Source organism: Ceratotherium simum, chromosome 33, assembly GCF_057802395.1.
Source record: "Ceratotherium simum simum isolate JZ-2026a chromosome 33, ASM5780239v1, whole genome shotgun sequence".
Taxonomy (NCBI): domain Eukaryota; kingdom Metazoa; phylum Chordata; class Mammalia; order Perissodactyla; family Rhinocerotidae; genus Ceratotherium; species Ceratotherium simum.
This window is the reverse complement of record NC_141932.1, coordinates 27,917,841-27,989,249: the sequence shown is the minus strand read 5'-3', so window position 1 is coordinate 27,989,249 and position 71,409 is coordinate 27,917,841. Positions and strand designations below refer to the sequence as shown.

The following is a 71,409-nucleotide window of genomic DNA, read 5'->3' as shown; positions in this document are numbered from 1 at the left end:
ACTGAATATTCAGCCCCAGTATCAATCAGAAAACTCATAGGGGTCCCCTCAACAGTTAGGGTTACCCTAGGCTCGGGGAGGGGGCCCGAGCCCCGTCCCCGCTATTCTTCGTCCTCTCCTAAAGACAACACCTTGGGTGTGGCCCTTTTTTGGGGGCATTCCCTTGCCCAGTGTCCTCTCTCCTTACAATAGGCACATTGGTCCTTGTCCAAGGGTTGCCGTCTGCGTGAGCCTGGTCGTGGGGCGTTGCCCAGGTTCCCTGACTGTCTGTGATCTGGCCCTGTCGCTTTTATCACTGCAGCCAGTATTTTAGTTTTTTTTCTCGTCTCCTGTCTCTCCTGTCTTCCCTCTCCTCAGCCTCCCTTCTCTCTCTTTCTCGCTTTTCCTCTTCACTCTCCCTTTTATGATACACCTTTTCAGCCTCCTTTATTACGTCCCGCAGGTCGTAGTCTTGCAGCCCCTCTAGCCTTTGTAATCTCCTCTTTATATCTGGGGCTGACTGTCCAATAAAGGCCATAATGACAGAGGCCTTCTGCCCTTCCGAGGACGGATCAAAGGGCGTGTACCTCATGTAAGCCTCCATCAATCGTTCTAGAAAAACGGAGGGGGGTTCAGTGGGTCCTTGCTGAATCTCTCTTACCTTAGCCAAATTGGTGGGCCGTCTTGCGGCTCCCCGGAGACCCGCCACTAGAGCCCGGCGGTAAGCGGACAGCGACCCCCTATCTTCAGCCGTGTTATAGTCCCAGTTGGGTCGGTTGTGCGGAAACCCTTCTTCCGCCTCAGCTATCGTTGCCGGCTGCCCGTTGGTGCCTCGGATGTTCTTTCTTGCTTCCTGTGTGATTCTTTCTCTCTCCTCCGTGGTGAAGAGCGCCTGTAAGAGCTGTTGACAGTCATCCCAAGTGGGCTGATGGGAAAACATTAGGGACTCTATCAGGGCGGTTAATCCGGCAGGGTTTTCTGAAAAGGGGGGATGGTTATTTTTCCAGTTATACAGGTCTGAGGAAGAGAAAGGCCAGTACTGGAGGGGTGACAGCTGGTTGGGTCCCGCAGGAGCTCCATACTCTCTTAGCGGGAGCGCCACCGTGGTATCAGGCCCGTCCGGAGTGGCTCCGCGGCGGCTTCGGGTTCCAGCGGAGGGACCGGAGCCAGTCGCCCTCCGTCCTGATTGCGATCCTGGAGCGGGGGAGGGGTAAGGGGGAGGCGAGAAAGGGGGCCATTCGGGAGGAGGCTCAATCTCAGGGTAGACCCTGGGGGGGGCCGAAGGGGTCTCCGACTCCGCTGTTCGAGTTGATTTCGATTTCTTTCGTGTCTCCGCATCTTGTAGCGCCAGGACTCGGGGGCCTAGTTTTTCCGCTTTTACCCATGGCTTAACCCACGGGAGTGGGTTCTGCACTAGATCCTGCCACACTGTAATATATGGTCGTTGGTCAGGATGGGACCCCGGTCTCTCCTGGAAAACAATAGCCCTCACCACGAGAATAACAGTTAGATTAAACGTCCCCTCAGGGGGCCAACCCACATTGAGGGAGGGCCACTCAGAGGTGCAAAAAGTCTGCCAACGCCCTTTTTTTATTTCTACCGACAAATCGTGCGCTCTCGCTCTCACTTTAGTCCAGTGGTCTAAGGTCAAAGAGAGGGGGGTCGTCATAGTCTGTCCCATCCCGTCAAATGAGGTCCACGTGAATCTAACAAAAACAGAACAATGAACACCAAAAACACAGCAAGACATAAACAACTTTGCCCGGTTGGTGTCTCTACAAGCCAACCGAAGGCGGTTTCAGACGGGAGGGGTTTTCGTGTCCTCCCTGGGAAAAAGAGTGCCGTTTCTTTTTCTACCTGAAAGGGGGTAGTCAGGCTTTCCTGACTCCCCTTGTCCCTTGGGGCGTCCCCCAGGGTTGCAGCCTGCAGTTCCCAGCACGTCTGCCACTGCAGCCGCTCGGCCCTCACGGCCCGAAGCGGCGGCTGCCCAGATACCGAGACCAAAACAATGCTTCACGGCGCCGCACACACTCACACACCCAGTCACTCAGGCTTACCTCCAAGGGGTCTTCGGAGTCTGGGGTGACCGCGCAGATCTCAGACGAGCCCCCAAATGTAGGATCCCAAAAAGGAAATCCAACTCCAGTCTCGGGAAGGCGCGGACCCACAGACACAGGAGACCGAGCTTGATGCAAACGCACGAGGTTTATTAAGCGGAGCTCCGGGTCGACACGTATCTCTCGCAGGAGACAGAGGGGTCGACCCCGAACCTTAAGGGGCAAGCTCTTTTATAGGATTCGGAAGCATAAAGCGGGAAAAGGTTGGCGCGGTCTTACATGATTGGCTAATTTAAAACATTTAAACAGTTACATTTTATGGCGCGAATTGCTATGGCGCGAAGCAATTATCAGGTTACACACACGCGTCCCCATCTGGACCCCCTCCACCCCGACCCTCCCAAACTTATCCCTCTGGAGCACTCTCTTGTTCTCAATTTTCCCCGAACAGTTTAGGGCGAGTCTTCTATGAATAAAGTCAGTCAGGATCGATAAACGTTCCCCCTTATACCAGGAATCCTTAGGGTGTGGAGGTGCCTGTCTCTAAGATATTAACTTTTAAATTTTTAATATAATTTACTTCCTTCAACAGCAATTTTTTTTTTTTTTTGGTGAGGAAGATTGGCCCTGAGCTAACATCTGTGCCAATCTTCCTCTATTTTGTATGTGGGATACTGCCACAGCATGGCTTGATGAGTGGTGTGTAAGTCCGTGCGTGGGACCTGAACCAGTGAACCCTGGGCCACCGAGGTGGATCACACAAACTTAACCACTACACCACTGAGTTGTCCCCCCTCCCACAGTATTTTAATGGAGCTACTTTTCCTCGGACACTGGTAGTAAAATCACATATAGTGAAGATAGAAATCTTAAATATTCCCCTTCTTTAAAAAAGTTTTTATTGTGGTAAAATATACATAAGATAAAATTTACCATTTTCACTTTTTTTTTTTAGGTGAGGAAGATTGGCCCTGAGCTAACATCTGTTGCCAATCTTCCTCTTTTTGCTTGAAGAAGATTGTCCCTGAGGCAAAATCTGTGCCAATCCTCCTCCATTTTTTTGTATGTGGGATGCTGCCACAGCACAGCTTGATTAGCAGTGTGTAGGTCCGCACCTGGGATCCGAACTGGTGCACCCTGGGCCGCTGAACCTAACCACTACACCACCAGGCCAGCCTCTATTTTCACTCTTTTTAAGTGTACGATTCAGTGGCATTAAGTGTATTCACACTGTTGTACCACCATCACCAGCATCCATCTCCAGAACTTTTTCATCATCCCAAACTGAAACTCCGTACCCATGAAACAATAAAACTCCCCACTACCCCCTGCCCCCAGCCTCTGGCAACAACCATTCTACTTTCTGTCTCTATGAATTTAACTACTCTAGGTACCTCACAGTTAAGTGGAATCATGCAGTATTTGTCCTATTGTTGGAATATTCTTTTTTCAAAGTGAATGAACTCCTCGTTAAAGATGGCTTTTAACCCCACACTTTTATCTCCGGGCCCTCCCAATACCCTACTAAAATAATAGCAAAGGAGGTAAAAGGTACAAATCCACAGGAAATGGGAAACCACCAAGAGATAAGACATTTCAACAGAATTATTCAAAATGTAAAATAGAGGGTAGATGAAAAGAACAAATACTGTGTAATTCCACTTATATGAGGCACCTAGAATAGTCAACTTCATAGAGACAGAAAGTAGAAGTGTGGTTGCCAGGGACTGGGGAGAAGGGAGAATGGAGAGTTAGTGTTTAACAGGTACAGAGTTTCAGTTCGAGCATGAAAAGTTCTGGAGATGGATGGTGGTAATGGTTGCACAAAAATGTGAATGTAGTTAATGCCATTGAACTGTACACTTAAAAATGGTGAAAATAGTAAATTTTATATTATATATATTTTACCACAGACACACACGAAAATAGATAGTGGAGGTAACTGATGAAGCCAAGAAGAAGAGACCAAGGACCAGAATGCACATGGTAGGGTGTGGGGAGGGGAACAGCAGCCAAGTGGGGAGCAAACCATCCCTTGGACTCCCACGTGGCTTGTGTCTTGTAAATGACCAGTACTGCAAAGGGTAGGAGTTAGGCATGGGGCTGAATCTTACTCCCTTCCCTACCACTCTCACATAGCGGCCGTGTGGTGGCCTGACATGCAACCCCCAGAAAAATTGCAGGAGTTCTTCCCTGAAAAAGAATTGAATGCCTCAAAACTTTCACAGTGTGTCATTTAGAGGTGCACCAGTTAAATGTCTAGAGAGCAGCTTCCCACCAGATGATCTTAAGTGAAGCCCTTCAGTCAGTGAGTCCACTACAAAGACAGAGGCCTCATCACAGAGATGATTTACGATCTCCTACTCATATATGCTCCAATGGTCACCAGACTTTGGCGAAAGCCTCCAACATGAAAGACTCACTCTAAGATAAGCAAACAAAAACATAACCAAGAGGCAACAGGTGTCTTCATACTATGGAGCTGTCAGTACAGCAAACAGCACACACAGTCAGAATGGGTACTACCTGGACACAACGGGCCCACCTTACATTGTATACAGCCTGGACCTCAGTCCTGCATGGAGGAAATAAAGACAACTCGGGAATGGGGAAGAACTTTAAAATATCTCTAAGTACTTGCCCTGTGAGATAAACCTTCATTTATCATACCTGGAAACTGACAGATAATGTCTGAAATAGAAGAATCAAGAACTGGTGATGTAAGCATTTTATGTAGAACAAAATAACCACCAGGAGAAACAGCTGAAGGAGTTCAAAGTGGTTGCCTCCATAGAACTGCAGCCAGGCAGAAGTAGCCGGGAAGACCGCTCTGCTTCATGAGCCCTCCTGCGTGATTTGATGCTTTAACCTTATGCATGTATGAGTGGTACTATGATTTTTTTTTTAATTTCTTTTTCAAAGAAAATGACTGGAAGTTTTTTATTCCTGTATCATTTTTTCATTCTGGAATTTTCCAATTAAGCTTTTGGCTAAACACCTACATATGATAATGGTAATTATTCAGGAATCTGGAGGTTTGTAAAAGCACTGTGTGCCATTAGAGTAATCAACCTCAGCTCTAAGACATCTTGACTTTTCGGGATAATCACACGACACTGGAGGCCCAGATGGGGTGAATGAGAAAGCCATGGGTGTCTGCCATATAGTAACAGGAAAACATCACCCAGAACTACTCAACTGCCAATTGAAATTTGAGTGTTAACTTAGTACACAAGAAATACATCAAAATGCTTGGATTTGCAGCAAAGGTTTCACTTTAAAAATAAAAACACGGGTGCAACTGTGAAATCCTCCAAAACTCATTTTAGGCCTTCACGTATTAAAATAGAAACTTTAAAGCGAGGAGTAGTTACTTCTATAATTTCGATTATTTTAAATGATCACCTCAGACTGTGAGCACATTTGTTTAAAATTCACGAAATATAAAAGCTAACTTACCTATTACTTTACCTAAACCAGAACTTTTCCATGTGTACTCTGTACAAGTACCTGACAGGGCGAAGAACGCAATATTGGAAAGGCACAAATAGTCCCTGGTCCCACCACAACCAACAGACCAGGATAGAATACTACCTGAGAAAAAGGGGAGATTGTGGGGGAGGGGCGACTAGCGGGGACATGGGGTGCCTTTCAACAGACTCCTGGAAGGCGCAGAGACGCAGGGCCCCCTGGGATGTGGCAGCAGGGCATGGGCCTCCTCTGCCCACGTCTAGGGGAGGCACCGGTCCCAGGTTGACCCGACCGTTACTGGGAGCCGGACGCGGGGGATCTTCATCGCCACCGCCTCACCGGATTTCCACCCTCCAACCCCACGTCGGACCCCATCCACACCCACTGCCGTCCAGATTCGAATACACGGAGGGTACGGCGTGCACGAGTCGCACCACCAAGTAACGCTGCCACCAGGGTGGCCTTGATGGTGGCAGTTGAGGAGGAGACTGGTGCGGGGCGGGGGGGCAACAACCGAGGTATGCATGCCAGCGGTGATGGCAACCACCCAGAGATCTGGGATCTCCGGGACCGTAGGACAGGAAGGTGGAAGCAGCCTGCACACCGGGCCCTGTCTCCCATCCTTCCTCCTCTCCCCGACTACCGCCCAGCCCCTCCGGGAGCCCAGCGTCCTAGCGTTGAAGCCGGGCAATCAGCTGCGCATGCAACGGCCACCGGCGAGCGCCCATCCCCACCACCCCGGCCTCACAATGACCAGCCGCGTTGCTAAGCGACGTGACCCCGAGGCTCTGAGGGAGCGGGCCGGCCCTGAGGCAGTGTCTAGGCTCAGGCACATGCTGTGGCCTGTGCTTTCCTGAGCTGGCGGTGGCCATGTTTTCCAGTGGGGCCTTCAGATGGCTAGGTGGATGGAAGGCAGGCAGGCAGACAGGCAGGAAGGTAACAAAGAAGGAAGGAAGGTAGGAAGGTCAGAAAGAAGGAAGGAAGGTAGGAAGTTGGGTCAAAAGGAAGCAAAGAAAGATGGATAGCTAGATGAATGGGTGGTTGGGGCTCCCAAGAGTGGAGGAAGGCGGGGCAGGGGCCTGGCTGACTAAGCAGGATCAGGAGCCAGGCAGTGGTATCCCTTCCTCAAGTCGGCCTTCAGAGGGTGCCTGAGACTGTCTGACACACCCTCAAAGACGTCTGCCCTGTGACCCCCGAGAGAGGACTGCCCGTGTGCTTCTGGGAGGCTTTGCTCGCTCAGGGGCTTCAGCACCTGGAGCCACAGGCCGAGCCCCTGGAGCTGCCCATCCTGATGGAAGGATGACACTTAGCCGCTGGGCCTGGACATCCTGCAGTCCCCATTCCTCTCAGTGACTTTGTGCCTGTGTTGCTGTCTTTCTGCTATGTGGCTGAGCGTCAACTCTTTCTTTTCCTCCTTGGAGACTCTTCCTGGGTTTTCTTGAGGTGTGCCTGGCTTGGCGAGGGCTTCAGACCAGAAGTTGTGGGAAGCGCCTCTCCATCCTGAGACACACCTGTCCAAACACAAGAACACAAGAAGACCTGATCAGGACCTCAGTTTACACTCGGAGGAAAAGTGGCCAAAGAGCTCAGAGAAGGTGCTCAGGACTCTAATGCCACCCTACTGCCCCCCTTCCCCCAATGCTCCAATCTTCCCCAACACTAGTACCACGATCAAGAAGAGGAGAATTGCTTTGGGACGGCAGGATCCACTCATCGGCAGGCTTTATGGCCACATCACCACGCACCCACTGCCAGTAGAGCTCTCTGTTTTCTGCACTTCTACCAGCACTTCATCTCCGGGCTTCCACTCTTTTTCCTGGGAAGTGGGTCCCTAGGGGCTGAGGGTGGACTGGGCTTGGGAGGGTCTTCGCTACCAGGGTTTTTCCTTGGTAAGCACTCTTTCTCTCCGTCTCTCTCTCTCCCTCCCTTTTTTTCTTGTACCTTTTTCGGGCCTGTCTCCAACCTTCTCAGACCTCGGGTTGGCGCTCTGCACGGTTCCCCTTGTGGTCCTGGATAGGATATTCTTGATCGTGACCCCTCTGGGGGTTCTTCCTGCGGGCCAAAGCATGCCTGGGGGTTATCGTCAGTCTGGGAATCTCCAAATACTGCCTCAGAAACACACCCTCTCCCTCTCCATCTCCATCTCTTCTTTTGCCGGATCCCGATGCCACAGTGTCCAAGCCGCTCTTTCTATCCTCTGTACTTCTGCTGGCTCTTCACTCTTTCCCATGATCCTGTGCTCCTAGGCTAGTGTGGGAGATCAAGATTTGGCCACCCTGAAATATATCTCTTTACCTTGATTGTTTTCTCTGAGGGACATTTGACCTCCCCCACTAACTGCCTAAAGAATTTGACATGGTGGCTCCTTCCTGGAACAGATTTTCTATCATGATGGCTGTAAAGATAATGTAGGATAAATGTTACAATAGGAAAGGCACCAACAAGCCCCTCTTATCGGAAGTTCTGTCTCTCTGGCCACATTCTCTGGATGGCCTTGCAAGGAGTTGCCAGACAAACATTTACATTTACAAGGGAAATCTCCATTTGTAAAGGTATCTCCCTCTCTGTTTTGGGAAGAGGGGGGGGGGTGGCCTCATTTCTAGAGGCTTATCAATATGGAAGGTGAGGCCTTAAATCTACATAATAACCTTACTCTTGTTTACTGTGCTTTAGTGGTAATCTCCTGTAACTGACTCCCCCACCCCCAAAATCCTCCTTTGTCATTGGCTGAACATGGCATTTAAGACAAGAATTTCTGCTATTGTGTGGAGAAACGCAGTGTCCCTGCTTTCTCCCATGTATACATGTTATTAAACTTGGTATTATTTTCTCCTGCTAACCTGTCTTGTTAATTATTTGGCCAGCCATAAGAACCTTAAGGAAAAGGGCAGAGGGAGATTCCTCCTCTTCCCCCAACAGCTAGGGTGCACTCCTTCTGGCCCAGTGGGTTCACTTTTCCTTCAGCTGGGTCTCACCTCTTCTTCAAGCCTTCTGCTCCACTTGTGGCTTCTGTTCTCCTTCAGTCACGGGCACACCTCTTTTCCATTTCCCTGGTCCGTTTGGTTTCATTGTTAAACTCAGAAGCGAGACTCCCTTCCCTTTCCAGACTGAAAACATTTGTCTTCTGTGTCTTTCACCTGTGTCTTCCTCGTATGCTCGTACCTCCCCTGGACCTATCCACGAACCTGTCGTTCGGCATAATTCACGTCAAGGAAAACGCAGGGATTTCCCTTTGGGGTCTCACGACTTCTGGCGGACGTCCCCGGAGGTGGGCTGCTGCCGTCAGCAGAACTCGGAACACCACGGGAGGGGTCCGAGCCCGGAGAGCCCTTGAGAAACTCTTCCTGACAATCCCGGGGCCTGGAAGAAGCTGCTCCTTCTTCAGCGTGCTTCCTTTGAGATCGGCCGGAGCCCCTTGGGGATTATCCCCACTGTGGAGGTGACAAAGGCCTGACGCGGAGGATTTGCGTCAGTGGCCCGAGGGCCCAGCAGCGCTCCCTGCCTTTGCTGGGTCTCCGCAGCCGGGTCCTCGGCGGCCATGCCCAGGTACCGCCTGAGGGCAGGGGGTGCCTTGGGGCGGGGCGACAGGCGGGAAGGGCGAGGCGGCAGTCAACACATTCGCGGAAGGCACGGGGATAGGCAGGGCCCTGGGCTGTGGCAGCAGGGCACGGGCCTCCTCCGCCCACGTCTAGGGGAGGCTCGGGTCCCACGGTCAGTAGATGTGCGGTTGAAGCCACCGTCACGTGGGGCGGGATTCTGGGGATCTTCATCGCCCCAGGCTCCCCGGATTGCACCCCACCCGCCCCCCATCAGAACCCATTCCCACCCGCTGCGGTCCGCATTCGGGTCCAGAGAGGGGCCCAGCGGGCCCACGTCTCGCCAACCATTAATGCTGCCGCCCAGGTGGCGGTGATGGTGGCAAGCAGAGGGGCGGAGTCTGGGGGGGCCGCAGCGGCGGCGGTGGCAGGCACCCAGAAATTTCGGATCTCCGGGACCTTACAAGAGGAATGCGCAGGCGCCCTCCCCACCTGCACCCCTCTGCCACACTTCCTCCTCTCCTCCACCACTGCCCGCCCCCTCAGGCGGCCCAGCTTCTCAACGCCAAAGCCGGCCAACAACTGAATCAACTGCGCATGCGCGGGCAAGCGGCACCTCTGGCCTCACAATGACCAGCCCCGTTGCTAAGCGACCTGACCGCGAGGCTCTGAGGGAGCGGGCGCGCCCTCTGGCGGTAGCTAGGCGCCGCGCCACATCCACAGGCTGTGGCCCGTGCTCTCCTCAGCGGGCTCTGGCCCATGTTTTCCACCGGTCCTTCAGATGCCTGGATGGAAGGAAGGCAGGCAGGAAGTTAGGTCCAAAGGAAGAAAAGAAAGATGGATAGATAGGTGAATGGCTGGTTGGGGATCCCAAGAGTGGAGGAAGGCGGGACAGGGGCCTGGCTGACTAAGCAGGATCAGGAGCCAGGCAGTGGTATCCCTTCCTCAGCTCGGCATTCAGAGGGTGACTGGGACTGTCTGGCACAGCCTCAAAGAGGCCTGCGCTGTGATCCCAAGAGGGGGCCGCCCGTGTGCTTCTGGGTGGCTTGGCTGGCTCAGGGCCTTCTGCGCCTGGAGCCCTAGGCCGAGCCCACGGAGCTGCACGACCAGTTGCGGGGATGAGGCTTCCTCGCTGGGCCTGGGCATCCTGCAGACCCCGTTCTTCCCAGTGACCTTGTGGCTGCCTTGCTCTGTTTCTGCTGTGCGCCTGAGTGTCAACTGTCTCTTTTCCTCCTTGAAGTCTCTCCTGAGTTTTCCTAAGGGGTGCCTGGCTTGGCCACGGCTTGGGACCAGCAGTTGTGGGAAGTGCCTCTCCATCCTGAGAGACACCTTTCCAAACACAAGAACACAGAAAGACCTTATCAGGGACTCATTTTACCCTTGGAGGGAAAATGGCCAAAGAGCTCAGGGAAGGTTCTCAGGACTCTAGTGTCACCCTACCACGCTCGTTGCCCCAATGCTCCAATCTTCCCTAACCCTAGTAGCATGATCAAGAAGAGGACAGTCGCTTGGGGACGGCAGGATCGACTCAGCTGCAGACCTTATGGCCCACTCATGACTGCCCCACTGCCAGCTGAGCTGTCTGTCTCTTTTGGCCTACCAGCACTTCACCTCCTGGCTTCTGCTTTTTTCCTGGGAAGTGGGTCCCCAGCGGCTGGGCTTGGGGCTGGGCGTGGGGCGGGGGGCATCTTCGGGACCAGGGTTTTTCCTTGGTAAGCGTTCCTTCTCTTCGTCTCTCTCTCCCTCCCTTTTTTTTTTAATTTTACTTTTTTCAGACTTGTCTCCAACCTTCTCAGACCTTGGGTTGGCGCTCTGCACAGTTCCCCTTGTGGTCCTGCATAGGATATTCTTGATCGTGACCCCTCTGGGGGTTCTTCCTGAGGGCCAAAGCATGCCTGGTGGTCATGGTCAGTCTGGGAATCTCCAAACACTGTCTCAGAAGCACACTCTCTCTCTCTCCATCTCTTCTTTTGCTGGATCCCAATGCCACAGGTGTCCGATGCGATCTTTCTCTCCTCAGTGCTTGTGTTGGCTCTTCACTCTTTCCCATGATCCTGTGCTCCTATGCTAGGATGCACTCGTTCTGTCCCAGTGGGTTCACTTTTCCTTCAGCTGGGTCTCACCTGTTCTTCAGCCTTTCTGCTCACATCATGGCTTCTGTTCTGGTAAGTAATCAGTATTTTTTAAAATATCTTAGTAACACTACCAAAACCCCATGCAAATCAGCCCCCACTCATACAAACGGAATTCACCTAACGTACAATTAATATCATATTTGTTTTGGGATAACCCGTGTGCCAAGCACAGTAATGGTCCTTAATATGAACGTGCCTGGGCCTCAGACATGGAAAGTGACTTGATCCCAGCCGTAAACAGAAACTGTCTCAGAACTGGGGCAGATTTGCCCCACAGACAAGTTTTACCTGGATTGTGCAAGGTTTTAAGCATTTCAAATTAGTAGCCGTTATTTCAAAATCAGGAACAACCACTCCATCTCCACAACAGATTTCCGATTTCTCTTGAAATCCTGTAAGTTTTGGCCACACTAAGCTTAGTAGAATTTCCCTCTATGGATGGGACAGACACTATCCTTTCCCCACCGTTCCCATCCAGCCTGCTTCGTGTTGCCAGGTTACATGCCTAGCACCTCTTCATATCTCAGTTGCCACTTCTCTCACTAAAGTCTGTGAGTAGAAGTACATAGATTTGGTCTGGGATCTTCTGACTCTCCAATGCCCCATTTTGCCTTTTTTTTTTAATTATGGTAAAATACATATGACATAAAATTTACCATCTTAACCATTTTTAAGTGTGTAGTTCAGTACTGTTAAGTATTTTCACATTGTTGTCTATCTAATCTCCAGAACTTTTTCATCCTGCAAACCTGAAACTCTGTACCTGTTAAACAATAGCTATTTCCTCTTCCCCCATTCCCTGGCAATCTCCATCCTACTTTCTTTCTCTATGAATTTGACTACTCTAGATGTTTTATATATGTGGAATCATATAGTATATGTCTTTTATGTCTGGCTTATTTCACTTTGCATAATACCCTCAAAGTTCATCCATGTTGTAGCATGAGTCAGAATTTCCTTCCTTTTGAAGAATGAATAATATTCCATTGTATGTATAGACTACATTTTGTTTACCAACTCATCCATGGATGGACACTTTGGTTGCTTCCACCTTTTGGCTATTGTGAATGATGCTGCTATGAACATGGGTGTGCAAATATCTCTTCGAGACCCTGGTTTCAATTCTTTGGGGTATATACCCAGAAGTGGAATTGCCAGATCTTACAGTAATTCTATTTTTTAAATTTTTTTAAGGAGCTGCCATTCTGTTTTCCGTAGCATCTGCACCACACTTTCTGCCTTTTATTTCAAAGTTAGGAAGAATAGTAAGACCCAAAGTGTTTCTATTAAACCATCTATTGTTAAATCTGGAAGGGCCACAGTGAGCGTCCAGTCCAAGGCTTTTGTTTTACACAAAAAGGAGACAGAGGCCCAGAGAACCAGGTCCCTTGCCTCCAGGTTTTGTGTTTAGACCACTGTCCCTGCTCGTGGTTAGGCTCTGGGCCCCACAGCTCATTTCTGCAAAGAGCAGCCTCCTTGCTCAGCTCAACCCCTCCTGCTGCAAGGTGGCTTTGAGTATAAGCGGGCCGTCGTGGACTGCATCATCAACATCATTGAGGAGAACTCAGAGAGCAAGGAGACAGGGCTGTCACCCCTGTGCGAATTCATGGAGGACTGCGAGTTCACTGAGCTGGCTACTCACATCCTGCATCTCCTGGGCCAGGAGGGGCCCAAGACCAAAAACTCCTCTAAGTCATCCACTTCATCTATAACTGAGTGGTCCTGGAGCACAAGGAGGTCCCGGCAGGTGGGTCTGAGCAGGGCTGAACTTGGGCTTTTAGCTTCATCGTGAGTAGACTGCCCTAGCAAAGGGGCTGGAGCCCCCAGTGGGGACATGGGCACTTGGTGTTCTTGCCTCACAGGCTCAGTTTTATATAATATTGTAGGAAGGACCAGCGATGCTTAGATGTCATCTAGTCGAATGGTTCTTCTTCTTTTTTTTTTGTGAGGAAGATCAGCCCTCAACTAACTTTCAATGCCAATCCTCCTCTTTTTGCTGAGGAAGATTGGCCCTGGGCTAACATCTGTGCCCATCTTCCTCTACTTTATATGGGATGCTGCCACAGCATGGCTTGACAAGCGGTGCATCAGTGCACCTGAGATCCGGGCCTGCAAACCCCGGGCCGCGAAGCAAAGCGCATGCACTTAACCGCTACACCACCGGGCTGGCCCCTAGTCGATTGGTTCTTAACCTCTCTAATTTGTTTTGTTGATTTTTTTTTTGTTTCACTATATGTTAGTGTTAAACTTTTTTTTTTTGCTGTGCAAGGTTTGTCCTGAGCTCACATCCACTGCCAATCTTCCTCTTTTTGTATGTGAGCCGCCACCACAGCATGGCCACTGACAGGCAATTGGTGCATGTCTGTGCACGGGAACCGAACCTGGGCTGCTAAGTGGAGCACGCCGAACTTAACCACTAGGCCACGGCCCTAGCTTTTTTTAAAATAATAGCTTTATTGAGTTATAATTCACATACCATAAAATTCTCTTTTAAATGAGCATACAATTCAGGGTACTAACATCATACTCTTAATTTTATTTTTAATTTACTCTTCTTTTCTTCTCTTGCCCACTGGACAGATTTTTCTCTTTCAGCAATTGATATTCATTAAGTAATAGCTCATTTTCTCATTGTATTCATCTGAAACTTAAACTGCAAATTGAGGCCATTTGGATACAGAAGCTGAGAAGCCTGACCTCGTGGCCAGCTTCTGTGGCTTCAGCATAGTTAATGCTGGAAATGGTTCCTAGAACTGGAGAATGGGGCTGCCTTCTCCATGAAACAGACGAGGAAGTTGAAGCCGGGTGGTGCTAAGATCCACCCAGAGCCACTCACTGCGTCGGCGGTGGTCTGGGCCTCTTGGGTCAGGACTGCTGGCTCCAGGGCTCTTCTGCCCGAAGACCCATTCCGAGAACTGGAAGTGCCCAAGCAGTGAGCTGTCAGATACATCAGGTCAATCACATTTGCGTCATAAACACAAGTGCTGTGAGTGCTCTGGCCAAGCTTGGAGTGCAAAATGAAGAGCTGTTACCCAGAATCTTGGTGTTATTGAAGAGGAAAGTCTGGGCCAGAGGGCCCTGGTGGATGACAGTGTTTCCTTGGGCCCAGGTGGCTTTCCTTTGTCTCTTTTTAACTAAAAAGTGGGAGAAAAGTTATATAACTATGGACTGTAAGTAAAAAATAGAAAGCATAGAAAAGCAAGAAAAACAACGTCATGCAAAAACCCCTCCACCCAGACATGACCATTATTAAATTGAGTTATTTTCTTTTTTAAAAAACAACTTTATTGAAATATAATTCGTGAACCATACAAATCACTCATTTAAAACGTATGTGATGGTTTTTAGTATATTCACAGAGTTGTGCAACTGTCACCACAATCTAAGTTTAAAACATTTTTATCACCCCAGAAAGAAACTCTGTTTCCATTAGTAGTCACTTCTCCCTCCCCTCAAACCTCCCTCCCCGCAGCCCTAGACAACCAGTAATCTACTTTCTATCTCTAGGGATTTGCCTATTCTGGACATTTCATATAAATGCAATCATACAATATGTGGCCTTTTGTGTGTCTGGCTTCTTCACAATGTTTTCAAGGTTCATTCCTGTTGCAACATGCTCCAGTACTTCATTCCTTTTTATTGCCAAAAAACATTTCATTGTATGTATAGACCACATTTGGTTTATCTATTCATCAGTTGATGGACATTTGGGTTGTTTCCACTTTTTGGCTCTTGTGAATAATGCTGCTATGAAATTCATCTACTGGTTTTTGTGTGACATGTTTTCACTTCTTTTGGGGATATATCTAGGAGTGGAATTGTTGGGTCATATTAAATTCTTTTTTGACATATGCTGTTAGATACAGGAAATTGCCTCCCTTACTGGGTGGGCTTAGGGAGTGGGTCCAGGGAATATAAATATGGCCACCTCCTAGTTAATTCATTAGAGTCTTATGGGCCCCTCTGTACATGTGATGCCTTGATACCACATCTGGGGCCTGAGCTGTTGGAGCTTAAGGAGACCTTCTTCCTCTTACCACCTTGTGATGAAGCCCTGCAGGATCCTTGTGGGGGCCCAGTCAAGAGTACCCTGTGTTTCAGCTGCAGGTGTGTGATTGATGATGACAGTGAAGTAAGGGACTGAGACACTTTTATTTATTTATTTATTTATTTTGGGTGAGGAAGATTGGCCCTGAGCTAACATCCGCTGCCAATCTCCCTCTTTTTGCTAAGTAAGATTGGCCCTGGGCTAACATCTGTGCCCATCTTCCTCTACTTTATATGGGATGCCGCCACAGCATGGCTTGACAAGTGGTGCATCAGTCTGGGCCCAGGATCCAAACCTGCGAACCCCAGGCCACTAAGTGGAACGCGCAAACTTAACCGCTATGCCACCAGGCTGGCCCCGAGACTGAGCCACCTTCTATCTCAATGTCCTAGAGCAGAAGCAGAAGGCCCTCAATGCAGGCTATATCCTAATATCCTAAATGGTGAGTCTTTCCTTACCTGTCTTTGACCCAGCCACCTATCGGAGCTGTGGCTCTTCTCATCATGCCAGAGCAGGCACACCCTCCTTTGGCAGGGGAAATCTGAGCAAGAAGCTCTTGGCTGGACTTTCATGGCATCTTCATGGCATCATTGTGACCTCAGGAGACCATGGGTCATGCGGTTCACACCAGTGTGGGTGGAAACAGCCCAGTGAATTGAAACGCTAGTCATTCATACAAACCTCTGTGGTATTTGCATAGTACTTTACCCTTTTTAAGTCACTCTTGTATATACTTTACTCCCCACACCAATTCTATGAAGGAGGATGTAGATGAGAAAGTGGAGGCTCAGAAGGTTAGGTGGTTTCTCAAGGTCATACAACCTAGTCCCCAGGGCCTCAGTCTTCTATGGTGGATCTCTGGTGCTCATTCTACCATGTGTTCCAGGCAGAGTGACCTCTCTCCCACTGGCCTCTAGGTCTAACCATGTCCATTCCTGGTCTGGAGAGGCTCTGCAGCAGTACACTCTAGAACCATCAGAAAAACCTTTTGACTTCAGGTCTGTGCCCCTGGCCACCATGCCCATGGCAGAGCAGAGAATAGGTAAGTAACACCTGTGCTCCTTTCAGAGGCCCTCAGGTCCGTGCCTCTGTTGGAGGGTCTGCGTTGGCCGTGAAGCCACTAAACCTAACCAGGAGGAATGGGGTTGTGCTGGGAGGAGGGAATAATCCTTTCTCCCCCTGGCTGCAGGAAATGGAGATACAGACACACAAACACTTGCTCTCTTTCTCATATATTCTGTACTTTAAACTCTCTCAGGAGGATAGGAAATTATAATCCCTAAGTAATAGCACTGTGGTCAACACCACGCTGCCCCATTACTGGAGTTGTTGGTCACCACGTGTATTTGCTCCTGCCAAAAGCACCCCATCACAGCAGCCAAGCAGCATGAGAAAGTGGCAGCCACCCGGCAAGAGATCTTCCAGGGTGAGTAGCAGTGCTCAGTGGGGTCTTTGGGACCTGGACTTGGTCTCCTCAACTTTAGGGTAGCTGCTTTCCCCAGGAGAACTAAGAGTAAGAACTGTCTGTTGTGGGGTCTGTCCTGAGTGCTGGGCCCTGAGAGTACTTTAGACAGCACATTCAACTCTCCAGTGGAGGTTATTAGGTCCATTTGGTATCTGAGGAATTGGAAGTTTAGAGAAAGTGGTTTTCCCAAGGTAGCACAGAAGAGAGTGGAGGGGCTGGAATTAAGACCAAGACCAAACTGGCTCAGAGCTGCCACTCAGCCTTGGTTCTGAGGACTCAGGTCCCTGGAGCCCAGCCAAGTTCAGAATGTCTGATTCAGCAGAGTTCAGTCCAAAGACACTGGTACTTTTTCTTGGATTCCAGATGTGTTCAGTCCACGTTGTCTTGTAAGGCTTTGTTTAGATATTCATCTATTCCTCTGGTCTTGCCTTTTTTGAGGGGAGAGGCTGTGTATCTAATTGCCAGACCATTTTATCCATTGACTTCCTACCTTCAAGGACTAGCACATACTCCTCTTCCTTCGTGAAGCCCTCCCTGATCTCCTAAGCTCATCACTCCTACCTCAGCTCCTCTGTCTTCTCTTAAATAGTTCTGTGTGGTTCTCCACATGTATTTTTATTTATTTCTCACAGCATTTAGCACAGTGGTTTCCTTCCTTACAGTAGGCTCCCGGTTATTGTTGAATTAAATTAAATCCCCCTTTTTCCATTCCATTCCAGAATACTGTCTTCTGTCAACATATTATTTTTCAGATTCAGCAAAACTAGGATCCTGACCTAACTGGGATCACTCTAACCCAAAACTTTTCCTTCTGTGTTAGTTTCCTCTTGCTGCTATCACAAATTATCACAAACTTAATGGCTTAACACAACACAAATTTATTATCTTACAGTTCTGAAGTCACAAATCCAAAATGGGTTTCACGGTGTTGGCAGTGCTGAGCTCCCTCTGGAGGCTCTAGGGAAGAATCATCTCCTTGCCTTTTCTGGTTTCTGGAGACCACCTACATTCCTTGCCTAGTGACCCCTTCCTCCATCTTCAAGCCAGCAGCATAGCCTCTTCAAGTCTCTCTGACTCTGAGCCTTCTGCCTCCCTCTCATAAGGACCCTTGTGATTACATTGGGCCCACCCAAACAATCCAGGGTAATCTCCTCATCTCAAGATCCAACTTAATCATATCTGTAAAGTCCCTTTTACCATGTGACATAACATACTCACAGGTTCTCGAAATTAGCTCATAGACATCTTGGGGGCCATCATTCCGCCATATCTTCCAAAGGAGACTCCTCCTGAGCCTCTTACAGGGTATCAGTTCCATTTTTAAACCATCTTCCAAAGCCTAACATTTATTATCACATAAGTGCCAGGAATTTTGCTAGATCTTGACATTTATTGCCTCCTTTATCTTCGCAACAACCTTGTAAGCAAGATTATTGTATCTATTTTATTGATGAAGAGTCTGAAACTCAGAGGCATTAACTGATAGCTACTAGCAGACTCCCCCAGGTAGTTAGTGCCAGGTCTAGAAACTTGATGCCCAGTGAAATCAATTCCCATAGAAAAGCACTCTGATGGCTGATGATCATGGTGGCCAGAAGTTCCTCCTAATATCTAAGCTGGTTCTTTCTGGGCTTTTTATTGCCTGCACATTCATTAGATACAGTGCTTTGGGCTGCAGAGGGCTGAAGCAGTCACATAAGCTGACTCTTTTGGGGGGAGAAAGCAAAATAATAACAATAATGCCTCTATCCCTGAAACATTATTTTTTTTTTATTTTATTTTTTGGTGAGGAAGATTAGCCCTGAGCTAACATCCTTTGCAAATCCTTGTCTTTTTCTGAGTAAGATTGGCCCTGGGCTAACATCCGTGCCCATCTTCTTCTACTTTATATGTGGGTAGCCTGCCACAGCATGGCTTGATATGCAGTGCGTAGGTCCGTGCCCAGGATCCAAACCTGCGAACCCTGGGCCGCCCAAGAGGAGTGTGCGAATTTAACCACTACGCCACTGGGCCAGGCCCCCTGAAACATGAATTGAGTACCTTCTAAGTACAGAGCAAAGTAGCAGATCCCTGGTCCCAGGGCACAATTCCTATCCTTATAGAGTTCAATTTAATTGGGAAAACAAGTTGAAAATCTTAGCATAGTGGTCTTCAAATATCAGTATACCTAAGAGTCATCTGAGGAAACTTGTTAGAAATGCAGATTCCTTGGTCCTGAACCCAGAGATTCTGATAGAGCAGATTTGGGATGGGCCCAGGAATCTGAGTTTTTAACAAGCTCTCACCCCCAGGTAAATCTGACACAGGTGATCCTCGCCTACAGTTTGAGGAATCCTGCACCTGCCGTAGAACAGGGAAGAGAGCAGCAGCTGTAGCCACCATAGGTGGACGCCATGTGCAGACAGCTGCCAGATGCCTCATTCACCTGGATGGGCCAGAGGGCCCAGCCCAGTGCTGGACCCTGGTTATGGCGTGTAGGGCTAGGCCTTACCAGATGCCCAAAGACCACTCTAAGTTGGGTTTTCTGCAATATGCTGAATCTGAAACATCTCCCTATTGGCCGTTTGTCTTAACTGACAAATGTATGGGACCAGTTTATTCTTTTGCCTGATTCTGTGGCTACAACAGCATTCATCTCATCCTCTTAGTCTTTTCCTAATCTCTACCTTCTTTTATTTTATTTTATTTTTTTAAACATTTTTTTGTGTGTGTGTGAGGAAGATCAGCCCTGAGCTAACATCTATTGCCAATCCTCCTCCTTTTTTTTCCCCCAAAGCCCCAGTAGATAGTTGTATGTCATAGTTCCACATCTTTCTAGTTGCTGTATGTGGAATGTGGCCTCAGCATGGCCGGAGAAGCGGTGCATCAGTGCACGCTCGGGATCCGAACCCGGGCTGCCAGTAGTGGAGCGCGCGCACTTAACCGCTAAGCCACAGGGCCGGCCCTCCACCTTCTTTTAAGAATCCTTGCTGAGCTAAAGTTGAAGGAGTCTCCAAATGGATTAGGCCTAGGACAGTGGGGTCTCCCAGTCAGTTTATCGTTTCTGAGGTCTTTCATGGAAAGAGAGGAGGAGAGTGTTCATGGTGGGTGGTACAACTTGAACGAAGTTAAAGAGATGAGAAAATGCATCAATATATTTAGGAAATATTGAGTAAACAGTAGTATAAACATATCCATCCATCTCAATAAAGTGAAAGACCTTGAGAATCAGGCATGAGCATTTATTAGAAGCCATCACAAGTTGGTCTGGGAATTGAAAAGCTTAGTGAATGTGTGGCCTCTGGGTTTCAGAGTAGTTGGAGGCAGCGCCAGTGTTCCATGGGCTGGGGCCCCTCTTCAAGTCCTTGCCTGAGCCTGTGGCCCTCACTGAGTCAGAGACAGAGTATGTCATCCACTGCAGCAAACACACCCTCACTGACCACATGGTATTCCAGGAGAGCAGGGAGGGCTGAGGCCCTGCTGGGGCCCAGCCCAGGGAGTAGTCCCAGGGCTGACGGCTCCTATAGGGTTATGGCACCCCCACACTGTGTTGGTTGGGAGCCCAACTTGCTGACAGGATCTGCCACCAGCTGGTATGTCTCTTGCACCGTTGACCTAGGGCCTCTCTGGCTCCTGAGTGTCAGCATGGAGACGGGGAGCCTGGGCAGGAGGACTGGAATGGGAGTCATTTTGGCCCATGGGGTGAGAGGTAGGACCTGGCTCTTCCTCTGCAGCAGGGCTTGGACCTAGAGCAGTGTCTAAGCAACCCCTCTCCTCCTTGGTCCAGTTTGACTGCACAAACACACTCAATGACCAGACTTTGGAGAATGTCATGGTGCAGTGGAGCCCACTGAGGCCTGTGAGGTGCTCTGCTATGTGCCTGCCCAGAGCCTTCTCTACAACCAGCCTGGGACCTGCTACAACTGGTGGCACTGCCTACAGAAGCCCCCACAGCTGGTAAGCCTCTCTCCAGATACAACCCTGGCCTCGTGGGAGCCCTTGGGATCAGGATGAGGTGGGGCAGCTTGTTTACTAGCCATTGGTCTCCCGTGAAAGCTTCAGCTCCTTGATTTTAGTCCTGAGAATAAGAATGATGGCTAAGTCCTGGGTACTTTTCATACATTATTTCATCCTCATAGAGGACCTAAACGGATGAGTACTGCTATCCCTATTCCTAGATGAGGAAACTGAGACTCAGGTGAAATGACTTGTCTAAGTTCACATGGCTGATAAGAGGCACATCCCAGGTCTCTCTGGTTCTCAAACTAGTACTCTTTCATTATACCAGGAAAGTACAAAGACAGACACAAATACTGAAACATCCCAAATCCACTCCTCCCAAGGAAGCCACCAGCTCATTCTCCAGGCCTTGGACAGTGGGCCTATGACTATTACATGGACATAGCCATCCTGCAGCATCTCTGCTTCCTTTTTTCTTTCCCATGACGGGACTCCTTGGACCCATGACTTGACTCTACTGCCCTCCCTCAAGGTAGCTGTTCCCTATGCAGACTTGTGGGTTTAGATGGCATGTTGCTGCTACTGATAATGTAGCAGGGACCTAGAGAGCAGGCTATGGCCACCTGCCCTCTGGAGGAGCTCGTCCCCCGCAGTGCCTGGGGACATCGTGACCACCCAGTCTTTCTTCCCTGCAGTGGCCTGCACATTCAGCTGCATGATGAAGTTCACTGTCAAGGACTGCGACCCCACCACAGGGGACACTGACGATGAAGGCTATGAGGATGAATATGTGGTAAGAAGCTAGTGTCAAGTGGCTCAATTTTGTGCCTGAGGCTGCAGAGCAACTCCCTACTGGAGCTGACAACCAGACTTGAAGCATTTTCTTGCTGTTTTTGGCTTTACAGCTTTCTTTGAAAGAAACTTTTTTTTAACTCAAAAAAAATAGGGACTGGCCAGGTGGCATAGTGGTTAAGTTTACACACTCCACTTTGGTGGCCCTGGGTTCGCAGGTTCAGATCCCAGGTACAGACCTATGCACTGCTCATCAATCCATGCTGTGGGGGCGTCCCACAAAATAGAGGAAGATAAGCACAGATGTTAGCTCAGGGCCAATATTCCTCAGCAAAAAGAGGAAGATTGGCAACAGATGTTAGCTCAGGGCTAATCTTCACCAAAAAAAAAAAAATGCTGCTGTGTAAAAAGAAAACTTGGGAAATATAAAAACAAAGTATAAACAAACAAGAAAACATTACCCATAGTCTTTAGGAGTTTTTTGCAGGGGGAGTTGTACAGTTGAGGTCGTTCTGTACATAATACATCTTACTGTTTTCACTTAAAACTATAGTTAAGTATTTTCCTGTGCCATTACAAATACTTCATAAACACAATTTTTAATGACTGTGAAATACTCTGTTTTATAGATATAACTCGCTGGACTGTGTATTCCCTTAATGTTGGGCATTTGGGATTCCAAATTTTCACTATAAATGCTGCATTCAACATCCCTTTAGGTGCAATTTTTTAATTTTATCTTATTGAGGTCATATTGGCTTACAGCATTGTGTAAGTTTCAGGTGTCCATGACTGTATTTCAGTTTCTGTATAGACTGCATCGTGTTCACCACCAACAGTCCAGTTTTTATCCATCACCATACATAAGTGCCCCTTTACCCCTTTCACCCTTCCCCCACCCCCTTGTCCTCTGGTAATCACTAATCTGTTCTTATCTATGTGTTTGTTTATTTTCCACATATAAGTGAAATCATAAGGTATTTGTCTTTCTCTATCTGACTTATTTCACTTAGCATAATACCCTCAAGGTCCATCCATGTTGTCACAAATGGCACGATTTTGTCTTCTTTATGGCTGAGTAGTATTCCGTTGTATATATATATACACCACATCTTCATCCATTCATCTGTTGGTGGGCACTTGGGTTGCTTCCATGTCTCGGCTATTGTGAATAATGCTGCAATGAACATAGGGGTGCATATATCTTTTTGAATTATTGATTTCATGTTCTTTGGATAAATACCCAATATGGAAATAGCTGGGTCATATGGTATTTCTATTTTTAATTTTTTCAGAAATCTCCATACTGTTTTCCATAGAGGCTGCACCAGTTTGCATTCCCACCAGCAGTGTATGAGAGTTCCTTTTTCTCCACGTCCTCTCCAACGCTTGTTATTTCTTGTCTTGTTAATTATAGCAATTCTGATGGGTGTGAGATGATATGTCACTATAGTTTTGATTTGCATTTCTCTAATAATTAGTGATGTTGAGCATCTTTTCATGTGCCTGTTGGCCATCTGTATATCTTCCTTGGAAAAATGTCTTTTCATATCCTTTTCCCATTTTTTGATCAGGTTGTTCATTTTTTTCTTGTTTGGGTGCAAATTTTTATCTGCATTTCAGGTTATCTCCTTAGGATAGATTCCTAGAGATAGAATAATTGGGTCAAAGGATAAGCAGGATTTTAAGATTTTTGATTTATTTTGTCAAATTGCTTTCTAGAAAAACTGGGTCAGTTTGCATCTGCTGGGTAGTCCTTTGATGCACTGAAATAGCCCTTCAAATTCCACCTCTCTGAGCTTGGATGAAACTGAGTGCAAGCTCATTCTGGGGTTTGACCATAGGGCAGTCGCTCAGTGCCATCTGAGTGCAGATTGTTATTCTCAGCCCATGGATGGACATTGCTAGAGCTCCTCATGGCTAGAGGGACAGTCACGGTGGAATACAACTGACATGCACAGACAGTCTGTGTCCTCCTAGAGCCATTGTTGAGGAGGGGACTTCTCTGAGCCAACAATGACCCTACGGGCAGGAACTGCCCTAGGACCAAGTGAGCTCCTTGGGAGAGCTGGGTCTGAGGCAGTGTTCCTACTGTGGGAGCTGAGTACTACTTATGTGCACCTTACACATCCAGGGTAGGGGCTCAGTGAAGATCTGTTGGGTGAATGAATGGGGAACCTTTACATACAGTCAGTCCAAGATGTGGGGAAATATTATGTGCCAAGTTCAGGGAGGACACAGCTTATATGGAAGTGGGGATCCAGTATATGTCAGGCCGAGAGGACACAGCTGAGGTAGGGGGGAGGATCTGCTGAGTCACCGGAGTGACAGAGCCATAGGAGGCAGACCTCTGTGAGTGCTCCTGTGAAGTCCCGGATCCTTGAACCACTGATTCTAGGTGGGCTTCAGAAGGGATGTGATCTTGCAGCTGACACCCTAAGGGGAGTACTTGGTCTGGGTGTTTTCCGATGAAGGGACACCACTTGGCTGTGAGCACCTTGAGGACAGGTAACCGGTCAAGTTGCTGCATGTCCCCAGAGCCTAGCACAGTGCTCAGTGCCCAGCAAGCACCTGCTGAATGTGTTTCAGGAAGGGATGAGCAGTGAGTTCAGAGCAGAGGCCCAGAGGTGTATAGAGCAGGGAGTTTCTCCCCTCAAAGTATGTCCCTAACTTCCCCCTCCAACTCCCCAGCTGGAAGACCTGGAAGTCACTGTAGCCGATCACATCCAAAAGGTCATGAAACTGAACTTCGAAGCAGCTTGGGATGAGGTAGGAAAGGAGTTTGTGAGGGAGGAAACATTCATCTAGTTGACCATCAAGACACTTGAAGGTAAAATCCCTGGCTACTGTTGATGTGCTTCTCCTCTTTCTCCCCTCCCCACTCCCTGCCCCGCAAGGATCCAGGGCCATGTCTAGAGCATATAATTCAGATGCCACTTCATTAAAAGCCCCTCAGAGCAGTGTTAGGGGGTGGGGGAGTGGTGGTGGCACAAAAGGGAGACAGGATCTATGGTTTGATGATACTGGGATTTCTCCCTACTGAGGCTGTGGGCGATATTGTGAAGTTGCTGGGGATGCACCCTTGTGAGAGGACGGACAAAGTGCCAAATAACAAGAACACCCACGTGCTGCTCCTGGCTGGCAAGCAGCGTTTCTGGGTGGGAAGGGCCTGGATAGCTCGCAGCCTGGATGCCACTGCAATCTGGGAATGCACTCCCACTGAGAACACGGGGATTCAAACTTTACAGCACTGAAAATTCACCAGGTGAAAAAAGACCTGCAGTGAAATGTCTCCCTCCTGACCCTTGCTGCCAGTCATCCAGTTCCCTTCCACAGGCAACCAATGTCACCGTTACAAACAATGCCGGCATGTCCTTCCAGTGATTTTATGGATAGAAAAGCTGATACAGACATATTTCCCTTTTTTTTTTTAAAGATTTTATTTATTTATTTTTTCCCCCAAAGCCCCAGCAGATAGTTGTATGTCATAGCTGCACATCCTTCTAGTTGCTGTATGTGGGACGCGGCCTCAGCATGGCCGGAGAAGCGGTGCGTCGGTGCATGCCCGGGATCCGAACCCGGGCCGCCAGCAGCGGAGCGCGTGCACTTAACCGCTAAGCCACCGGGCCGGCCCATATTTCCCTTTTTTAACTCAAAAGTTTATGTACAAATAGTATACATACATTGTTCTGCACTTTGCTTTTCATGTGACAGTACATCTTGGAGATCTTCCCTATCGGTACATACAGTTTCCTCATTCTTTCTTTTTTTTTAAAATTGTGGTAAAAATATATGTAACATAAAACTTACCATTTTAACCATTTGTAGATGTAAAGTTCAGTGGCATTAAGTACATTCACATTGTTGTGCAATTATCACCACCATCCATCTCCAGAACTTTTTTATCATCCTAAACCGCATCCTCATTCCTGTTTGTAGCTGCCTCGTATCCCACTGTATGATGTTCCATATGTTACAGAACCGGCCATATTGATGAATGGTTTAGATTGTTCCAGTCCTTTGCTATTACAGACAGGGCTACAGGGAAGAATCCCAGACATACACATATACATATATACACATATACTTCATTTTGCTCATGTGCACTGAGGATATCTATAGGATAAATTTCCCAAGGCATTACCAGGTCAAATTGCATTTCTCATTGTGATAAATATTTCCAGTTGCCTTCGATAGGAATTGTATGCCTTTCCTCCCATACTCTGGACAACACGGTATATTATCATATTTTATGATCTTTGCCAGTCTGGGTGAAAAATGGTATCTTAGTGTAGTTTTATTTTACATTTCTTGATTGAATAAAGTATATTGAATAAAGTTAAGTATCTTCTCAAACGTGAAGTGCCATTTGTATTTCCCTTTCTGTGAATTGTTTTCATATCCTTCATCTAATTTTCTACTGGGTTGGTTGGTCTTTTCTAATAGGAATGGGATTTTAAGCATTCATCATGGAAATTTTCAAACATATGCAAAAATTGAATAGCATAATGAACCTCCATGTGCTCATCTTCCAGCTTCAACAACTAACAGCATCTGTACCCTTACTCCTTCTCCTTCCCCCAGATTATTTTAAAGCAAATTCCAGATAAAGCATTTTGTATGTACATGTGTTTGTATCTGTATGTTTCTTTAAGAGATAATGACCTTTCATTTAAGCGGGGGCAATACAGTTATCATACCTATAACGGTGAACAAAAGGAAATGGGAGTTTGGTTTTGCTGAGTGTTTATAAACAGGGTTGGGAGGGAGCTATGCTTCAGTGCCCTGCTCACAGCTGACAGCCCCCAAGCTCAGTCCCCTGGGTCTTGCAGACACCTGCTCTGCGGTTTTGTCATGTGGGGCTGTCCCTTCATCTGTGCTCTTAGATTCAACCAATGTGTGAGAAGCCTGCAACATCAGATACAAGCCTTACATGTTCATTAATTCATTTGAGATTGGCAGAATCTTGAAATCATTTTGTATTACTCCTCAGCTTTGTAGTTGAGGATACCACAGCTCAGAGAGGTAAAGTGACTTGCACGGAGCCTCAGGGCTTTCAGCCCAGCTCTCCTGGTTCCAGGCCCACTCCCATTGCACTGCACCAGAGCTACCCCGATCAGCTGCTGCCAACGCCACCCTCAGCCTAGCTCTGCCGCCCCCTTCTGCTTTGCACACTTGTACTTCCGGGGTGCTCATGACGTCCTGGTGCGCTCTCGCTGCTGCTTTTGGACACAGTAGCAATGCAGGTGACAGCCAGAAGTTCGGAGGAGCTGCCAGTAGACATCATCTTGGCATCTGTGGGCTAAGAGGCCAGCCTGCATAGGCCCTACTCCCACCCTTTTCCCCCCAATACTAGGCAGAAGTCACACCTTCCTCCTGAACCCAGTGGAAACTCGTTCTCAAGCCTCTGTATTCAAAAACAGTTGAAAAGGAATCATGGAGGATTTTTGATTATTGTTATTTAACTCCTGCCCCAGGACTGCTAGGGGGTAACTTTTTATTTTTTTAAATAGGGGATGATTTTCTTGTCCTAGAACTTGCTGCCCTGCCTGCAAGGGAAAGGACGTCGCAAATGAGTAAAATGCTCGCAACTCCTCTTGAATTTATCCCCCAAGACACTACCTTATCCCCATAAACAAGTTAGCATGTATTTATTGAATGACTGCTACTTCTGCAGACTCATGTTTAGGGTCTCCACCTTCACCTTCCAGGCCTCCCCACCACCGAGAAGAACACCTGCTCTATCCCCACAGCCCTGTGGCTGCCGTACTTCCCATGGGGCAGGACTCTCTCCCACTCATCTCTGTGCAAGCCTCATGCCCAGGAACAGGAGCAGTGCAGATTTCCTGAGGCAATGAGAGCAGGCATGGAGTTCATGTGCTTATTCTTGCATTCTCACAACCAGCATCCTTTTCTAGGGTGAATGGAGGCCCCAGAGGGTTTGGGTCCATTACCTAGACATTCCCTATCATCAGGTCTGAGGTGGAGTGTGCACTGAGGTTCGCCTGCTCCCAGTTCAATCCAATTCAGTGACCTCAGGGAGGGGAAGAACAGCCGTTAGAGAGCACTCTCTGTTGGCTGCAGATGCAGAAAGCCCTGGTTCATGTCCCAAGGGAGTAGGCTCAGAGGCCACCTCAGCTGCTCTTTTAATACCAACTTTGTGGCTGAAATACACCTGTAAAGACTGTTTAAAAAAATCTAGGCCTCCCCTTAGAGATTCAGATTTGGTGGTGGGGCGAAGGTGAGGGCCCTGGAAAATCTCATTCTGGTGCCCACCGTAGTTTGAGAGTGACTTGTGTGATTCACAGAAGTTTTCCTGATAGTTTTCTCCATTTTTGCCCCAAACTCTGGGGCGGTTAGCAACACAAGTAAAGAAAACGTTCTCTTACATCACCCCTACAACGACCGGGCGCCCTAATCATGGTTCCCGCTATACAGAGAAGGGCACTTCAGGCTCCCTGGGACGCATCTAGAGTCTCTGCTAGCCCCTCGAGGACTTGACGAGCCTGGTCCTTCAAGACCTTTCCCCACCCCAACCCCAGCCCCCTTCCTGCAGTCGGCCCTGGGAGCGGGGAGCGGGGTTAACCCCGCAGGGAAACGGGCGAATATGGAGGAAAGTGGAGCTCTGAGAACCCTGGGATCGCGGAGTCCCCAGAGGCAATCATAGTCTCCTCCTGCGGCACTTTTGGAAGATTCAAATTCCGCGCCGCCCCGCTCCCCGCCGTCAGGGGGGAGGGGAAGAAGCCCCGCCCGCGGCCCGAGGGACCTCGCGGGAACAACCCGCCGCTTGGGGGCGGGGCTGACCGCCCTGGGGGCGGGGCCTGACGCCGCCAGCGGCGGCCCGCGGACTTCCAGAGCCCGGCGGGAGGAGAGCGGGGTTGGCCTGTGGTGGTGAGGGTGCGCGACCGCGGTGGGCGGCCGGGGCCGAGGTGAGGGTGCGCGACCGGGGTGTGGGGCAGGGCCGAGGTGAGGGTGAGGTGACGCGGGGCGGGCGACCGGGGCCGAGGTGAGGGGGGACCCGGAGCCCGGGCTGGAGTGAGAGGCGAGGCGGGCGGCCGGCTGAGGTGAGGCGACGCGGGGCGGGCGGGCGGACCCAGCCCGGCGCGGAGGGGCGAGGTGGCGCGGACGGCGGCCTGGGGGCCACCTGCCCGGGGCGGGCTGACGCGGGGAGCGGAGGGGCGGCGGCCCCGCGCCCTGGCGGTGGGGAGGAGAGGAGCCATGACGCACAGGGAAGGAGCCATGACGTACGAGGGCAGCAGCTGCAGTGGGCAGGTGCTCCCTGGTGTGAGCGGCTGATTAATCCCAGGAGGGGAGGAGGAAAGGAGTGGGGACGAGGCAGTGAGGACGGAAAGAGTCACCCAGAGAAGGAGCCAGTGGCTCCAGAAGTGACCAGACACCCCTTTGCCTTTCTGGGCTGAACCACTCAGCTGAGGGAATGAACGTGCTCAGGGAGAGCTGCTCTCTTGCGTTCAGTCGGATGTTTCTGGAGCGCCTCCTGATACTCGGTTGAGTGCTTCGCACGGGGCTGGACAGTGGGCCTAGGGAGTGAGCGCGACAGGCAGGGTCCTGTTCCTGGGGAAAGACTGGACAGATGGTGACTCAGACCCACAGTGGGTGCCCTGGAGGAGAGTCCTGCGGGGATCTTGAGAGAACGCTGTGAGTGTAGGAATAAGACCTGATATTTGAGATCTACGAACCCTCTCCTACTGTGTTGTGCCCTGAAGGTGGTGAGAGGCAGCCTGGAAGGATGTGTGGGCGAACGTCCTGTCACTTACCTATAGATGTGCTCACAAGAGCTTGTGCTTATCGGAACCGGCAGGGCCAGCCGCGGCTCCCCGAGTGGAAGAACCCCGACAAGTATTGCCCCTCCTACAACAAGAGCCCTCAGTCGAGCAGCCCGGTGCTGCTGTCTCGGCTGCACTTTGAACAGGTAACCACTTCATCTGCACCATGCTAGTTTATGGCGGGGCGTCGTGAGGGTCATCTACTTATGTGTGGGTTGGTGTGTGCTCAGCTGAGATGACATTCAAAACCAGCCTTTAATCATATATTCTGACCCCCAGTTGAGAACCACTCTGAAAGGAGTTTTATCAGTATCTTCTAATCTTAGAACATATTTTTCAGGCTCAATTTAAGTGCCTTTTCTATACAAGGCATACTAGTGTTAATGCATACTGAATTTATATGAGCCTTGTATTTGAATACTGTTTTTAAGACAGCATCTTTCAAACTTCACTGATCATCAAGGTCATTTGAGTATCTTAAAAAAAAAAAAAAAATTTCCATGCCTCTTACCAGGCCTGCTGAATCAGAATCTCTAGGCCCAGGGCAGGATTAAGACTAGCTAATCTAAAACACCTTTGATGTTTTTTGAACATTGAAGTTTCTATTCTTTCTGCTTGTTTTCAGTCTTTTTATGTTTGTCTTTTAGTGAAGCTGGAAACAGATGTATTTGGTGTGGTTATCTGAAGTTTAATTGCATTCATTGTGTTTATAGTATTTACCCCTGTAGTGCTGGAGTGACCAATAATTTATAATCAAATTTTGGTTCTTTGCTTTATCTCCTGAAAGTTTGTGTTTGTGTGCAATGTAATAAAAATGGTTTATTACAGAAATGAATAGTTTCCCCATGTCTTAAGTATTTTAAACGCCTTATATGTTTTTAAAAATCATGATTGTTTCCATCCTGGATTTTTATTCTATTTGATCTAAAATGCTTAAATCACTTTATAAAGTTGATTATACCCCTGCTACGTACTCTTTAGAACTCCTGTGATAATATGATAGTCAAAAGATTCGTTTCTACATTACAGGGATCACATTATTTGACATTGATCTTTTTTGTTGAATGAAGCCATTTACTTGAAATTTCTTCTTGAGCCATTTTTAGTGGATGCATACTTTCCTATTGAAACTAAAAGAACTTTTTTTTTTAATGAGAGGGACATCAGAATACCGTGGGAACCTTGACTGGGAAAGGAAAAATAAAACATGTTTCAAAGGAAGGCATAATTTGAAGTAAAAAGAGAGAAAGATTAAGTGTATGAGCTTTATTCATTTTTAGCCTTAGTTCTCTTTGTACCACCTCTTTAGAATTATAGAATGCATGTTAGCTGGAAGAAAATTTCGTTTAACAGATGTAAAGACAGAAGTGTAGAGAAATTGTGACTTGTCCTAGGTTATCTTATCAATGAGGGACAGAGCTGGGACTGAAGTCCAGACCACTGTCTGCACTCCAGTGGATGTTTCCTGGAACTAGGAATGGGGAAGTTGGAGCCCCTAGAAAAGTAGCCCTCTTTTTCTGTCAGTGGTGTGAATTTGCTGATTTAGTGTTTTGACTCCACATCTCTAATAAATTTTGTTAAGATTGCTAGAGTTTCCTGATTTTGATAAATAATTGAGGTTTCATTTTTTGCAAACCTGTAAATTGTAAAGCAAAATTAGAATCATTTCAGTAGTTTCTTAGTGCATATCATCAACGGCCATCACGTGTGTAGATTGCAACATTTGCACTTGAAACCACTGCTTTGCAGATTGCTTCCTTTTTCATTCATCTACCCCAGACTTAACCAGCTGTACTTGTCACAAGTGCAAAAGGGTATAGGGAAAGATGACTAATACTGAGCAATATTTTCAGTATTTTGGTGTCTCAGCCAGTTTCTATTCATTGTTCCCAGTAGGGGGCAGCCTCACGTTTGGATTTGGCTTATAGTTTTCCAGTGAACACACTCAAAGATGATCAGTGGAATTTGTAAGAGTAGGATTTCTCAACCTTGGCACTATTGACATTTTGGGTGGAATAATTTTTTGTTGGAAGCTGTCCTGTGCATTGTATTTAGAATGTTTAACAGCATCACTGGCCTCTACCAACTAGATGCTAGTAGCACCCCCCAGGTCATAACAACCAAAAATTTCTTCTGATGTTGCCAAATCTACCCCCTATATGCCAGTAACACACCCCTTCTTGGTCTTGCTTGGGGGCGTTCAAAACGGCCCCATATTGAGAACCTCAAATTTGGAGTATTGTTGTCTTGCAGATTTCTGATGAGAGATCATTTAGTTGGCCATTATATAATGTTATCTCTCTTATTCTCGTTTATACTTTGGGCAGTGGGCTCCCTGCTGGGAAGGCACGTTTGATTCTGGAAGAGAGAGAGGATTTACAAAAGCTCTGTTTTCATACTTTCTCTTCCTCCTATCCTGGAGGAGATTAACATTTGGATTTAAGTTCTCTACCCCACCATTTCTTCTTGGGTAGTCTTTTCCTTAGTTATCCTGCATGTTTATTAATTGCTTTTTTTTTTTTCTTGCCTCTTGGCATACAATATATCTAGGCTGCCTCTGTCTTTAAGGTGTAAAAATACATGTATATATACACACACACAATTGATCCTCATTATTCATAGATTTTTTATTTTCAGGTTTACCCAAAATTTGTTTGTAACCCCACAAATAATACTCATATTTCTTTCTCAGTCATTCATGGACATACAGAGTGGTGGAAATTTTGAGTCCCCTGATGTACACATTCCCAGCTGAGCTTGAAAAAGGCAAAGCTCTACCTTCTTGTTTCAGCTCTTATATTGTAAACAATTATCCTTTTTGTGGTTGATTTACTGCTATGTTTTTTGCATTTCTGTGCTTTCTGTTGTTGATTTCACTGTTTAATATTGTCCCCAAGCGTAGTGCTGAAGTGCTGGCTGGTCTTCCTAAGTGAAAGAACGTTGTAGTATGCCTAACAGAGAAGAGACATGTGTTAGATAAGCTTCATTCAGGCATGAGTTACATAGTGCTGTTGGTCATGAATTCAACGTTAATGAATCAACAATATATATTAAATAAAGTGTCTTTAAATAGAAATACACATAAAATAAGGTTATGTATTGATCAGATGATGAAAATGTTTTCTCCATAGACTTGTGGGAACCTAACCCTGTATGTGCCCTAAGAGCAGCAGCTCAGTATTTGCTAATTCAGTGTTTGCAGTGACTTTGTAGAACCTAACTGGCAAGCATAAGGAGAATGGAGTGTGTGTGTGTGTGTGTGTGTTTCTAAAGGGGATTAGCTGATACAGGCAACGTTTTGGAAGAAATAGGGCAGGATCTTATCAGGAGCACAGTGGAGGGATTAGCTTTAAACAAAAGGGAAGCTCTTCTGAGAGTCAGTACTGCTACTGATGATTCCTTTCTTGGAATTCCATCCTCTTGACTTGTTTCATTCTGTTTCTCTCTCTAAGCACTTTCTCTTGGACTCTACTTTTCCCTCATTTCTTCTTTTTTCTTTTTCTACCCCCAAGTTAAACCTTGTGCTTGATTTACTCTCCAAGAAACTTTATCCTCATGGCTTTAACAATCACCTTTATATAGAAATTTTTACTATTTGTTTTTAATCATAACCTTAGAAAAATATTAAACTAGAATTTCTGTGTCTATTTCAAGCCACACGTTAATGATCCTGCAAGGTAGGTATTGTTCACTCTATTTTTATAGATAAGGAAAGTTGAGGGTCCAGGAAGTTGAGACTAGTCCAACCTCCTAAGTAGCAGAGAAGGGATTTTTGAACGAGGGTCTTCTTATTTTTTTTTTTTTTAAGATTTTATTTATTTTATTTTTTCCCCCCAAAGCCCCAGTGGATAGTTGTATGTCGTAGCTGCACATCCTTCTAGTTGCTGTATGCGGGACTCGGCCTCAGGATGAACGGAGAAGTGGTGCCTCGATGCGCACCCGGGATCCGAACCCCGGGCCACCAGCATCGCAGCGCGCGCACTTAACCACCAAGCCACAGGGCCGGCCCTGAATGAGGGTCTTCTTACAAAGGCTTTATTCTTTCTTCTGTACCGGAGGTTGGCAAACTATGGTCCTCAGACCAAATTTAGCCCACTGCCTGTTTTTGTAAATGAAGTTTTATTACAACATAGCCATGCTTATTCAGTTCTTTGCCTGCTTTCACACTACCAGTGGTGGCAGAGTTGAGTTGCTTGAATCATTGCAACAGAGACTATATTGACTCACAAAGCCAAAAAATATTTACTGTCTGGCCCTTTACAGAGCAAGTTTGCTCACCCATTCTCTATACCATGCTGCCTCTCTCCTAAGCTTCAATTCCATATCTCTGAGTGTTTGTTGGACATAGTAAACAGTTCTGCTTGGATTTTATTCTAATGACTTTAAACAACCTTTTTATTATGTTCACCAGTGAGGAATTAAGCCAACGCACTGCGGGTATGGTTTATCTCTTCGTTGAAGTCTGGGGCCTCAGCTGAGAAGACTTGGCACCTGGGGCTAGAATCGTCTAGAGCAGAAATCAGAACTAGGGCCCTCTGACCATTTTTGTAAATGAAATTTTATGAAACACAGCAAAATCCATTCATTTGTCTATGGCTTTGTCCCTATAACAGCAGTTGTAGTTGCGACAAAGACTGTATGGCCTGCAAAGTCTACAATACTTAACATCTGGCCTTTTATGGAAAAGCTGGCAAGCTGTTATCTAAAGGCATCTTCACTCACTTATCTGGCAGTTGATGTTGGCTCTCAACAGGGGCTGTTGACCAGAACACCTATATGTAGCCTCTCCATGTAGCCTGGGCTTCCTCACAGCGTGGCAGTCTTAGAGTAGCTGGATTTCTTACATGGCAGCTCAGAGCTCCAGAAGCAATGTCTCTGCAGACAAGGAGGAAGCTGAAACACCTTTTCTGACCTAGCCTTAGAAAGTGTACAGTGTCGCTTGTACCGCATTCTGTTGGTTATAGGTGAGTCACGAGCCCATCCGGATTCAAGGAGAGGGACCATAGGCCTCCAGCTCTCAATGGGAGGAGTGTCAAAGATTTTACAATCATTTCTTTATTTTTTTTTTTAAAGATTTTTTTTTTTTTTAAAGATTTTATTTATTTTTTCCCCCCAAAGCCCCAGTAGATAGTTGTGTGTCATAGCTGCACATCCTTCTAGTTGCTGTATGTGGGACGCGGCCTCAGCATGGCCAGAGAAGCAGCACGTCGGTGCGAGCCCGGGATCCGAACCCGGGTCGCCAGCAGTGGAGCACGCTCACTTAACCACCAAGCCACGGGGCCGGCCCCTACAATCATTTCTTTAAAGTGCCACAGACGTGCCCCTATTATCTAAAATTCAACCTGTGATCTTTCCCCAAATCAAACCCCTCTTTAGATTTGTATCTTTTGTTGCATAGTACCATCATTATTTCACTCTTCTAGCCTTGAAAACTTAATCATCCCTATTTATTTTTCCATTCACCACCACAATTTCACTTTTTTTCTACCTTTTGGATGTCTTTTATTCTCACTGCTGTCACCAGACCCACCATATCTTTACCCCTGAACCGTTGTAGTAGCACCCAGAATGCACTCTCTGCTCATGGTCTCTTCCAACCTATATTGTACTACACCATCCAGAATAGTGTGTATGTGCATTTGAATCTATAGATTTCATCAAATTCTCAAGGGGTCAATTGCCCCAAAAAAGTTTAACAACCATGTGTCAGGGGTTTCCAAGACTACTCCCACATTTGGAGATTTGTTAGAAGGACTCAGCAGATAAGGCATATCATGGCTAAGGTTTATTACAGTGAAAGGGTATACAATAGAATCAGTAAGGGGAAAAGACAATAGTGGAAATCTGGAAAAATCCATGCACAGGCTTCCTTATGTTCTCTCCTTCCTATGAGGGGACACACCAAGCATGTTCCTTTTCTACCAATGAAAAATGTAGTAACGTGTGCAGTGTTTCTGCCAAGGGAAATCCATTAGAGACTCAGGGCCCAAGGTTTTTATTGGGGGCTGGTCACATAAGTACTCCCTGCCTAGCAAGTACCAAAATTCCAGACTCCCAGAAGGAAAGCAGGTGTTTAGCATAAACCTCATTTTTTGCACAAACAGACAAGGCACAGTAAACCATCCTTATCAGTTAGGAAAAGGTGGGAACACTCAAAATCCAAGTTCCCAGATGCTAACTGAGTGCAGACCTTGTAAGCAGGCCCTCCTAAAAATAGCATCCTCAGGTTTGCTGTAACTCTTTTCTGCACAAAACCACTTCCTGGACATTCTTGACGTGGCCTCTTTGCTCATCTAATTTCATTTCTGGTCTTCCCTCCCATCTCTTCTCTGGAGAGGGTACCTCTTGTGGAATCCAGTTCAAGAACCACCCCACCACACCCCTGCCCTTTCTGCCCCTTCTGAGGAGCCGATACTTCTCCATTCCATCTCTCACAGATCACTCTCCACTGAACTCCTTTGACACTTATTGTATGTACCTCTTATATGGCCCTCAGCCTATTGTATCTTACATTATTACTTAGTATTTTTATGTCTATGTGGCTTCACATGTTAATAGCGCGAGTGGTTTGAGGTTAAGCACTCTTCCATGTGCCCCCATAGCTCCCTGTGCATTCCTTGGTCACAGCATGTACCTCGTTGTATTGTGGTTATCTATAACGTGTTATTGAGAACTGGGACCACATAAACTGCAGGGCCTATCACTATGTCTCTCTTATGGTAGGCGCTAATTAAAAGTTTACAGGGGGCCGGGCCGGTGGCATAGTGGTTAAGTTCACGCGCTCTGCTTCGGCAGTCCAGGGTTCACAGGTTCAGATCCTGGACACGGACCTAGGCACCTCTTATCAAGCCATGCTGTGGCACGTGTCCCACATATAAAGTAGAGGAAGATGGGCACGGATGTTAGCCAGGGCCAGTCTTCCTCAGCAAAAAGAGGAGGATTGGCAACAGATGTTAGCTCAGGGCTAATCTTCCTCACCAAAAAAAAAAAAAAAAAAAATTTACAGGAACTAAACCTCTTTGTATCCCCCATTCTACCCAAGCCAAATGTTTTACATTCTAATAAATATGATTGCTAAAGAACTCAAGTTACTCACATCGTGATAAATCATTAAAATTGTTTTCAAGTAGAATCTTTCCCTTTGAATAATCTTCTCTGTATCCTTTGTATTTTAATACTAATAGTAATGTAATATATGTGCTAAATATGGTTTTCTCAATTTCATTATGATTTCCTCACTGGTTCTTAACCCTTTCTGTGGCAGGGCGCAGACTCATCTGAGCGTATCATTGTTCCCATGCGATGGGGCTTGATCCCATCTTGGTTCAAAGAAAGTGATCCTTCCAAGCTGCTGTTCAACACTACCAACTGTCGTAGTGATACCATGATGGAGAAACGGTCCTTCAAAGTAGGTAGCTGGTCTAGGGAAAAAGCACATATTCTCTTCTTTTTTCTAACAGAACTATCAGTGCCTTTTATACCTGAGAAATAAAATAAGGTTTTCTTGGAACCTTCCTTAAGTTTCCAAAGTGTGTTCAAAGTTGTTAATGTTGAGTGCAGTTCAATTTATTACTATGTAACAAACCATGCCAAAACTTAGTGGTTTAAAACAGAACAACAATTTATTATTTCTCATGTTCTGTGGGTTGACTGGGCTCAGCTGGACAGTTTTCACTTGGAGATTCTCATGCAGTTATAATCAGATGACAGCTGGGTCTGGATGTCCAAGATGGCTTCTTCACCCACATGTCTAACACCTCAGCTGGGATGAGTAGAACTGGAAGCCTTTCCACATGCGTACCTGGAGGGTGTCAGAGTAATCAGGCTTCTTACATGGCGTCCAGCTTACCCCCGAGCTCGTGATCCAAGAGAGCAGGGCAGAAGCTGCATGACTTTGTGACCTAGCCTTGTGGGAGGAGACTACCTAGGTTGTGAATACTGGCACGCATGGCTCATTGAGGGGCCAACTTTGGAGGCTAGCTACCACGAGTGCCTATTTGTTAGAGAGGCACTATAGCTGTTATGTACATTATTTAATCTTTTCAGCATCTGTAAGTGGTGACTTTATACATAAGAAAAGTGAGGTACAGAGAAATTAAATAACTGCTCTAAAGTCACACATTGGTGGCCCTGAGATTTTAACTCAAGTCCATGAAACATGATTCTATCACTAAGACCATATCTTGCTCACATTTTCCCTCAGGTGCCTCTGGGAAAGGGAAGACGCTGTGTTGTTTTAGCAGATGGATTCTACGAGTGGCAGCGACGTCAGGGAACACATGAGAGGCAGCCATACTTCATCTACTTCCCCCAAATAAAATCAGAAAAGGTATCGTCATCAACCCTCATAGTAGATATTTGGAAAGGTACAGAGAAACTAAAGAAGGGCATTTTTTTCCTTCCCTCGTAGAGTTTTCTTTTTTTTTAATAACAGTTTCATTGAGATAGAATTTACCATAAAATTCGCCTTTTAAAGTAGGTGATTCAGTGATTTTTTTAGTATATTCAAAGTTGTGCAGTCATTACCGCTATCTAATTTTAGAATATTTTTCTCACCCCAAAAAGAAACCCCATATCCATTTGCAAACACTCTCCATTCTCTACTCCTTCCAGCCCTGGCAACCACTTAATCTACTTTCTGTCTCTATAGATTTGCCTGTTTTGGACATTTCGTATATATGGAATCATACAATATGTGGTCTTTTGTGTCTGGCTTGTCTTGCTCAGTATAATGTTTTCACGGTTCATTTATGTTGTATCATGTATCACTACATCATTGCTTTATGGCTGAATAAACATTGTTCAGATGGATAGACCATATTTTGTTTATTCATTCACCAGCAGATGGCACTTGGGTTGTTTCTACTTTTTGGCTATTTTGAATAATGCTGCTATGAACATTAATATACAAGTATCTGTTTGAGTCCATCTTCAGTTTTTTTGGGTTACATTCCCACTCACAGTGTATGAGGGTTCTGGTTCTTCCGCATTCTTGCCGACACTTGTTATTTGATCATTTTTTTAAAAAATTGTAGCCATCCTAGTGGGTGTGAAGTGGTATCTCATTGTGGTTTTGATCTGTATTTTCCTAATGACTAATGACATTGACCATCGCTTCGTGTGCCTCTTGGCCATTTCTATATCTTCTTCGTGAAAATATCTATTCAAATCCTTTAAATTGGGCTGTCTTCTTGGTTTAGTTGTAAGGCTTCTTTATATAGTTTGGATACTAGATTCTTACCAGATACATGATTTGCAAATATTTTCTCTCATTCTGTGGATTGTCTTTTCACTATGTTGATAGTGTCCTTTAAAGCACAAAAGTTTTTAATTTTGATGAAGTCCAGTGTATCTGTTTTTTCCTTTGTTGTTTGTGCCTGTAGTGTCATACCTAAGAATCTATTGCTAAACCCAAGGTCATGAAGATTTACTCCTCTGTTTCTTCTAAGGGTTTTACAGTTTTAGCTTTATAGTTAGAACTTCGATCTATTTTGAATTAATCTTTTTGTATGGTGTGAGGTAGAGGTCCAACTTCTTTTGCATGTGGTTATCCAGTTATCCCAGTACCATTTGTTGAAAAGACTATTCTGTCCCCATTGAATGGCCTTGGTATCCTTGTCAAAGATCAACTGGCCATATATGAATGGGTTTATCTCTGGACTCTCAGTTCTATCCATTGATCTATATGTCTGTTCTCAGGCAGTACCACACTTGAGCTTTTCGTAAGTTTTGAAATCAGGAAGTTTGAGTCCTCCAATTTTATTCTTTTTCAAGATTGTTTTGGATATTTGGTTTCCTTCTTGAAGTTCCATATGAATTTTAGCATCAGCTTGTCTCCTTCTGCAAAAGACTTTTGGAATTTTGATAGGAGTTGCATTGAATCTGTAGATCAATTTAGGGTGTTGCCCAAATTGCCATCTTTATAATATTAAATCTTCCAATCCATGAACACAGGGTGTTTTTCCATTTATTTAAGTCTTTAATTTCTTTCAACAATATTTTATAGTTTTCACTGTACAAGTCTTGTACCTCCTTGGTTAAATATATTCCTAAATCTGGTATCGAATTATTCTTTTATCTCTTTTTGGGCAATGCAAGTACCTTAGAAAACTTTATCGTCAAGGTCAATGTACACAAATCACCAATATTTTTATATACTAGCAACAAACAATTGGAAATAAAAGCATGTTTGTAAGCTGTTGGAAATAATCCAGTAGAGAGCAGGGAAAAAGTGTAAGTCACTAGAGGGACGTCCTTGCGTAGGTGACAGGGAATGGGATCTAGTGTACCAGTGGAGAGGCTGACCTAGCAAAAAGCACAGACCGAAAGAAAGTGGAGGGAAGACAATGTATATAGTAGGTGGGGAGATGCATTGATAGGAACCATGTGGAAGCTCTCTTCCAAATGCTTCTCTTTTGCCAGTGAAATAGGAAACACAGTTAATCAGCTGAGAAGGAGGATGATGAGGGAGTGTTGGATATTTGAGAAGAGGGGAAAAAGTATTGAATGATTGTCAGTACATGGACAAGAAATGTACTAGGATTCTCAAATCATTGATCCATCTGGATTTTGTTTTAAGAAATAAAGCAGGGATTTAACTTTATTTCTTTTTCCCAATATCTACCCAGTTATCCTATATCCATTCATTGAGTATTGAGTATTCATTACCTTTTTGTTAGTTTTTTCTTTCTCCCATTAGCTCTACTTTTTCTTTTTTGTGAGGGAGATGAGCCCTGAGCTAACATCTGTCACCAATCCTCCTCTTTTTGCTGAGGAAGATTGGCCCTGGGCTAACATCCATGCCCATCTTCCTCTACTTTATATGAGACATCGCCACAGCATGGCTTGACAAGCGGTGCATCGGTGCGTGCCTGGGATCCAAACCCCGGGCCACCACAGCAGAGAGCACGCACTTAACCCCTATGCCACCAGGCCAGCCCCTAGCTCTACTTTTTTTTTATTAACTCAGTCTCCTATCTACGCTCTACCTAGTTCTTCTAGGTATTTTTCTTTCCTCTAGAATTTTTCTTTGCCAGCTTATACTAGTGCATTCCTCAGTATGCCTACATATATTTAGGGTTTTGCAACAATGGCAAACTAACAGGCTGTAAAAGGTAGAGCCATTTCTGGTTTTATTTGTGTCCAGTCAATGTATTAGCCAAGTGTTAGCAATCTTCCAAGGAAAGGGAAGAAAGCCTCTCTACAACCAAGTCTCTCCCAACTGGAGAGATGAGACACCATTTGGCAGCAGTCTCTCTAAGGACCCTATGTAGCAAGTAGACAGATATGGCTCCCTGAGAGAATCCTCAGGCTTCTTCCTGCCCTCTTCAAGTAGCTGCTAAATGCAAGGTCCTTGCCCCAGTCCTTCTTTACACTACTAGCCCTTACTCTTGCCTCAGAGGGGCCAGCATGCTAGTCCTGGCTATTTTCTTATTCTAGAGAGGGAGTCAAGGCCATGCATTTAGGCTGCCATCTTCCCAGATTCTCCCTTGTGGTTTTTTCCATTTAATAATAAACTGTAAGCCAGAACTTCTGGGACTTATTACTTGAGGGAGCCACTCTATAAGATTTCCATTCCTTTGCTTCTCCTTCTTTAAATTAGGAATCGTAGGGCCAACCCTGGTGGCCTAGTGGTTAAGTTCGGCACATTCCACTTCAGCAGCCCATGTTCGGTTCCCAGGCGCAGACCTACACCACTAGTCTGTCAGTGGCCATGCCATGGTGGCAGCTCACATACAAAAAGAGGAGAATTGGCAGTGGATGTTAGCTCAAGGTGAATCTTCCTCAGCAAATAATTAATTAATTAATAAGGAATTGTATATTCAAAAAGAGAATTTTCCTCTGGCACTCTTCTCGAGACACTGGTAGGCACTTGTGTGGACTAGAATGACACTTTCCTCAATTCTATACAATTAGTCTCTTACCTATAAACATTCATCTGTTTGGAGGCCAGCCCAGTGGCATAGTGGTTAAGTTTGCGTGCTCCACTTTGGCGGCCCGGGGTTTGCCAGTTCAAATCCCCAGCGCGGATCTACACATCACTCATCAAGCCATGCTGTGGTGGCATCCCACATACAAAACATGGAGGAAGATGGGCACAGATGTTAGCTCAGGGCTAATCTTCCTCAGCAAAAAGAGGAAGATTGGCAACAGATGTTAGAAAAAAGAAAAAAAGAAAAAAAAATGTATCTGTTTATTCAGTAGACATTTATTCACCATATACTGTTGTGCCCTTCTTGGCTCCTGAAAGTTCAGTGAGACATGCGTTCTATCCTCAAAGCTTTACTGCCAAGACACAGACAAATAAATCAACAGTCACAAACTAGTGGTGAATACTCGTGGAAGACTTGCTTATGAGGTTATGGGGGCACAGAGGACAACATATAACTCAGACTGGGGCATCATAGAAGGCTTCCCAGAGGAGGGAATTTTGTAGTGTTTAGAGCATTTAATGTAATTATTGATCTGATAGGGTTAAAAATTCATTATTTTGCTAATTGTTTTCTGTTTGTTTCATCAGCTCTTTTTTCCTTTTCTCCTATTTTTTCTGCCTGCTTTTGGATTGAGTGTTTTTTACGATTGCATTTTATCTCCACTATTGGTTTATTATTTTTACTTCTTTTAAAAATGATTTTAGTAGCTGCTCTATAATATATATTTTAAATTAACGTCAATCTACTTTTAAATAATATACTGCTTCTTGTGTAGTTTAAGGACTTTACAACAGTATATTCCTGATTCCTGGCATCTTTTGGTATATTGTCATACATTTTACTTTTTCATATGCTATAAACTCATAATACATTGCTACTATTTTGGTTTAGACAGTCAATTATATTTTAGAGTGATAAAAAATAAGAAAGGAAATTTTACATTTACCTTTATTTTAGCCATTTCCATGGATCTTCACTTTTTGGGTAGATTCAAGTTTCTTTCTGGTATCATATTCTTTCTGCCTAAAGAATTTTCTTTAATATTTCTTATAGTGCAGGTCTGCTGGTAATTAATTCTATTTTTGTTTGTCTGAAAAAGTATCTACTTCTTCATTAATCATCATGATTTTTTTATTGAGAAATAATTCACATATCGTAAAATTCACTCTTTTAAGGTTTATAATGGTTTTTAGTATATTCAAAATGTTGGGCAACCATCATCACTATCTAATTTCAGAATTATTATCACTCCAGAAAGAAACCCCATACCCATTATTAGTCACTCCCTTCCCCCAGCACCCGGCAACCACCATCTGCATTTTTGAAAGGCATTTTTACTGTGTATAAAATTATGGTTTGGCAGTTTTTTGGAGTTTTTTTCCAGCACTTCAAAAAAACTGGTCCATTGTTCTGGCTTTCATAGTTTCTTTTGAGAAATCTATTGTAATTCTTGTCTTTTTTCTTCTATTTGTAATGTGTACCTCCACCATTCCTCTTTGGAAGATTTTCTCTTTGATTTTCAGCAATTTGAATGTGATGTATGTGGTGTGTGTGTGTTTGGCATGTTCTCTGAGCTTCTTAGATCTGTGGTTTGACATTTTTCATTATTTTTGGAAAATTCTCAGCCATTATCTATGCAAATATTTCTTCTGCCCCATTTTCTTTTCTCTTTCTGGGATTCTAATTACATATGTTAGATAATTTGATATTGTCCCATAGTTCTTGGATGTTCTCTTCTGTATATTTTATTCTTTTTTCTCTGTGTTTTCAGTTTGGGTAATTATTATTGACCTGTCTTTAGGTTCACTGATTCTTTCTTATTTCACTGAAATTCCTTATCTGTTCATGTATGTTGTCGACCTTTTCTACAAGAGCCTTTAATATATTAACCATATTTATTTTAAATTCCCTGTCTGATAGTTTCAGCATTTAGGAAACGTAATCTCTTGAGTCTGGTTCTGTTGATTTCTGTATCTCTTGGCAGTTCATTGTTCTTTTTGGCTTTTTTGTGTGTCTTGTAATTTTTGATTGATTTCTAGACACAGTATGTAGGACAGAAACTGAGATAAATAATATTTATGCCTGGAAATGAATAAACTTATCTTTCTTTTAGGCCATTAATGTGTGAAGTTGAGTCGATCTTGACAGGTGCTGAACTGGGTTTGGGTTTTGTTGTTATGATTACCTTTGTTCACCACAGGCTTTAAAGTTCTCTGGTGCCACCTTGTGTTTAGGGTAAGGGTTGATTTTCCAGAGGTTTTTTCTCAATAGCCCTGCTCCCTTCAGCTGTAGTACTTCCCTCTGAGCCTTCGCCTTAGAGAGGATCTCTCCGTGCTCTTTCCCCTTCCCCAGAATTAGACTGCTGTTGCTTGTCACTTGGTGCTTGCTAATCCGAAGGGAGAAGAGAGTTCTCTGTTGTCTTGGTTCTTAGGCAGAACTGTGTCCTTGGTGCTCAGGCTTTCTCAGTGATGCTGCTCTTTTCCTAGGGGAGTAGAAGGTTTTTTCTTTTACCCTTCCCAAGCACCAGTGGGTCTTTACCTGTATCTTAGGGGCAGTAGGGTTTATTACCCTTCCCCTGGCCCCTTAAGGCTTTTGTTCCTTAGAGGAGACATGATCAGGTAAGGTTTCATGCCTTTCCTGAAGCAGAAGAACTCTCCACTGGGCATGCACCAGCAAGAACAGCTTTCTCCAGTCTCCTGCCCTGTTCCCAGTCTTTCTTGTGAGCACCCAGAGAGGTCCATGGAGAAGAGTCTGCAAGCTGATGCCAACTTCCTTGATGTCTGCAGCTGCCAAGGGTTCTGTACTCTCAGTCTAACCCACACTCTCCTTTTAGCAATTTGATAATTTTATCTGAATTCTTACCTGCTGTGTGAAGGCCTTGACTTCCTCCTGTTGCCATCAGTAAGCCAGTACAGGCATACTTTGGAGATATTGTCGGTTTAGTTCCAGACTACTACAATAAAGCGAATATTGCAATAAAGCAAGTCACATGAATTTTTTGGTTTCCTAGTGCACATAAAAGTTATGTTTACCCTATACGGTAGTCTGTTAAGTGTGCAATAGCATTATGTCTAAAATGTACAGACGTTGATTTAAAAATACTTTATTGCTAAAAAATGCTGACCATCATCTGAGCCTTCAGCAAGTCATAATTTTTTGCTGGTGGAGGGTCTTGTGAAAAACGCAATATCTGCAAAGTGCAATAAAGCGAAGCACGGTAAAACAAGGAACACCTGTACTTGTGTCTCATCTCCCCTTGGAGGCCCTTGTCGTTCCATAAAGTTCAGGCTAATTGGTTGTCTTGCAGCCTCAGTTCTCTGATGAGTTTAAGAAAAGTTATAATTTTTTAGATTATCTAGCTTTTTTCTTGTTGTTAGGGTGGAAGTAACTTTCTTTCCAGCTTTCTGTATTCTAGGCCTTGCACTGAATCTTAAATGGCAAGTAGGAGTTGGCATGATGAGAAAGGACAGGAAGGACATTTTGGGCAGAGGAAGGTTGTTTTGGCAAGATACAGGGCGACAAAACTGCATGAGGGCCTCATTTACGAACAGCTGGGTTTGGTTCAAATTAACATTGTTGGTGAAGCTAGAATGATGGGCCAGATCATGGAAGGCCTGAATGCCCATTGAAGAAGTTAAATTGTATACTGAAAGCATTAAGGAGCCATAAATCTATAGCTTTGGTGGGTATTTGCCAACAACCCTCTTTTCTTGGCGACATTGGATCAGAGGAGTTAATAAGGCGTGGGCTGAATTACTTCTATTAGGATTGCCATGTGCTTAGATCTGTAGTAGTAGCTGACCTGCATGTAGGAGGGGGGCTGCTGAGTATCTAATCTGCTCATGTATTTTGCTTCCAGTCAGGCAGCATTGGTGCAGCAGACAGTCCAGAGGACTGGAAGAAAGCCTGGGACAACTGGAGGCTGCTGACGATGGCTGGGATCTTTGACTGCTGGGAGCCCCCCGAGGGAGGAAACCACCTGTATTCCTACACCATCATCACAGTGGATTCCTGCAAAAGCTTGAATGACATCCACCAAAGGCAAGTGACATTTCTTATCCCTGGGTCCAAAATGATACAGAGGAGGGTTTGTTCTCTTTGCTTTTAGATAGGTAGCTTTTGGAATTTAAAGTTTCTGTATGCACAAATTTAGAGAGTAGCAGTTGTTTTGCAAAATACAATTACAGTCAGTTGGCTATAATATGACATGCGTTCCTGAAAGTCACCACACTATGCAAAATTGTACAGTGAAAACCCAGAACTTATGAGAAAAGTGGGGTTAAAGAGACAACACTTAAAAACTTTGTCAGTGACACATTAAAAAATAATAGGAATCTATTAAAAACAGTACCACAGTTAAGAAATACATAGATACTACCACAAATACAGGCATACCTCACTTTACTGCTGTATTATGCTTAAATTGCTCCATAGCGTATCAGTCATATTGAACAGATTCCCATTTTTAAAATGAGCATTAGGGGCTGGCCCAGTGGCTTAGCGGTTAAGTGCGTGCGCTCCGCTGCTGGCGGCCCCGGTTCGGATCCCCGGCGCACACCGACGCACCACCTCTCCGGCCATGCTGAGGCTGCGTCCCACATACAGCAACTAGAAGGATGTGCAGCTCTGACACACAACTATCTACTGGGCTTTCGGGGAAAAATAATAAATAAAAAAAAAATTTTTAAAAATAAATAAATAAATAAAATGAGCATTAGCAGAACTGACTTGTGTATGAGCATTAGCAGAACTGACTTGTGTAACACTTTGACAATTTTTGCCAGATCTGAGCACTCTCAGAAGTGATTTTTGGTGCTGTGCTGAAAAGAATGCAGTGCTGCACGTATTATCCATTTTAGCCTTGTCCTAAGTGTTCTGTGTGAAATTATGCTTTCGTGTGATATAGTACTTCTATTTTTCGCTAATTCACCTTAAAATAAATTCCCATTGCATCTAATCTAAGACACCATTGATTTTTTTTTTATATAATTTTATTTATTTATTTTTCCCCCAAAGCCCCAGTAGATAGTTGTATGTCATAGCTGCACGTCCTTCTAGTTGCTGTATGTGGGACGTGGCCTCAGCATGGCCGGAGAAGCAGTGCGTCAGTGCGCGCCCGGGATCCGAACCCAGGGTGCCAGCAGCGGAGCGTGCGCACTTAACCGCTAAGCCATGGGGCCGGCCCATCCATTGATTTTTAAATGTACCATTGTTTTATATGCTGTTAAGAAAAATAAAGTGCTGCCAATTACTGCCAACTAAACTATAACTTGTGCAGAGATGCCATTCATCATAAAATGCATCTGGATTTCAGAGATTGCAGAATATTTTTTTAAAGTACATGTTTTATTTATTGAAGTTACACTAATTATTAAAATAGATGTTTATGCATTTATCTCCTAAAATCAACAGTACCCACCAGTGAACTGTGTACCATGCTTTGCATTGGCCTAGGACATAAAACTGGAAGGTAAACATAGGATCTTTTCCTAACATCCTCCTGGGTACCAGGAGCCATCTTAGACAGCCTCTTTGCTTTCTAAGGCATAGTTTCCTTTTGTTCACAATTATGTGAATACTCTTTCTTAATGTAAATCTGTCATAGGTAGTAAGGCTGGAGATCAGTGTTGATAGACAAGTTTTCCGGGATCTGTTTTCCCTTTAATTGTAGGCTGAGTTATCATAGAAAGGTCACCAACTTGCAAGCGTGTACATTGGAGTGCCCTGGATCCAGTCAAAGTGGTGTTCACGGTCTTTGCCATAAAATTTTGTAAGCTGGCTCTCCCGGTGTTGAATGTCATGCCCTGTCAAGTTGTGGTCAGGGAGCACATGGCAGCAATCAGCATGCGAGGCACAGAGGGAGGGTGAGCTTCTCCTTGTGATAGTTTGCGCTGTCAACTGACTCAAGTCTTTCTGCCTTCTCTCCCTACCCTCACTCTACCTCTCCCAACCAATGTTTTGACCTCACTGACTAGGATGCCTGCCATATTAGATGGAGAGGAAGCTGTCTCTAAATGGCTTGATTTTGGTGAAGTCTCAACTCAGGAAGCTCTGAAGTTAATCCACCCCACAGAGAACATCACCTTCCATCCAGTCTCTCTTACGGTGAACAACTCCCTAAACAACACTCCTGAGTGTCTGGCTCCTGCCGACCTATTGGTCAAAAAGGTAGGGGCCTATGACTCTTGACATTCTTTTTTGAGCTTTCTGTCTTCCATTAGTATAGCCTTTTCTTTTAGGATATGGTCTTTTGCAATGAGAGCTTTAATTTAAACCACCCAAAACTCATTCCTTGTGCATGGCAAAGTCGAGCAGAGCAATGACTCAAAGCTAGCTGTGACTCAGAGTCCTCAGGAGTGCTCTTTCAAAATGTAAATGCTGGACCCTCTCTAGACCTACAGAGTCAATGTTCAGGGTTGGGCTTGGGCTTCTGTATCGTTAAGAAGCTTCTTCAGTGAGTCTGATATTAAGCCAAGTTTGAGGACTCCTAATCTAGAGGGTGATTGTGAGAAAGAGAGGAGCACTTGCCTGTAATTGTATCTCTGTCCACAATCAACTGTGATTTTTTTGTCTCTTTTCTGTACCTCTGCTTTCCCAACCACCAGTTGGACGAGTTCCAATCCTTGTTCTCCTTCAGGAGAATTTAGGAACATTCCTTCCATGAACTTTAACTTCTTAAACTTGGCAAGGACCCAGAAGATATATTTTGAAGGGAAGGTGAGCAGGCAAAAGGGCTGCAGTGGAGAGGGAAGTTCCAGAGCAAAAAGCTGGCCCCTACTGACATTCAGGGATAAAAATTTAGGAGTAGCAGCTGTTTCTAGGTGGCATAGAGGGACCTGAAGTAGGATATGGCTCTGATGTTACAAAAATAGACATCTTAGAGTGCCTGAGAAGTGTTAAGGATGATGATTGCAAGAATGGCCTACCCCCCTTTTTTTCTTAAAGTTTTTTAAGTTTTCCATACCCACAGTCAGTGTCATTTTCTTTTGTCTCAGTTCTTTGCAAACTCCTGCAACCCTGACACTTTTTTTCTCTAAAAATGTAATTATATATATTCATTTTGCCCTAGACACTGCCCCATTTCCACCATGGTCTTTACTCTAAAAGAATTCACATTCTGGAGGGGTGGCATTATGCGAATTCAGAATTTTCAGTTCAGGGTTGCGGTGCAGGTATAAGAGAAGCAGAAGGGAAGCAGTGCTGGTCAAGGAGAGGCTGTGCAGAAGGGCTGCACAGTAGGGAAATAGTTTAGCCTGTTCAGCCTTAGGCTGAATCCCTCGTCATGGTGGGATGGCCAGACCTCTCCAGCTTCATTTCCCAACACTCTGCCTGGTCACACTTGATTACGTTCTTTTCTCTGAGGATGCTTCACTCTCTGCACATGTTTGGAATGCCAGTCAGCTCTCTTGTCTGACTGGTCCCACACATCTCCTCTGTGATGCCTTCTGTGAGAGCTATTCCCTACTGTTGTACCTTGGAGCACACTCAGTTCTCCTCTCTTCCCACTCCTGACTAGTGGGCCCCATCTGGCCCTTAGTAACATTTCCGAAGCCTGGGTCAGGACCTAATGCCTCTTCCCCTTTCTTCCCTTAAAGTTAGCCTTTTCCCAAAAGCTTGAGCTGGATTTGAGCTCACAAGTTTGAGCTTTCTCTTCTTTCTCAAGCTAAGAGGCAGCAGCCAGAAGATGTTGCAGTGGCTGGCCACAAAGTCACCCAAAAAGGAAGACCCCAAAACACCCGAAAAGGCAGGGTCAGATGTGCCCCAGTGGTCCAGCCAGTTGCTGCAGAAGAGCCCATTGTCCATCAAGAGAAGCAGTGCAGGACTCCTGGAGCAATGGCTGAAGCAGGAGAAGGAGGAGGAGCCCATGGCCAAGCGACTTCACAGTGAATAATGCAGGACTTGCAGAGACCAAGGCCAGGTTTGCTGCACTAAATACTGTTGCTGATAACAGGTTCTTGCACTGTGTATATGGATTTGCTTTGGGAGGAGCTAGCACAGTGTTAGTAGACATTTGTGGGTTCATGGGGGAGTGGCTATTCTGATTATGACCAGAAACCCACAGTGGGGCTGATGGGCAGCCTGGGAAGAGGAGGGGCCACCACCATAGTGGGGGCTATTATGCCTTCAGTCTTCTCCTGGTAGACTTGGAGAGCCTTCCCTCAAAGCTTCACCCTGCTGGCAGTTCACAGCCCAGACCTGACCTGGTGCTGCTAGCAGAAAGCTGTTTTCTACTCAGCTTAGGCTCTAAGTTCTTTGGAATTCAGTTCCTAAAACATTCTGTTTTTTCTGAATAAATTATATTTGATAAACTGCTGGTGAGGGGAGTTCTGAATCTTACTGTTTTCTCATGGCGTCAGTCCTTAGGAATGGATTTTGTTGCAAACATGGGGCACTGGGGCTTTTTGGGGACAAACTGCTTTTTTGGAAACAATGAAAAAGGCTTGGTGAGGGGTTCATGGTTGAGTCTCTTCACTCTTCATACTTGGAAGTTGTCCGAATCCTTTAGCTTAAAACCAACCTGAGGGCCTGCCAAACGTAAGGGGCTAGGGGGAGAAGGCTGTACAGAGGCCAAGACCTTGTCCTTACCACAGGGAGCATAGGGTGAGGAGAAGCCCTGGTCACAGGCCACCAAGCCCTATGCAGACTCCCACCCTCTGGGTAGAGCAGGGCACAGAGGATGACATGGGCTTGGGGCCCGGAGCAAGGCTGCCTGGGGGGCTGACCATCTGTCCCAGCCTGGTCAGAGCCCCCTGTGATTTGCTCTGCAGGCTCCTCCTTGGCAGTGAATCATTTTATAATTAGATATTTTTGGGGGGTGGTTATCTATGGTCAGTCTCCCCACCCAGATCATTAGTTCCATGAAAGCAGGGACTGCTTTTTCACCATTATTTTTACCTAATGTTAATGGTAGTGAGATAGGTAGCTAGGCAGACATGTGTGAGGGATCATAGTTGGAGACCTTGCTGCATCAGTGAAGCATCTTGCTGGCATCCTACAAGACGCAGATAAAGGGGAACTGAGACCCGCCTGGCACCACCACCAGAGTCTGAGACCTTCAACCACTATGATAAAAGTAACGAGTGCACAAAACAAAGCCTTCTGCTATACACTTCTGGAGGACATTGACCTTTCTTTAATTTACATACAAATTCCATATGCATTAACCCCTCTTCCACGGGGATGACTGCCATAACAGTTCTGGAGATTCCCCTAGAAGGTCAAGAACTCCCCCTCGCGACGTGTGGGTGGAGAAAAAACCATTATTGGCGGATAACCAGATAATGTTAATTCCCTTCTAAACAGCCCAAATAAAAATAAAACTAACTCAAAACGCGGATCAGATGCGTTCTCTGGCACTGCCAGCTCCTCACTTGGAGTGTATCTGACCTTTCCTGTAATAAATCTTGGCTTGCTTGCTGTTGCTGTTTTGTCAGTGTCTGAATTCCACTCTTACGCTGACCAAGAACCTGAGCGATTGGAGTTTTCAGTCCAGTTACAGTAAGTGTGCAAATATTTGTTACGTGAATGTGAGCACTTACTACGTGCCCCCCTCCCCCACTGTGCTAGGCAGGGAGTGACAAGCACTAATCAGATAGCACAGCTGGCCACCTGGCGGGTAAGTACTTGCTCATATGGGTGTCCCAAAGGGATGTGATGAGCTGGGAGGGCCACTGTCAATGGGGGTGCTCTGGCAAGGTTCCCCTAAACCTCCATGGAAAAGAGGGTGCAGAGGCTGGGGTGGGGGGTAGGGGGAGGTGCATGCCAGGACGTGATCTTCCCGGGGATTCAGGGGGAAGGAACGGAAGAATCTCCAGGAGCGCCAGGGCCGGTCCGCTCCATTGTCTTTGGGACTTGCAGAAGATAGGGACCACAAAACGCTGTTCCAGGTGGCCGGAGGGAAGCAGGCCCTGAGGCCACAGGGAAGGACAGGTGCTGCTAGGCCGCCCACTGCAACTGAGCCGCTGCAGAGATGCTGCCGCCGTGCTGGCCCTGAGGCCCTATGCAAATCAGGGATCGCAATTTCCACCAATCAGGGAAGCTCCGGCGCTGTAACTGCTAATGGGAGTGAGCATGGGGCACGGCTGGCTTCCCACTGGGCCCGGCAGGGGCCTGGAGGGGCGGTGGGGCATCGGACTGGCTGAAGGTCCCCTGGCACGACTGCCGCCATGCCTTGTCTCTGAATACCTCTTTGGAGCGCCCTCCCTTGTGGTGAGGAGGCGGGGTTGGCCCGTGGTGGTTACTCGTGTTCTGTGAAGGGGGGACGCTGTCATGTGGCCTCTGGTTTTGTTTGGGCTGATTTACCTGGCGTTTTGGTTGGTTTACTAAGAAGTTTTAAAAATACAGATAACTTACCAGAAGGCAGGCTGTTGTATGACTGTTTTGTTTTTTTGCTTCAAGTTTAATAAAGTGACAAAAATGAAATTCTCTTTGTTTTTCATTTCTGTCTCCCCGCTGTTTGTCAGGGTTGTAAATCAGTTTGTTGGGTTTTCATTTTAACATGAAAGAATAGAATATCCTCTGAGGCATGTATCCTTTTCATGCAGGTTTTCATACTTTAACATAAATGTGATATTAAAAGCACATCTTGTGTCCCAAACTTATTATTTTGTGATTTTCAGGTTCACATAATTGGTATCATCTTGGACATTTCATGCTGTAATTTTTTTTTAATCTGGCTGATTAAAGCATCAGCTTTCCTAGGTTTTGCCAAATTGCCCTCCAAATTTCCGCTTATTTCAGGGGCATATGAATCCCCATTTTGCTGAGACTTAATCCTGCTTACTAGAGCAGTGGAGCATCTTCTCTTGTTCTTGGTTTTTAAAGAACAAATCTCAGGGACACATAGGGCAGCCTTCATCTGCCTGTCTAGATGTGGCCAAGTCAGGCCAGGGCCCCAGTTGTTCTCTGGGCCAGGCAAGACAGCCTTAGGATGTGGCTGTCTGGCCCCTTGGCTGGACTCCCAGATGGCAGCACATCTTCACCTCCACCCTACCCGTGCAGTGACCAGGCTTGGTTCCAGGCCTTAAAGGGATTCTTTCCTGCTCTGCAGCTTTAGAAGAGGCAGAGGGTCCCCGGCACTCCAGGTCCTAATAGACAGGTGACCGCCCTCCACTCCTGTCTGCGGTCCATCTAGATCCATCTCCTGGTGCAAAGCTTGTGTGCCTAAAGCCCAACCCTGCTTTGTACAGAGGCGGAACAGACCCAGGCAGGGGATGGGCTTGGCCAAGGGCACACAGCTTGGCATAGGTAAGTTGAGGACAAATCTAAGGGCTGCTAGCCTGGGAGGGGTATCTAAGCTTGGAGAGTTTGGACAAGATCCTGTTTGCTGCCAGGAAAGCCTGGAGGGTGGGTTGGTGGTGGTGGGAACTAGAGAAAGTAATGGGTGGCCTCAGACTCCTAGATCCCCACCTGGGCCTGCACACCCTTCCTCTTCTCAACCAGCATGAGGAGCAAGTGATGGGAAGGGTGGAAGCTCATTCCTTGGGGAAAGGAGCTTTGGCTCAGGCTGTATGGGAGGGTCCCCAGTATATGCAAAACTAACCAACTCCTTTGCCCTCTCTGAAACTTGATTTGTCCATCTCTGAATCAGGAGAGTGTGGGTGACCACGGTTTAACTCCCAGGAGCCCAGAGCAACAGATGCACGTTGTTGGAGACCCAGAACCTACCTCTGGGCTGCTGTCCCTCGTGGAGATGAATGAGGATCCTCCTCTCTGTCCCTCCACCTTGTGTCCCAGGATTCCAGGGGGGAGAGGCATGCTACAGCCTCCACAGGCAACACTCCCAATGGGCCGCAGAAGCTAGAGGACTGTTTGGAGGAGTTAGGGACATCAGTGAAAGGGGTTGGACAGTCAAGCTGAACAACACAGAAAGTTTTAACAAGTAGTCAGGCTGGAGCAGGGCCCCAATGCCACACTCCTAGCCCCTCGCAGAGGCAGCCAGAAGAAAGATAGGAGCTGGGAGAAGCAAGAGAAGGTGGACCAGAAAAGGGGCCTCTGGAAGCTCATTATCTGCAGGGTGCACTGCACAAGGCTCTGGGATCCTAATGACAGTCCTGTACAGAGAGGTTGTTACCCCTGGTGCAGACCCTCAGCACTGGCAGGCTGGGCCTCTGGCTTTCACCACTTTATGGCTTCCTTTGGCTCAGTCTCCTTCAGGACACTACCATTTGGGGCTTCTTGTCTTGTGAAGCAGCCGGAAGGGCCCTCATAGAAGATCAAGTTGAGTGATCTCAAAGGTGAGGGACTGCAAGCCCATACAGTATCTATGTATGTATGTATGTATTTTTAATTGTGGTAAAATACACATAACATGAACTTTACCATCTTAACCATTTTTAAGTGTACAGTTCAGTAGTGTTACGTAGATTCACATTGTTGTGCAGCTAATCTCCAGAACTTTTTCATCTTGCAAAACAAACTCTGTATCCATTAAACAATCACTCCCTATTTCCCCATCCCCCAGTCCCTGGCAACCACCGTTCTACTTTCTATCTCTATGAATTTGACTCCTCTAGATATTTCATATAAGTGGAGTCATACAGTATTTGTCTTTTTGTGACTGGCTTATTTCACTTAGCATAATGTCCTCAAGGTTCATCCATGTTGTAGCATGAGTTAGAATTTCCTTGCTTTTGAAGGCTAACATTCTGTTGCATGTATGTACCACATTTTGTTTATCCATTCATCTGTTGATGGACACTTGGGTTGCTGCTGTGGGTATGCAAATATCTCTTCAAGTCACTGCTTTCAGTTCTTTTGGGTATATACCCAGAAGTAAAATTGCTGGATCATATGATAATTTTATGTTTAATTTTTTAAGTAATCTCCATACTGTTTTCCACAGCAGCTGTACCATCTTAAATTCCCACAAACAGTGCACAAGGGTTCCAATTTCTCCACATCCTTGCCAACACATGTTCTTTTTTTTATAGTAGCCATCCTATGAGGTGGAGTATTTCTTTTTTTAAGCCCACATTTTAAAAGTGGGAGGTTTCACAAAAAAAGTTTATAGTTTCCACATAAAAAATTCTTGGGAAGTGCCTCAGATGACTGAGCCCCATATGAGACCGCTCCCAGGCCTCCCTGGATGGCCCAGGTCACTCCCTGCTTCTGGAAGGGAACTTAGAAACATTTTCAGCAGGTGCTTCTGACACAGTCTGAAAAAAGTGGGAAGCTCTGACCACACTGAGCCACATTGCTGCCTGGCAACAATCAGCAGGACTAGGTAGTCACTGCCCCTCTTCAGGTGGGCTGCATGTCCTCCAGGTGGCCAGACTGCCCTGCCTGGCCTGGTGCGTGTGCACCTCTGTGTTTCAGAGCCCTGGTCTAGTCCCTGCTCACCCTCATTCCACACACACCCATTTTGTAATGGGAAATGGTGATGGCTTTGTAATGTGTCATTGTGGCTAGGCTGACCTACATTTCCCAGAACTCCCTTACTTGTATGTCTCCCGTTAGGGTGAGCTGCAAGGCATATTCTTGCCGAATTTGGGAGGAAGCCACCATTTTGGTTGCTGATCTGCTGATTTACCTCCTTAGTGTGAAGTAGCGCCTGGGCCTGCAATTACCCTACTTTCCCTGGATTCTCTTTCAGTTTTACTGACTCCTGGGCCAGGTGTGTGCATGGTTAGCTCTGTGACAAAGGGTCTCAGCTTCTGCAGGATACCCTCATCACCAAGGTCAGAGGCAACAAGAACCGACACAAGTTTCAGTCCGTCCTGGAGTTCCAGCTTGTGCTAGTGGTGTTTTAGCCTGCTCGTGTTCTTCTCCTCCTGACTCTCTGGGCACCTCACACTCCAGCATCAGTCACAAAGGTTCAGGCTTACAGAGACTGCTTAATCAGCCGTGCAAGTGTATGTCAACTTTAAAGTAAAATAGCCAGTTACCTTACCAGCAAAATGAGTTGATTTGGGAATAGCCAGAGGAATTGCAATTTGGGAAATGCAAGCTAAGGCGGTCCATGTAGGTAAATCAGAGAACAAAGGAGGGGAGCTTGGTTTGATAGAGAAAAAGTGGGAGTTGGGAGGGGCTGTACTAAAGCAAAGTTCATTGGAGGAAAGTAAGAGTTCAGGGTGGTGACAGCTTCTTATGGCTGAGCTGTTGCTGGGCAAGGAGAAACTCTTCCTTCCTCCTGCTGGAGTAGTAAAGTAGTTGCACATCTGCCCAGAATTGTAAAGTGAGATGGTGTGTGCGTGAGAGTTCTCCCTACAGGGCTTCCCAACTCCATTTTAAAGGAGGTTTCCCTTCATTAATTTTCACATGTACCAGCCAGTTTCCTGTAACAAATCTAATTATGTAGGCGTGTATGTGCCTATATCCTTCTGGTTCTGCTTCCCTGTTGAACTCTGACTGACACGGGAACCTGAAGCCCTGCTGACTATTTCCACCTCATGCACTGTCACTCTACCTGTTGCTTTCACCATTCCCTAAACTCAGGAGCTTTCTCTATACCTGGGGGCCTGTGCTAGTGCTGCTCCAGCGTGGAATGTCCCTATCCGGAAGCTGCTGGTTTATCTGTCCTCCTGCACATGGCTGAGCTCCTCGAGAACAGGGAGCAGGTCTGATAGGTCCCCATCCCTGCCTCTGTTCAGCAAGCATGTACTGAATGAATGACTGTGGACTAGGCCCTTGACATATGAGATTTCATTCTGTTCTCCCAACACCTCTGTGAGTGTCACTGTCCCCATTTTGCAAGTGCAAGTGGCCGCAATAGTAGTTGCTGTGGAAAGACCAAGGCCTCTTTGCTGCCTCCTGACTGGTGGAGCTGCCAGAGCAGCTAACGTGCCCTCTGGCCACATCCCCCAAGGTCTGATGCCTGGGGCGGAGAGCTGTCAGTACCGCTTGTGCTGAGTGCTCAGGCCCCCCGACAGGTTGTGTGCCCCAGTGCTCAGGGCTGAGCACTGGCACATCGACAGCTTCAGCTAGGTTGGTCCATGGGGGTCAGTTGGGTGCAGACCCCATGCTGTGTGCCACGAAAGCTGCACAGCCTGGAAAAGGGCCTTTCCAGTGGCTGCAGGGCTGTGCCGGGGCCAGGGAGAAGTCAGATCTAGGGACCCAGAAGGCAGACCTGGGATCCTGAGGAGGATCACAGGGAGGCAGGTCCCAGCCCCCTGAGAGGAAGGAGGCAGCATCGCAGGAGGAGAGTGCTGCAGCCAGGGAGTACAAGGGATAGAGGCAGGAAAACCCAGAGACCCTGGCCAGAGGCAGTGTGTTCAGATGCCCCCTAGTTAGGTGAGTAAAAGAAATCTTTCTTGGCTCCATTTATAGATAAGGAAACTGAGGCTTGGGGAGAACAATCTTGCCCCGGAGGAAAGACCATGGTGCAGCCAGGCCCAGAACCCTGATCTCAGCCTCCAGGGCCTGGCCCCGCTTGACCCCTCTCCTAATCAGTGGGCAGAAAGGAGCCCAGGCCTGGGCCATTGCTATGCCCCTATTTTACAGACAAGCAAATGCACCTGGTCCTTTGCCTCCTCACTGTACCAGGGTCACCTCCCCCAGGAAGCCCTCCCGCTGGGCCTTGCAGTGTCATGTGCCTCCAGTGTTCACTTGGAATTGAGGTTCCTTGAAGCCAAGTCCAAGAGACACAGTAAGTAAATGGTGGATCCTGGGCTCCCCAGCCCCGTGCAGGAGCTGAGGGTGGTGTCAGGGCAGAAAATACAGCCTCCCAGTCTCAGCACCCACACCTGTAAGATGAGCTTTTGGACACCTTCCTTGCTGGGGCTGAACATCTTCCTTGGTGGGGCTGTTGCAAGGCTGAGATGAGGCCTGTGCAGCCTTCCTCGGAGTGCCTGACACACACACAGTGTTCACGTGGGGCTGGTTATGGCCATCCATTCTTCAGCGTGGGGTGGGACCCACCCACAGAGGTGTAGCTCAGCTGAAGGGTCTGAGTGAGCAAGGAGGGAAGAGAGGAGGGGAGGGGCCTGTGGGTAGAGAGTGGGACACTGGGAGAGTGGTTTCAGAGGAAGAGCAATTTGAAGGGATGACAAGGTCCAGGGTGTGAGCATGGGAGGGTAAAGTGAGTCAAAGGAGAGAGTAGATTACAAGTAACAGAAATCCAATTCAAACTAACTTATGCAAAAGGCAATGTATCAGGTCACATGACAATCAGGGCTAATCTAGCTTCAGACATGGCTAGATCCAGAGGCGCCATTAACGTCCTCAGGTATCTGTCTCTCCATTACTTGGTTCCAGTTTTGTCTGTCTTGGCTCCTTTTCCAGGTGAGCTCTCCCTTTGTGTTGATAAAGATGGCCTCTGGCAACTCTGGCCCCATGTCCCTACCCTTTAGTGATCCTGGGGGAGAGAGCACCTCTTGCTCAGTAGTTCCAGGAAAAGTTCCAAGATTGACTCTCATTGAACCCACTGGGGTCAAGAACCCATTTCTGACCCAATCATTGTGGCAAAATGAATAACCAACTGAACACTCATTGGCCAGGTCTTTGATCATGTGACCATCCCTGGAATTGGAGGGGTCAGACCCCCAGAGCCATGTGGCCTGAGTAGGGTGGGTTGGATCCCCAGAGGAAAATTAAAGTGCTCTTCCTTATCAGAAGAGTGGGAGGCCCCACTGAGGGCTGGTCCACTGGGTGCTCCAGTGCTCCTGGAGGAGGCAGGCCTTGGGAAAGGACACAGCAAGCTAGGGGCCCAAGTCTTCAAGGAATGGAGAGGGGGTGATGTGAGGGGTGAGGGGTGAGGGGCAGCAGCATCGAAGCGGGAGGCCACTGGGAAAGCCAGGTGGTATGAGTAGCAAAGGGCGGATTTGGGTGGGAAATATGGAAAGGCACTGCAGAACAAGGATGACCTGAAGGGCACTTTGGGGCCCTGGAGCTCAGGGATGTCCTCATAGGGCAGTCAGTCAGCAGGGTGGGGGGCTTTGGTTACAGAGGGCTCAGAGAAAAAGATGAAGCTCGGTGTGAATTGTAGGGCAGAAAGAAGCAGTGTCCACATGCCCAGGTCCCCTGCAGCAGCCCTTCCCAACCCTCTCTGAACCTCAGAGCCACCTGAGAGAGGGTCAAAAAGCCAAGTCCCAGGCCCCAGCCTCAGATTCTTACTTGGACAACTGGGGTGAGAGCCCAGGTGGCATCTGGGCTTGGATTTCTGGTTTAGAATAGAATAGACAGAATCTGAGGGATCACATTTAGCTGGTCAGGAGCCCCATTCTCCAGAATCCTGGGGAGGCCAAGGTCTCTCATGGCCTCTACCTGCTGGTGGCCTATTGACTGGCCCTGCAGGCAGTGTGGGACAGGACCTGGGCTGGCACAATGGCCCTGCAGCAGGGCACCGGGCACACTGCCCCCAGTCAAAACTGCAAAGGAGATGAAGCTGTTAGTGATCAGCAAGTGGCCAGGAGCTGGGCTGGCAGGATGGGTAGAGCTGTCAGCCCTGGTCCACCATAGTCCCTCCGTCTCCAACCTAGGCCTCCTGCCTGCTTCCTGGATGCCCTCAGTTCCCCAGAACCAACACATCCACAGCCAAGTCTAGCATTGCCATTTCCTCCTTGCTCTAGACAGTGCCTCCTGCTGCCATCAGTCATACTCCGGTCAGGGCCCCATCTGAACTTCTGCCTAGAGAGCAATGCTGTGCTGAGGGGTGCATCTGTGACTGTCCTCCGCCACTGGTTGGGAGGGCTGGGCAGGGCAGGCACTTTTGCTGGTTTTGTCCACTGCCGTGTCCTCTGGGCCCAGCACACGGCAGGGCAGGTAAGACACACTGGCACCTGCCCCTGCAGCTCCCTGAGGCGGGAAGCAGTAAGGAGCCCCCAGCAGGATATGAAGAGACTTGAAGAGGGAGTGGAGCGGCCACTTGCTCCGTGTGGAAAGGGGCCTGCAGGGTAGTAGGTGGTTGAGGGGTCTGCTCTGTGACCCCACCAGAGATGTGCCAGGGAAGGGTAGCAGCTGCTAGGCCCAGGTGGGGTGTACCAGTAGGCCAGAGGCTCTTCTCCAGTGGTGCTCCCTCCCCTCTCCTCCCCCAACCTATTGCCCCTCCCCCCACCACCTGTAGTCTCTTACACAGGGATGGAAAGAGATCCCCTGCATCTCTCACCTAACCCCAGCCCAGGCTTGCCCAGCTTGGTACCATGAACATACCCACTGTTCTAGAACATTCCCTGGCTTCCCACTGCCCCAGGGTCCTCCTTTTGCTGAGTTGTCCTTTCATAAAACATCTGTCAGAATAGGCCTCAGCTTAGTGCCCAGATGGATTAATTAGTCCATATGCTGGACACCAGGTGTCCCAGGGCTGAGGGTCCTTCTTCCCAATTTGCCCAGTAACCCTCCAGTCTCATCTGCACTCCAGATTAACCAACAAGCTGAGAGGATCAGTGCCTTGCTCAGGCCACACCTCAGGGTGAGGGTGTGAGCCAGAGCCCGGGGCCTCCACATCTCCACTATCCTTCCCACATCAACATGAAGTCTCACCAAATTCAGAATAACCAATCTCTGCAAAGGTCCAGCCTGGTGTGACCTCGTAAGAGCTGAGGGGCCCTGACCAGTAAACCCAAAAGCCACCGCTCCCCCTACCCCACAGCCAGTGGACCCTTGTCAGGGACCTTACCAGCCTATCTCCAGCACGTTTCCACCTCTGCTCACGGGACCACGGGAGATCTGTCCTGAGGCTCCTTCTGGGATCAACCAGCCGCCGCCTCCCCAGCTAACAGGTCCGGGGCGACGAGGACCCCTGGGGCCCACCACCCAACCCAAGCTACGCACCAACCATGCCCCTTCCTGTTCCACTCGGAGGGAAAGCAGAGCGGCTCAAAGGTTTAAACAATTTATTGTGCACCCAAAAAGGCTGACGGGATGGCGAGAACTGCCACGCGCCCCGCACGATTGTTCCTCGCGCACCCGAAGGCGGGGAGGGCGGGGAGCTGGAAAGGGCGGAGCGGAGGCCGTGGCGCCCGGCTGGGATGGGCTGGCGCGGCCTCCGCCATTGGCGCACAGGGGCTGGTAACCATGGCAACAGCCGTTGCCACAGGCGAGAGCCAATGGGGGCACAGGGCTGTTTCAAAAATCTAAAACAAACAACAACAAATCACTACAACGGCGGGGGATGGGAGGGATGAAGAAGGCGTGGAGCGGCCCGAGCCCCTCCCTCGGCTCAGAACAGGTTCCGCGGCCCTGGCCCGGGTAAACGTACAAGACCTACACACACTCGGAGTAGAAAAACCAAACGCCGGAGAGACCTAGCTGGCTGGCGTGCCCACTTGCGGCCCTTGGGAACTTTGGGGACGCTGGACTTGGCCGCATTCTTAACCTTCTTGTCCCGGAAAGCCTTTGAGGAAACTGTTAGTGACGATCACATGGACCTGGAAGAAACTGCTCCTTATTCAGCGTGGTTCCTTTGAGGACGGCTAGGGCTCTTTCAGGATTGTCCCCACCGTGGAGCTGACAAAGGCCTGACACGGAGAATTTCCGTCAGTCGCCCAAGTGCCCACCGGCGGTCTATGCCTGAGTTGGGTCTCCACGGCCACTACCTGAAGGAAGGGCGTGGGGCGAAGGGGGGGGAGGGGCGTGGCTTTCAACAGATTTCTGGAAGGCGTTTGGGCTGTGGCGGCAGGGCATGGGTCTCCTCCGCCCACGTCTAGGGGAGGAGGGGAGGCACCGGTCCCAGGGTCAAGAGATTTTCGGTTGACCCGACCACCACTTGGAGCGGGACGGCGGAGCTTCACCGCCCCCGCCTCACCGGATTTGATCCTTCCCACCCCCCATCTGACCGCATTCCCACCCACTCCGGTCCAGATTCGGCTTCACAGAGGGGCTCCGGCGTGCGCGCCTCTCGCCACTAAGTCCGGGTGGTGATGGTGGCAGCTGGGGCGGAGGCTGGGGCTGCCGGGGCAGCGGCAGCCACCTAGAGATCTGGGACCTCGGGACCTAAGGAGACGAAGGCGGACACTGCCTCCCCATCTGCATCCTCCCACCTGCGTCCTCCTCTCCCCACCCACTCCGGGAGCCCAGCTTCCGAGAGTTGAAGCCGGGCTACCAACTGCGCATGGGCAGGCAGGAGTGCCTCTGACCTCACAGTGACCACCACGGTTGCTAAGCAATGTGGCTGCCAGGTACTGAGGGAGCGGGAGCGCCCTCTGGTGGTGGAAAGGTGCAGGCACAGGCTGTTTCTTCAGCTTTAGTGGTGGGCTGTGGCCTGTGTTTTCCAGTGGGTCCTCCAGTGGAGGGAGGAAGGAAGGAAGAACGAAAGTGTGGACAGACTTTTGGTGTGAAGCAGTGGTGCAGGCCGTCTTCAATCTGTGTCAAAATGACCTTGCAACCCACACCTCGTGACTGAAGACCCCAGCTGGACAGATCCTCAATAGGAAAAGATCAAGGAGTACCTCGCTCTCACATTTCCCAGCTGCATTTATTAGAGATTGGGGAAATAATTAACGACCGTGGTCCTTGCCTCCCTCCACACATAGATAACATCAGCATCTCTGAACTTGTTTGATGTAACCAAGAAATTCTTGTTTATGTTACCTTCAACCAAGAGAAAAGTCCAGATGTACTTGTGGGAGATCAAGATTTGACCATCCTAAAATATCTCTTTACCTTGATTGTTTTCTCTGAGGGACGTTTGACCTCCCCCACTAACTGCCTAAAGAATTTGGCATGGTGGCTCCTTTCTGGAACAGATCTATCATGATGGCTGTAAAGATAATGTAGGATAAATGTTACAATAGGAAAGGCACCAACAAGCCCCTCTTATCGGAAGTTCTGTCTCTCTGGCCACATTCTCTGGATGGCCCTGCAAGGAGTTGCCAGACAAACATTTACATTTATAAGGGAAATCTCCATTTGTAAAGGTATCTCCCTCTCTGTTTTGGGAAGAGGGGGGGATGGCCTCATTTCCAGAAGCTTATCAATGTGAAAGGTGAGGCCTTAAATCTGCATAATAATCTTACTCTTGTTTACTGTGCTTTAGTGGTAATCTCCTGTAACTGACTCCCCCCACCCCCAACATCCTCCTTTGTCGTTGGCTGAACATGGTATTTAAGACGAGAATTTCTGCTTTCTTCCACGTATACATGTTATTAAACTTAGTATTATTTTCTCCTGCTAACCTGTCTTGTTAATTATTTGGCCAGCCATAAGAACCTTAAGGAAAAGGGCAGAGGGAGATCCTCCCTCTTCCCCCGACATACTCTATCCTTTTTTTTTTTGAAATCTAGTTCTAAGTTTTTCTCTTTTCCTCTTCCCTGCATGTACACTGTTTTGTGAAAGAGAGATAAACTACACTTAAACTCACACACCTCAGAGTAGTTCCAACAGAGCACTCTGTTTTCCAGGAACTGCTTCCAGGAATTTGAACACTTCATGGTAATTATTGAATAAACTCCTTCACTAATATCACTTAGACTCTTTATTTCAGTCAAAAAAAGTAAAAAGAAAGGAAAGAAAGATGGATAGATGGATGAATGGCTGGTTGGGGCTCCCAAGAGTGGAGGAAGGCGGGGCAGAGGCCTGGCTGACTCAGCAGGATCAGGAGCCAGGCGGTGGTATCCCTTCCTCAGGTCGGTTTGGAGGCTGTGCCTGGGACTGTCCTGCAAGGGGTCTGCCCTGTGACCCGAGAATGGGATTTCTTGTGTGCTTCTGGTTGGCTTTGCTTGTTCAGGGGCTTCAGCACCTGGAGCCGTAGCCCAAGCCTGTGGCTGCCTGTCCTGGTGAAAGGATGAGGCTTATTCACTGGGCCTGGGCATCCTGCAGACCCCATTCCTCCCAGTGACCATGGCTGTCTTGCTGTGTGGTTGAGTGTAAATTTTTTTTCCTCCTTGAAGTCTCTCCTGAGTTTTCCTAAGGGGTGCCTGGCTTGGTGATGGCTTCAGACCGGCAGTTGTGGGAAGCGCCTGTCCATCCTGAGAGACACCTTTCCAAACACAAGAACACAGAAAGACCTGACCAGGGACTCATTTTACCCTTGAAGGAAACATGGCCAAAGAGCTCAGGGAAGGTGCTCAGGACTCTGGTGCCACCCTACCACCCCGCTTCCCCCAATCCTCCAATCTTCCCCAACACTAGCACCAGGATCAAGAAGAGGAGAGTCGCTTGGGGACAGCAGGATCGACTCGACTGCAGACTTTATGGCCCACTCACTGCTGGCCCACCGCCAGCTGAGCTGTCTGTTTCGGCCTACCAGCACTTCATCTTCTGGCTTCCACTCTTTTTACTGAGAAGTCTGTCCCTAGGGGGTGAGTGTAGGTCTAGGGGTGGGGCGTTTTCAGGACCAGGGTTTTTCCTTGGAAAGAGCTCCTTCTCCCTGTCTCTCTGTCTCTTCTTTTTTTTTTTTTTTTTCTTTTTTCTTTTTCTATCTTACTCTGTCTGCAGACTTCTCAGACCCGGGGTTGGCTCTCTGCACGTTTCCTCTTGTGGTCCTGGATAGGACAGTCTTGATGGTGACCCCTCTGAAGCTTCTTCCTGCGGACTAAAGCATGCCTGGGGGTCGTGGTCAGTCAGGGAATCTCTGCCACAGTAACATACTCTCCCTCTCCAACTTTTCTTGCCAGATCCCAATGCCACAGGGTCTGATCCGGTCTTTCTGTCCTCTGCGCTTCTGCTGGCTCTTCACTCTTTCCCATGATCCTGTGCTCCTAGGCTAGGGTGCATGCCTTCTGGCCCAGTGGGTTCACTTTTCCTTCAGCTGGGTCTCACCTCTTCTTCAAGCCTTCTGCTCAGCTCGTGGCTTCCGTTCTCCTTCAGTCACGAGCACACCTTTTTTTCATTTCCTTGGTTGGTTTGGTTTTGTTTTTAAACTCAGAACAGAGATTCCCTTCCTGGTCCAGACTGAGTGTTTCCCTTCCGTGTCTTTCGCCTATGACTGAACATATGTTGGTAACTCCCCTGGACCTATCCATAAACCTGTCTTTCGGCATAATTCACGTCAAGGAAAACACACCGCATTTTTGTTGGTGTTCTGATGAGTTTTGGCAGATGTCCCCAGAGGTGGGGTGCTGCCATCACCAGAATTTGGAACAAGGGAGGGGACAGAGCCCAGAAAGCCGTTGAGGAAACTGTCAGTGACAATCACATGGGCTGGAAGAAACTGCTTGTTCTTCAACATGGTTCCTTCAAGAATGGCTAGAGCCCTTTCAGGATGATCCCCACTGAGGAGGTGACGAAGGCCTGACACGGAGGATTTCTGTCAGTGGCCCAAGTGCCCACCAGCGGTCTATGCCTGGGCTGTTTCTCCACGGCCATGTCCTGGAGGGCCATGCCCAGGTACTACCTGAGGGAAGACGGTGGTTTTGTGGGTGGGGAAACCAGTGGGGGGTGGAGGGGCTTTCAATAGATTTCTGGGAGGCACTGGGACAGGCAGGGACCCCTGGGCTGTGGCAGCAGGGCATGGGCCTCCTCTGCTCATGTCTTGGGGAGGCATGGGTCCCAGGGTCAAGAGATTTGTGGTTGACCCAACCATCACCCAGGTCGGGACTCGGGGATCTTCATCACCCGCAACTCACCGGATCACATCTCCCCATCTGACCCCATTCCCACCCACCCAGGTCCAGATTTGGGTCCACAGAGGGGCCCGGCCTGCCCGCGTCTCGCGACCAAGGAAGGCTGCCACAGGGGTGGCTGTGACGGTGGCAGTTGGGGCGGTGCCTGGGGCGGGCGGCGGGAGAGGGCGGCGCGGCCGCAGAGGATATGGAGATGGTGGCGGCAGCCACCTAGAGATTTGGGACTCGAAGGCCTGAGGAGAGTAGGGCTGGCATGCCCTCCCTACTCCCTCCCCCTCTCCCATCCTTCCTCCTCTCCCCCACCGTCCCCGCCTCACCTCCGGGGCCCAACTTCCTGGAGTCGCAGCCGGCCAACCAACTGCGCACGTGCGGTCAACTGAGCGCCTCCCCCCCCCCCCCACAACGACCCACGCAGTTGCTAAGCGATCTGGCCCCGAGGCTCAGAGGTGGCAGGAGCGCCCTCTGGTGTTGGACACGTGCAGGCACAGGCTGTGGCCGGTGCTTTAGTGTCGGACTGTGACCTGTTTTCCAGCGGGTCCTTCAGATACATGGATGGATGGGAAGAAGGAGGGAAGGAAGGAAGGAAAAAAGGAAGGAAAGAAAAAGGAAGGTATGAAGTTAGAAGGAAGGAAAGATAGATAGATGGATGAATGGGAGGTTGGGGGTCCTGAGAATGGAGGAAGCCCAGGCAGGGTCTAGGATGACCAAGCCGGATCAGGAGCCTAGGGGTGATCTCCCTTCCTCAAGTTGGCCTTGAAGGTGTGCTTCGGACTGTCCCGAAAGGGATCTGGCCTGTGACTCCAAGAGGGGACTGCCTGTGTGCTTCTGGGCGGCTTTGCTCCCTCAGGCGCTTCGGCGCCTGGAGCCACAGCCCGAGCCCCCGGAGCTGCCCGTCCCGGTGGAGGGATGTCGCTTACCCGCTGGGCCTGGACATCCTGAGGTCCCCATTCCTCCCGGTGACCTGGTGGCTGTGTTGCTGTGTTTCGCTGTGTGGCTGAGTGTGAATTTTTGTTTTCTTCCTTAAAGTCTTTCCTGGGTTTTCTTAAGGTGTGCCTGGCTTGGACCGGCAGTTGTAGGAAGCCCCTCTCCAGCCTGAGGGAGACATTTCCAAATACAGGAACACAAGACCTGATCAGGAACTCATTTTAGACTTGGAGGAAAAATGCCAAAAGAGGTCAGAGAACGTGCTTATGACTCTAATGCGCCCCCTACTCACCCTCAGTGCTAAAATCTTCCATAACCCTAGTACCACGATCAAGGAGAGTCGCTTGGGGAGGGCAGGGTCGACTCAACGGCAGACGTTATGGCCACTTCACCACTCACCCACTGCCAGTGGGGCTGTCTGTTTCCGCCTACCAGCACTTCATCTTCTGGCTTCCACTCTTTTGACTGGGAATTCAATCCCCCAGAGAGGGCGGGAGGGATGAAGGTTGTTCCTTGGAAAGCGCTCTTTCTCCCTGTCTCTCTCTGTGTATTTTTCTTTTTCGCCCTGTCTGCAAGATTCTCAGACCTTGGGTTGGCGCTCTGCACGTTTCCCCTTGTGGTCCTGGATAGGATATTCTTCATCATGACGCCTCTGGGGGTGTTTCCTCCAGTCCAAAGTATGGCTGGGGGTCGTGGTCAGTCTGGGAATCTCCAAATACTGCCTCAGAAGCACACTCTCTCCATATTTGCTTGCCACATCCCAATCCCAGGGTCCGAGCCGCTCCGTCTGGCCTCTGTGCTTCTGCTGGCTCTTCACTCTTTCCCATGATCCTGTGCTCCTAGGCTAGGGTGCACTCCTTCTGTCCCAGGGGGTTCACTTTTCCTTCAGCTGGGTCTCACCTGTGTCTCACCCAGTCTCTTCAAAACTCGTTGTCATGGACTAAAGAGGTGTGTAGTGAGGGGGGCTGAAGAGAAGTATTGGCATGCTATTAATAATATAAGTGGTCCCAGATGGAGGATTTGAGAACCAAGAAGGAATGGTGGGCAAAGAAAATGTTAAAATGTGTGTAAATAGAAAACAACATTGACAGTGGAACAAAATAGCAGAAGTGACGTACAGCATTTAAAAAGACAGTGAAATGCACCGGCCCCGTGGCTTAGCGGTTAACGGCACGCGCTCCGCTGCTGGCCGCCGGGATTCGGATCCCGGGCGCGCAGGGACGCACCGCTTCTCCGGCCATGCTGAGGCTGTGTCCCATATACAGCAACTAGAAGGATGTGCAGCTATGACATACAACTATCTACTGGGGCTTTGGGGGAAAAATAAATAAATAAAATTATAAAAGACAATGAAAATACTAGAAAACAGTGGCATATAACTCAGGAGACTGGAGTGGGTTTGATTTAAATTCCTTCAAGTCCCTTTATTGTTAAAGATAGGGCTAATGTTTTGAGATAGAGATTTAGTGGGCTGTAAGAGACCTGAAATAATAGTGCCTTAAAATAAGATGAAAACTGATTTTTCTATCCTCACATTTAATAGTCTGCAGTTAGGTAGTACAGGACTGGTGTGGATCTTCTTTCTTGTTTTCCATCACCCCGAGGGTGGTGACCTTATTCGCCCAGCCCAAGATGGCACACCGTCACATTCACATCCCAAGGGGCCAAGTGGAGGAGGGGAAAGGAGGCACATCAGTTTACTTTAAGAACAGGGATCTGAAGTTTCCCACATTACTTTCCTTCACATCCTCCTGGCTAGCACTTAGTGACATGGACAACATAGCTGCAGAGCTAGCTGGGAAATTACAAAGATTTATAACATCCAGCACTGGTGACAATGCAAGTAAATGAATATTGAATCATTGATTTTGAGGATGTGAAATATTATAATGACTTTTTTGGAAATTAAACTTTGAATACCTGTGAAAAAATCTAGGACTTCTGGTTGCAGCTCTGACATTTAAGGAGCTTAGAAGTCGTCACTTCTGTCCTTACAATAAAGGAAAAAATTGAACAAACCAAAAATAAATGACTTTTCTTAAACCCTTCAGAGAATTGAGGGCACAGGGAAAACCACCACCCTGAATTGTGGAGAGATGGAAAAACATAGATAATAACAACCAAGATCAGCTTACTTGGAGCAAACGCCGCTGGAGCCATAAACTGTTAGGAACACTTAAATGGTAATTTTGATGAGAGTGAGTATGGATTAGCTTGAGTGTGATAAACTGTTAGGAACCCCACTAGGTTCTCAGGGTGAAAATCTGAGAAACCCAAACCCCTCATTTTTGGGGCAGAGAAAGGGGAAAAGTAACCTTTTTGAAATACACTCAGAGTGTTCTCTATAACAAAGGCCTGTTCTCCTAGGTGAATGATATTACCAGAGCCTTATCTCTTTGAGGGAATGTCAATTAGCCAACGCCTGGCCCCTCTAGCTTTTCTGTCTCACCAAAGGGGAAAAGGGAAACAAGCCTGAGAAACACTTCTGAAGTTTTTCAGACTTCAGAACTCAGGGACTTCAGGGACTCAGACCCACTAAAAGATGAGATTTAATTATAAGATTACAGAATCCTTCCCCTCCCACACACCATAGCATGACATCGATAGGGCTCCTGTGTAATAACAGTGGGTTGCAACTTGTAAGAGCTACAGGACACAGACTCTAAGAATGAGATCTCAGGGAATCCCAGAGACAACAGAGGGGAAAGCAAAGACTCTAGAGGAAACTGAAGCCTCTGGCACCTACAGCTATAGCAAACATTAAGCATAGTCCAGCTACTGGCCAGATTAACATAAATCTCACACTAAATCCTATTAACTTCAGTTTATATTACCCAATACATCATATCCAGCTTTCAGCAATTACAAGGTATGCTAAAAGGCAAGAAATAACAGTTGTTGTTTTTTTTTAATTTTATTTATTTATTTATTTTTCCCCCAAAGCCCCAGTAGATAGTTGTATGTCATAGCTGCACATCCTTCTAGTTGCTGTATGTGGGACACAGCCTCAGCATGGCCGGAGAAGCGGTTCCTCGGTGCGTGCCCAGGATCCGAACCTGGGCCGCCAGCAGCAGAGCGAGCACACTTAACCGCTAAGCCACGGGGCCGGCCCAGAAATAACAGTTTGAAGAGACAAGGCAAGCATTAGATCCAGGCTGAGATATTACACAGATTTTGGAATTATCAGATAGGAAATTCAAAATAATTATGATTAATATGTTAAAGGACTTTAATGGAAAATGTAGACAATATGCAAGACAGATGGGTAATGTAAGCAAAGAGATGGGAACGCTAAAAAAGATCAAAAGAAAATGCTAAGAATCAAAAACAAATAAAGAACATCTTTGATGGGCTTATCAGTAGACTGAATATGGTCAAATAAAGAATCAATGAGCTTGGAGATACGTCAATAGAAACTTGCCAAACTGAAATGTAAAGAAAAAAAATGAAAGAAAAAAAGAAGAAAAAAACCCAGAATAGAATATCCAAGAACTGTGGGACAATTACAAAAGGTGTAATATACAAGTGATTGGAATACCAGAAGGAGAAGAAAGAGGTAAAGGAGCAGAAGAAATATTTGCTGTAATAATGGCTGAGAGTTTTCCAAAATTAATAACACCAAACCACAAAGCCAGGGGACTCAGCGAACACCAAACAGGTGACATACCAAAACATCTACACCTACGCATATCATTCTGAAACTGGAGAAAACCAAAGACAAAGAGAAAATCTTGAAAGAAGCCAGGGGTGGGAGGGTGGGACACCTTTACTATAGAGGAACAAGGATAAGAATTACATTGGACTCCTCTTCAGAAACCATGTAAGCAAGGAGAATGGAGTGAAATATTTAAAGTGTCAGGGGCGGCGGAGGGAGGAGGCGGGAAACTAGAATTCTATATCCAGTGAAATCATCCCTCAAAATGAAGGAGAAATAAAAACTTTCTCAGAGAAACAAAAACTGAAAGAATTTGTTGCCAGTAGGTCTGTCTTGCAAGAAATGTTGACAGAAGTTCTTTTGAGAGAAGGAAGGTGGTATAGGTCAGAAGGTAAAGGAAGGAAGAATGTCAGAGCAGGAATTAATGAAGGTAAAAGAAAATCTTTCATTTTTCCTACTCTTTGTTGATCTAATGGATAGCTGTTCAAAGTAATAATAGTAATGGATTATTATAGCATATAGATAAGTGAAATTAATGACAGCAGTGTTATAATGGATGGGAGAGAGGAATTGGGAATACTCTGCACTACCTGTAAAGCAGTATACTCTTATTTGAAAGTGGACTTAGAATAGTTGCAAATGTATATTTAAAACTCTAGGGCAACCACTAAAATTTTTAAAAAGAACTACAATTTATATGCTATGAGAAAAGAGAAAATGGAATAATAGAAAATACTCCAAACCAGAGAAGGCAGAAAAAGAAGAAAAGAGAAAAAAGAAAACAAAGAACAGGTACAGTGACTAGAAAACAGTTACATTAATAGTAATATTAACAGTACATTAACAGTAATATTAATCCAATTCATCAATAATCACTTTAAATGTGAATCATCCAAATACACTTATTAAGAGACAGAGGCTGTCAGAGTGGATTTTTTTAAAAAGACTCAACTTTGTGTTGTCTACAAGAACCCCATTTTAAATATAAAGCTACAAATAAGTTAAAAGTAAAGGGGTCGAGAAAAATACACCATGCTAACTCTAATCAGAAGAAAATAGGAGTAGCTATATTAATTTCAGATAAAGCGTATTTCAGAACAAGGAAAATTAGCAAGGAAAAAGAAGACATTACATAATAATAGAGTCAATTCCTCAAGAAGTCATAAGAATCCTTCAAGTGTATGCACCTAAAAATAGAGTGTCAAAACACATGAGGCAAAAACTTAACTACAGGGGCCGGCCCCATGGCTTGGTGGTTAAGTGCGTGTGCTCCGCTGCTGGCGGCCCAGGTTCGGATCCCCGGCGTGCACCAACGCACTGCTTCTCCCACCATGCTGAGGTCGCGTCCCACGTACAGCAAATAGAAGGATGTGCATCTGTGACATACAACTATCTACTGGGGCTTTGGGGGGAAAAAAATAAATAAAAATAAAATTATAAAAAAAAAAAAAGAAAAAAAAAACTTAACTATATTCATAATAGCCAAAAGATGGAAACAATGAAAATGTCCATCAACAGAGGAATGGATAAACAAAATATGCTATAGCCATACAATAGAATATTATTCAGCTGTAAAAAAGAATGAAGCACTGATACATGTTACAACAGGATGAACCTCAAAAATATTATGCTAAATTAAAGAAGCTACATACAAAAGGCCACATATTATATGATTATTCCATTTATATGAATTATCTAGAATAGGCAAATCCACAGAGATAGAAAGCAATTTGTGGTTGCCAGGGACACTGGGGATGAGGGAATGCGGAGTGACTGCTTAATGAGCCTGGGATTTCCACTTGGGTGATGAACAATTTCTGGCACTAGATAGTGGTGGTGATTGCACACACTCTGAAAGTACTAAACGTCACTGAATTGTACACTTTTAAATCATTAAAATGGTGAGTTCTATGTATGTGAATTTTATCACAGTAAAAATGACTGATAGAACTATAAGGAGAAATACATTAATCCACTATAATAGTTGGAGACTTTAGCACCCCACTTTCAGTAATTGATAAATCCAGCAGGCAAAAAAATCAGTTGATATAGTTGAACTGAACAGCACCATTAGTCAGCTGAATTTAACTGATATTTATACAGAATGCTTCATGCAAAACAGCAGAGCACACATTTTTCTCAACTTACTTCAAACATTCACCAAAATAGACCACATTTGGGGCCATAAAACACACCTAGCAAATTTAAAAGAACAGAAATTGTATAGGGCAAGCCCAAGTGGCCTAGTGGTTA

General features: G+C 46.9%; 1 protein-coding gene and 1 pseudogene across 1 annotated transcript; both read left to right on the top strand.

Annotated features, from left to right (window-relative positions):
* Positions 1–9,672: 9,672 nt before the first annotated feature.
* On the top strand, positions 9,673–26,728 carry LOC101395110 (coatomer subunit gamma-1-like; annotated as a pseudogene).
* Positions 26,729–28,255: 1,527 nt separating this feature from the next.
* On the top strand, positions 28,256–49,453 carry HMCES (5-hydroxymethylcytosine binding, ES cell specific). The gene is made up of 7 exons (XM_087421826.1): positions 28,256–28,351; positions 29,147–29,352; positions 36,471–36,614; positions 37,410–37,535; positions 44,999–45,180; positions 47,115–47,307; positions 48,803–49,453. Exons 2-7 carry the CDS (start codon positions 29,170–29,172, stop codon positions 49,028–49,030), a joined length of 1,056 nt encoding a protein of 351 aa, XP_087277952.1. The 5' UTR covers positions 28,256–28,351; positions 29,147–29,169; the 3' UTR covers positions 49,031–49,453.
* Positions 49,454–71,409: the final 21,956 nt, after the last annotated feature.

What these genes read in the sequence shown, in the direction of transcription:
- HMCES (XM_087421826.1), top strand. Translation starts at nt 29,170, where the DNA reads ATGTGTGGGCGAACGTCCTGTCACTTACCTATAGATGTGCTCACAAGA. An exon ending in CCCAAATAAAATCAGAAAAG is followed by an intron (nt 37,536 to 44,998) that starts GTATCGTCATCA and finishes TTTTGCTTCCAG; the next exon opens with TCAGGCAGCATTGGTGCAGC. An exon ending in TTGAATGACATCCACCAAAG is followed by an intron (nt 45,181 to 47,114) that starts GCAAGTGACATT and finishes CTCACTGACTAG; the next exon opens with GATGCCTGCCATATTAGATG.